Here is a 72,089-nt window from a genome sequence, read left to right as displayed (position 1 = left end):
TGTGACTTGAACATTTGGAGCATTCGCATGGATCATTTGAGTTCAATAGAGCACTTGGAACTCAATGGAGCATTTAGGGTTCATGGAGCATGTGAAAAAGGAATGAATCATATGAGAAGGGAATGAATCATCTAACAAAGGAACATATCAAGTGACAAATGAACGAATATTCTAAAAGGGGTATGGAGCACCTGGGAAAGAAAATGGAGCACCTTGGTGGATGGATGCACCATCCATGACCAAGTTGTGCAATTCATAACATGTATGAACCGTCTAGGTTGAAGTTGTGCCATATAATGTCTAGATGTGCCACCTGGGAAGCAAGCATGCCACTCATGATGCTTGATGTGCCACTATGGTAAGAGTATGCCACTTTGGAGTCTAGATGTACCATTTATGAAAGGGGTGTGGTAACTAGAAGTAAGATGCGTCAACTTGAAGAAATGTATGCCATTTATAAAGAATGAGTGCCATCTTAGAGGATGATGTGCCACACTTGGAGAAGGTGCACCATTACTTGTATAATATGTGTCATCTTGGTGCAAGGTTTTCCAATTGCATTCCTTGATGTGTCGTGGTATCCTTGATGTTCCACTTATGTTATGATGTTCACTATGATGATAAATATTGTCCAAGGATGCTCAGAAGTTGAATATGCTCAAGGATTATTGTATGATGTACATCACAATGGCTAATGTGCCATAGTGATCTTGATGTGCCACTATTGCATCATGATGTGCCACTATGGATCATGATGTGCCATCAGGATGAATGTTCCAGAAGCTACTGCATAGCAAATTGTGATTGATTGAATCCATTCATGGGCCTATGGGCCATTAGGTTTGGCCTATTATGGTTTTCGGTCTCATCCATTCACTATAAATAATGATGCTTGCTAATTCATTTAGAATGTTTTTTGTATCCTTAATGAGTAGGTTGAAAATATGTTGGTTGTACTTGTAATCTTTGTTTGTGAACTCTATGAATAAAGGATACTCCAGTAACATTCCAATGATGAGATATTTCCAATTTTAACCCTAAGGCTCCGTTTGATATGCGTCTGACCGAGTCAAGCCAGATGTTTTTGGCTGACTCGGTCAGCAAAATGTGTTTGATAATCCAACATCGGCCATCTGACTCGGTAAGAAATGTGTAACACCCAAAGTTTTGAAGGCCAAGAAAGGAAAGAAAACCCTAACTTTAAGGGGGGGGGGGGGGGGCTCGGCGAGTCCAAGCGGGATCCGGGTCGAGGAGTAAGTGACCGACTCGGCGAGTCGGCCAAGGAGACTCGGCGAGTCAGGTCTGTTCAAGGAAAACCCTAAATCCGGGACTTTGGGCGTTATTTAAACTCCTTATTCTCTCCATTAGGGTTCCTTAGAGCCTCCCTCATACAGAAAACGAACCCTAAGCCCCCATTGTTGTGCATTCAAGCTTCCAAGTCATTTTTGGGTCATTTTTGGGTGAATTGAAGGAAGAAGAAAGGGGGAAATCATTAAAGTCTCAAGGATTGGCCTTAGATCTGGAGTTTGTGGAACCTTTCTGAGCTATTGAAGGTAATAAGTCGTTTCTTTCCTTCAGATCTTCTTTGGTTGTGAGATTTGGGGCTTTTTAAGCCATGGATAGTCATCCATTTGAGTTAGAAGTCGGATCTGGAGTTGCTACTTTAGATCCAAGCATACTATGGTCTTGAGAAGCATAAAGTTTCAGCCCTTGAGTTGATTATGGAGCCTCCTTGCCTTAAACCCTAGTTTATGGTGTATTTTGCCTAGATCTCCTTCTCTACACGTAAAGTTTGCAACTTTACGTGAGGAATAGGCTTGGGAAGGGTAGATCTACGGTTTGGAGTCCATGCATGACTGAAAAGTCCTCTGCATGTATAGAGATCTGAATGGACTCGGCGAGTCCTTTGAGTGGACTCGGCGAGTAGCATGAAGATGAGGAGGAACTCGACGAGTGGGATGAACAGCTCGTCGAGTCAGATGAAGTTGGGTAGGAACTCGGCGAGTTGGATGAACAACTCGGCGAGTCTGTTGAAGGTTGTCTTGGACTCGGCGAGTCTGTTCTTGGACTCGGCGAGTCAGGTCGCGAAACCCTAAACCCTTCGAGTTGAGAATCGAATCAGTGAGTCAAGTGGAGACTCGGTGAGTTGGACAGGTCAGGACTTGGAAATCGGTAGACTCGGCGAGTCGAGATGCGAATGGAAGAACTCTGAACATATGAAATCGGCGAGTCAATAGGGTGACTCAGCGAGTAGGGTTGACCTGGAAGTTTGAATTTGACCAGGACTTTGTCTTTGACCGGAGTTGACTTGGTTGACTGTCGGGGGTCAGCTAGGCTAAGTGTTGCATTGATTTTGGTAGCTCGGGAAGCTAGTGGAGCAGGAGTTCAAAGAGTTTCCGGTCAGCAGCCAGTGGGATCATCAGCGAGTTCAGCCAGTGCAGGTGAGTTTCCCTTTGTATGAATGGGTCTACGGCCACAATGCCGGCCCATGTAGTTATGAGTAGAAGACCCGGGGGTTAGCCCTAGGCACAGTATGCTAGTATGATATTCAGGACGAGGTCCAATGATAGAGGGCGGGTGCCCAAGGAATGGTTTATGTGATAGTTTATACTTGTTGTCTGTGTGATACTTGTATGTGCTTGGTAGGGAGGTGAGTGTGGGCGAGGTCTCGTATCTCACCAATAGTAGAGTGTGGATGGTGTTCCACATCTCAGTAGCAGCAGATCAGGGGCGAGGCCCAAATTAGGGAAGGAGTGAGGGTGGGCTGGGCCCGTACCTCACTATCAGCAGGAGTATGGACGGGGTTCCATGACTCATTAGTAGTGGGACAAGGGCGGGGCCCAGAGATAGGTGAGGCCTTAGGACAAGATCTGTGAGAATGTGTTAAGCTTACGTGATGTGATGTGATATGTTTATGTGCTATTGTATGTTAGTGGGCGAGGCCCTGTGACAGGCGAGGCCTAAATGAAACAGATCTGTATCCGAGCGGGGCTCGAAGCCAGGCGGGGCCTAGAGCGGCGGGGCCGTTGTAGCGGGCGAGGCCCGAGGTAGGGGTGGGCGAGGCCCAGGATAGCGGGCGTGGCCCAGTATGTGCAGTATGTGGTTATGCATGGTATGTGGTAGGGTGGGGAACTCACTAAGCTTTGTGCTTACAGTTTTCAGTTTTGGTTTCAGGTACTTCCGGTGGCGGATGATGGAGCTCGGGGTGATCGCATGGCACACACCATAAATTAGTCTGCCTGGGAATGTTTACTCTGATAACGATCATGTGTTTTGGAAACTATTACTCTGTTTTTGTTTTGAAAAGATGAATTTGCTTAATGTGATGTTTTATTAAAAGAAATTTTTAGTCTTGAATTTTGGGACGTTACAAAATGTCTGACTGAGGAAGGAGTTGGTAGGAGGCTGATTGAGAAAGAAAGCAAGACTTTACAACAATATCCTTGGCCTTGGATAAAAACAAGTGAAATTGGAGGTTACAAGAATTGAACTCGGGTCTCCTCTATACATACAATGATGTTTACCAGCAAGCTAAAGGGTTTTTTGTGTTTTAATCTCTAAAATAGTATATTTAATGTCTATTATGTTGGAAGTTTTTGTATACATTATTATTATTATTATTATTATTATTATTATTATTATTATTATTATTACTATTATTATTATTATTATTATTATTATTATTATTATTATTATTATTATTATTATTATTATTATTATTACTTTTATTATTATTATTATTATTATTATTATTATTATTATTATTATTATTATTATTATTATTATTATTATTATTATTATTATTATTATAAAGAGCATCAGGGTAAAATGGTCATTTTATATCAGTCAGCACATTCACTCAGATGTATAATCAAACAACATAGTTTCTTACTCAGTCAGAACTTATTACTCAAACAGACCTTTCTCAATCAGCACTTTCTCAGTCAACAACTATCAAGCGACCCCTAAGTACGAATATTAATTGCTTTTTAGCCCTTTGTATGAGAAATGTTGGAAATGCCCCATACAGGCATTTTTGTAATTTTGGTTCGAGCTCACATACGTTGGGCGTACAAAGCGTACGCGGGACGTACATTCCTGATCCATAAACCCTAATTTTTAGGATTTTGACCCTTTATATACATTATTATCTCCCCAAGGCTCATTCCCTCACCAGCCTTCAACCCACTTTTGCCTCTTAAAGCAAACCTTATTCCATTTAGAGCCTTTTTGAGCTTTGTGTGTGTATTTTGGTAGTCTTGAAGGAGAAAGGAAGAAGAGAAGATCATCTTGGAGGAAGGGGACTCTTTAGATACAGAATAGCATCATCTTTTGGCATCATTTGGAGGTATAAAGTTTCAAACTTGACTTGCATTTCTTTATATCTTGTTAGTCTTGATTAATGAAGCATTTTGGTCATAAGTCTTGATCTTCATGAGTATGTAATGCTCTAGCCCATATAAGTTGTCCTTTCAGATGTTTTTAGACTTCTAAAAGCATAAAAATGTGATCCCTCTTAGTTCTTCCCCATCCATGTGCTAGGATGTCCTAATGGATTAAGAAGTTAGGCTTTGTTGGTATTAAGCACTTCTAGACATGCAAAGTCATAAAGTTGGAAACTTTATGGCTTATAATGTTATTTTGGGATTAGATCTGGTTTTGGACGTAAGGACTTAATGTATTAAGCTCTTATTGAGAAGGGTAGCTGACCAGGTGCGTACGTTGGGCGTACCAAATGGTACACTACGCGTATGTTGTCTAAGTCCCAACTTCTCGATCACGCGAAGTACGCCCCGTGTACATCTGAGTACGCCCAACGTACCCGACTAGGTTGACTCGGATGGTTTGCTGAGTTTGACCAATTTTGACCAAAGGGTATTTTGTGTAATTTGATATTAATTTTAAGTTGGGCAATGATTTAAATAATAGGTGATGGGTAGAGCCGGTATTTGGAGCGTAGATTATTCAGGAACTGTATTTTATATTATGTTTATGGTAGAATAGCATGCTAGTGATAGGCTATGGATCTTCAGGAACTGCATGATACAATTCCCTGATATACGATACATGATAGCCTAGGGTTACTTCTTGTATGAAATTGACATCATTACTATAGTTTCTTAGTGTCTGCATTATAGTTATACATAACTAAGATTTTAGAGCATCAGAATGTTTGGTTTAGCCTTATTTACTGTTCCTTTTCTGGTTGTGGGATTAGGATATAATCAAGTATTCAATTGTCTATAGGATCCAATATTATGTATGATTATCATACACGCGTGCTGCAGGGTTGGTGAAAGTTTCACGGATGAGTTTATGTGTGAGCAGCCGACCAGTTTAGGAATGTTTAGCCATTCTAGAGAGAGTGAGGATATGATGTATGTGTATCCTATGTATTGTACTGTTAGGGAATTTGTGATGATCCTCTGATGCAAATACGGGTAGGTGTGGAGGGTTGTATGGTCTCGTACTACCGGAAGCACAAGACTCGTACGCGTGGCGAAAAAGTCACAACTCCTAGGGATTCGTATATTTAGAATAGCATGTATGGTATGAAATGCATATTTTATGATATATTTTGGGTTATTTTCAGTATGGTGGTCACGAGGAGATCAGGCTTAGGAGCCGGAGCGGGCGGCCGTGATAGTCCAGGTTTGAACGAGGATCAGATTTGGGAGATGATTTCTACTGAGGTGGTTCTGCTCTCTGGGGATCGATTTCGGATTTTTTTGGGTCTATCAAGACCGCCATGATTGAACTTTCGAAGATCGTTGCATTTTCTGAGGTTGTTGTTGCTGTAGCTACCACGGTTGTTGCAGCCGCGAGGATTCGTGGGGAGAGAGCTTTCAAGTACCGAGACTTCAATAATACGAAGCCACTGGTGTTCGATGGAGTTTAGGACTCTATCATTGTGATGAGGTGGTTGTCCGATGTTGAGGGGTGTTTCTTTACATGCTCATATCCTGCTGACCAGAAGGTCAAGTGCGCCCTGAACGTTCTCCGATCAGAGGCGAAGGACTGGTGGAGTTTGGTGAGCGGATCGTACACTCCTGAGTAGAGGGTTGTTTTGACATGGGAGCAGTTCTCTAAGATGTTTCACAGATGGTATGTTCCATTGGTGGATAGGGAGAGGCTGGCTCAAGAGTATTTAGATTTGAGGCAGGGGGATGATTTGGTGACTAAGATCACCAAGATGTTTATTGAGAGGGCTCTTTTATGTCCTGTGTTTGCTGCTTCTGAGCAAGATCACATAACTTGGTACTTGAGCATGCTCAAGATGGATATCCGCCAATTTGTGTCCACTCAACATTATGGTACACTTGTGGAGCTTCAGGAGGCCGCAAGGAGGCGGGAGATTGATATGGAGCTCCAAGTGAGGGAGCAGAGGCAGGCTCCCGTGTAGATGTAGCCTGTGGCAAAGCGGTTCAAGGTCGTTGACTTAAGATTTGGAGGAGATAGGGGTTGCACTTGTGGCAAGTACAGCAAGGTTATTCATGATGGTGTTTGACGATATTCTTTTAGATGCCATAAATGTGGCAAGGAGGGTATTATGCCAAGGAATGTCGCCATCAGGTCCTAGTACCGAGCACCAGGATCTGTTATCACTGTGAGCAGGTTGGTCATATTAAGTTTAATTGTTCCTTGCTCACTGCGGGGCCGACTCATGTTCCAGTATCGGTTATATTGAGGATCATAGATGGACGCTATGGTAGGGCGGAGCCCCTGAGGGCTCGAGTTCAAGCTTTTCATCTCACATCGGAGGAGGCCAGGGTGGTCCCAGATGTCGTTACTAGTATGTTTCCATTTATTATTTTGTCAATTATTGTATAGTATGCTTATGTTTATACTTCTGCTAGGTACCTTCTTAGTGCATTATTTTCCTGCTCTTGTGTTATTCGACTCGGGTGCGAGTCAGTCCTTTATATCTTAGTCTTTTAGCAGGGGTTTCGATATGACCCTTAGAGAGTTGGAGTGTCCGTTGCGGGTTTCTGTCACGAATGAACACGGGATTTCTACATCGAGTGTTTTATGGGATTGTGTTTTGGAGATTTTGGGGTGCCTTACTCGATTGATCTGATCCTTACTCCCATGGGAGATGTGTGTGTGATTGTAGGAGTGGATTGACTCAGTAGATTCGGGGCTATGATCGATTGCGAGGGTCAACAGGTAGTATTTCGAACCCTAAGTAGGGGAGAACTGGTTATTTATGAAGAGTGTACCATATTGGGATCAGCCTTTTGTTCTGCTACCATAGCTCGACAAGATATCCATCATGGTTGTATGGGTTATCTTGCTTATGTGGTTGATGCCCGAATTAGGAAGCAGGTTTCGGTTTCATATGTGCCAGTTGTCATAGAATTTGTTGACGTGTTCCTGGAGAAGTGTTGGGTTTTCTACGCATCAAATACACTCTAAATCTAGGCAGCGGAAAAATCGAAACAACGATATACCTAAGTGTACATGCATCCTATGGATCTATGGCTTCATGCTAATTACATCAACCCTAGAAAACTTGCAAACAAAGAAGAAAACATACCTCTTATGTAGCCCTTGATCTCCATGCTTAAGATCTTGAACCTCCATGAAGTTGCTTGGATGAAAGGACCCAAAACCAGAATCCCTCTAATGGTATCACACCCAATGACACCAAAGAGTGGAATAAAAATAAATAGGAGAAGGGTCAATTTTACAAACCCAAAGGGGTTAGAAATCGTCCCTAAGAGGGGGAGGAAGAAGGGTTGGCGAATACTTCAAGCCAAGGTGCAAGGAGGAATGAAATCCCTAAGGCCCTATTTAGAGCCTTGGATGCCTCCTAGGGTTTTGTACTCCTTCCCATGTGGGATGGGAGCATAACCACGAAATTTCACTCCTTTCCCATGTGGGATGGAGTGATTTTCATCCAACCCTAATTCCATAGGTTCTGGAACATTCCTGATTAACCAACTATCGATTAATGAACATTCAACCCTTTAATTAATTAAACTGTTAACTAATTCCCAAAATATATTTCCAAAATATATTTCCAATTTGTTTCTAATTAATTATTAACCATAATAATTAATAAAATAATCTATCCTTTATTTATTCTACTCAATTTGGGTCTTGAGGGCAACCCAAAAGGACCCTGCTATTATTAGAAATATTACCAATAGTTAATGACCTTGGACACTATTCCAACAAGAAGTTACCTGGTGTGCCTCCGGAGAGGCAGGTTGAGTTCAGGATTGATTTAGTTACGGGTGCGGTCCCAATTGATAAGGCACCATATCGATTGGCACCACTGGAGATGCAGTAGTTGTCCTCCAAGCTTCAGGAGATGTTGGGCAAGTAGTTTATTAGACCAAGCAGTTCGCCGTAGGGAGCACCGATTTTGTTCGCCAAGAATAAGGATGGTTTACACCTGATGTGTATTGATTAGCGGGAGTTGAAAAAGTTGACGGTGAAGAACCATTATCCCCATCCGTAAATTGATGACCTATTCGATCAGTTACAGGGTACATTTTGGTTCTCCAAGATTGATATGAGGTCAGAATATCATCAGATGAGGGTTAGAGAGGAGGAAGTAGAGAAGACCACGTTTTAGACTCGATATGGTCATTAAGAGTTCGTGGTGATCCCATTTGGCCTCACCAATGTGCCTGCAACATTTATGGATTTGATGAATCAGGTATACAGGCCGATGCTCGATCGATCAATTATTGTTTTCATTGATGATATATATATATATATATATATATATATATATATATATATATATATATAGGTGTATTTCAAGACCAGGAAACTGTATGAGGAGCACCTTCGAGAGCTTATGGGAGTTTTGAGGTGAGAATGGTTGTATGCCAAGTTCTCAAAGTGTGAGTTTTGGTTATGAGAGGTCCAGTTCTTGGGACACCTTGTTAACCAAAACAGGATTTTGGTCGATTCAGCCAAGATTGAGGTAGTGATGCAGTGGGAGGTTCCAAAGTCTCCCATAGAGATCATGAGCCTCTCGATTTTACTAGGGTATTATCAGAGATTTATTCAGTACTTCTCCAAGATTGCAGTACCCCTCGCTCATCTGACGAGGAAGGGCATGAATTTTGTATGGGGCCCTAAGCAGCAGGTGACATTTGAGACTTTGAGATAGAAAGTGTGTGACGCCCCAATGTTAGGATTTTATGGTATTTTGTGATGCATCCATCACAAATTTGGGTGCAGTGCTTATGCAGCGGGGGAGAGTTATTGATTGTGCTTCTCGACAACTGAAGCCGCATGAGGTATGTTATTTGAATCATGATTTGGAGTTGGGGGTTGTGGTGTTTCCTTCAATAATTCTCCCTGACCCACGTGTTCGAAGACTTGAAAAGTTCAAAGTCACTCAAGCCTTATTAGCAAAAAGACACAAAGAAGGAAATTCTATATGTGCTCATGTCTTGGATATGAAGTTGCCTATTGATATATTGGCAAAAAGACCCTTATTGATTTGACTTATTTGCTTATTGTTGCTGAATCAACGATGATTTGGCACACTGGTCAAGCAAATTTGTCTACTAAATTAATGTCTCATCCTTCTATGGGAATTGGCAACATTGGAAGTCCAGAAAAGTTTTCTCTACGCAAGAGAAAGGCTGAGTCTGAGATAGTCCCGTGTACCATTCCAGAAGAATCCATATGTCTCTACTGCCAAAAGAAGGGGCATTGGTTACGAATCTGCCCTGACTACCTGAGAGATCTAAGAGATGGGAGAGTCAAGATGTATGACTGTAACGCCCCGTTTATTTAAATAAATTAATAAATGTAAGTCTCGGACTGATTTGCGAAGAATTTTAGATGTTGAGGGTTAAAAGTGTAAATTACAGATTTGTTTTGTAAGTGTTTATGAAGGCAGGGACTAAATGGAAATTATTGGGACTTCGTTGAAGAGATTTTTGAGGCCTAGGGGCTGTTTGGTAAATTCCGTACCTAAGTTGTAATGGATTCTAATATTCAGGGTTTAAAGTGTAAGTTTTGGATTTCATTTGAAAGGATTTCTTGGGGAGGGACCAGAAATGTAATTATGGGAAATGCTTATTTTGGACGGGTATATATATGCGTTACTAAACCCTAACCCTATCTGGTAGCACTAGCCGTCATCCCCACCTTATCACTCTTCCTCCAGCCGCCATCGCCGACCCTTCCTCCTTGTTTCTCCGATCAGTTGCTGACGAGTAGGACCAACGAAGCCAGCAGCCTTGCCCCACCTTTCTGACCGAGAGCTTTGTTGGAGACCAAATCGGAGCAAAGGTCCCCAGCCGCCGCAACCATGGGAATGACTTCAATCGTTGCTGCTTCGCCGTGGGTCGCCGCCGTCGCAGCCTCGCTGCCGGTAACGATGTGTTCGTCGTGATAGCCGCAAGGACCGACGACCGAGTGGGGTTTTGCTGCTGCAAGAGGCGTGAGTGATCAGAAGATCGATGGTGATCCCATCCGCCGCCATAGGGCCACTATCCGTTGCTGCTGCTGATCTTTGTGCTAGTCGATCTGCAACGCCCCTCTCCGCCTCCATCCACCGCTTTCCCATGTCGATGTGCCACTATTGTTGCTGTTGGAGGTTACTGCTGCTGCCGGACCGTCGTGAGCCACCAGGTGGGTGGGTGGGTGGGTCCATAGCGCAAATGAGAATCACGTGTGCGGGGCTGTATTTCCATATTTAGTGTGTGATATGTGTGTGTTGTCTAGCCGGAATTCCTAAGAACAGCCGCCGGCCACCGCTAGGGTGGTTATGTGCGTGTGTTATACTTAGTTAGTGTGTGTGTGATCATTTTGAGTTAAGCACTATAATTGTAATTAGCAAGATGAATAATAAAAAAAGAAACTCAAAACCACCACCGTAAGGTGGTGGCCGCCGCCGTGTGCCGCCTTAGACCACCACTACCCGAGGTGGTAGTGGGTGGTGCCCCTCTAGCAAACCCTAATGGGCTTAGATATTGTTTTTGGGCCTATTGGGCCATGGTTGGGTGGAAAACCCTAATTATGTGTATTGGGCCTTAGACTTATTGGACCTATTTTTGGGCCATTGAGATTGGATTGTATATTAAGCCCAAATTCTCCATACCAATTATCTAGTAGAGTAAAGGACTTAATGGACTAAGTCCTTAATGGGCTAATTGAGAAAATACTAATATTCGAGAAATTATCAGGACACACACACGGGAATTATTTAATAAGCGAAATATTAAATAATAATCATTGACAGAAATTAATCTAAGCATAATGGACTTTATGGATTAAGTCCTTAGTGGGTTAAGCCCTTAATGGGTTGAGTGAGAAACACTTAACCCTAATTATCATTTTATGTGAAACCCTAATTTCACTTGGGCTTGGTGTTGGGCTATCCAAGATTAATCAAATGGACTAGAGTAATTAGTTGGGCTCTAGGGTAAGGCCCATATGAAGGATTGGGCCTAATTTGGAAAATTGGGCCATAAATGGACCATAGTTGGGCCTCGTTGGTTGTATGATATTGGGCCCTTAGAATGAGACATGTTGGACCGGACTGAGCAATTGGGCCTTAAGGGAAGTCCATGTAGAGGTTTGGGCCCAATTTGGAAAATTGGGCCATATGTTGGACTTTGATCCCTAGTTGACTTTGGGCCTATGGATTGGGCCTTGGGCTTGGGTAAGCCAAGCTAGGGGTAATGTAGTAATTATCCAAAGCATGTATTTTTAGTTATGTGTTAGAACCCAATTATTAATTGGGTGTTATTTGGTGTTGACAGTTCGGGAATCTGTCAGCCAGCAGCCGGGGTGGAGTCTGCGGGACTTCAGCAGTGTGAGATTGTGTCTACGGGACTTCAGCAGTGTGAGGTGAGTTTCCTTCCAGTAGGAACGGGTCTACGGCCACAATGCCGGCCCGTTTAGTTAGCAGTAGTTCCGGACTTCAGTCCGATTCAGTAGTTCAGTATGCTTGGTGTCTTTGTGATACAGACATGGTATGAGTTATGTGTCCCGGACTATGGTCTGATGCAGTATGCAGTATATGCGTTTATATTATATGCTATGATGCTTGATGTCTTTGTGATTCAAGCTTGTTTTGTGTTATGTGTTCCGGACTCTGTTCCGATGCAGTATGCAGTATATGTATTCATGCTAGTTGATATGTTTATGCTATGTCATGTTCAGTCAGTTCCGGACTTCGGTCCGATGCAGGGGACAAGGTCCCAATCAGTTCCGGACTTTGGTCTGATACAGTTAGTTCCGGACTTCGGTCCGATGCAGAGGGCAAGGCCCTGGTTAGTTCCGGACTTCGGTCCAATGCAGTTTCCGGACTTCAGTCCGATGCAGAGGGCAAGGCCCTGTTTAGTTCCGGACTCCGGTCCGATGCAGTTTCCGGACTTCGGTCCGATGCAGAGGGCAAGGCCCTGGTTAGTTTCCGGACTTCGGTCCGATGCAGTGGGCAAGGCCCAGTAGATGCTTTATATGTTATTGTATGGTATGTGGTAGTTTGGGGGAGCTCACTAAGCTTCGTGCTTACATTTTCAGTTTTGGTTTCAGGTACTCAGTTTTCAAAAGAGGAGCTCGGGAAGATTGCAGTGCACACACCATTTGTTCAGCCTGGGATGTTTATACTCTGATATACTTGACAGTTGTTATGATATTTTGAGATACATTGCTTATGATTTTTATATGAGGTTTATCGACTATGGTTTTTATTACTAAATTAAACAAAATTTTCAGACTGTGTTTTTGGGATGTTACAATGACTCTGCTTCAGGTAAAATCCACTATCTAACTCTATTAAGTTTTCTATTTTAGATTCATAATACATGATGTGATAAGATTACATTTTGATGTTTTGTAGGATCGAAGAAAAGAAAGGAAGCTTAAAGGAAAAAGTAAGCTGGGTCTAATCGCGAAGAAATGGATTTCAATCGCATGATTTAATGATCGGATTTTTGAGCTGCTGCTTAGAGTTATGATAGATTACTTAGGAATATGTAAAGGCATAGTTTTCATTTGAATTGCGTTGTAAGGACAAGTTTTTCCGCGTTTTATAAATAAAATAAATTTTGAGTTTTGTCTTATTTATATCTCCTTGCAATATTACTTGTGAAAATTGATGCTTGGGTGTTTCTATTATAAGCAATATTAAGTGGATGTGACTCTTAGTTATGTTATTTATGGTAGTGTCATAATTTTCTAAGTAAGGAAAGATTCAAATCGCCCAAGTTTCAATTGGACAGAAGCTAGGAATCATATGATTTGAGTCATGTGATGTATGGAAATCTGGGTGTTTATAAAATTAAGATTAATTCCTTGTTCACATAAGTATGTACATCAAGTGAAAGACTAGGAGATCTGGTACGCAATGTTGTGCAATGGTCGAGTCCACCACAAATAACAATAAGATTATTCATCACGATTTACTAAAAGTATAGTAAATGTGGTTATGCTTACAAGATTAAGTGTAATTCTGAATCATTGAAAAGTTTCAATGAATGGCAGAACGGATAAGAAGAATCAATTAGGCAAAAAGATAAAAGTTTCTCCAATCTGAAAAGATGGAAGAGTACTTTAGTATCATGTTTTATGACCATCTTATTGATTATGAAACCATATCACAATTGATCCTCTAAGGACGCCTTAGTACACTAATATGGCTAAGAAGAGGAATCAGAAATTGTTGAAATGGTTAAATCAAAGGGTGAATCATACTTCGTTCCAAAATCAAGTCTTAGAGTCATACTACAAGATTGTGACTTGAGTGACACATCTTAAGAAGTTCTAACACACTCATCAAATGTGAAGTCGAGAATTGTTTTTCTTACTCTTGCATGTTTGAAATTGGTAAATTGTGATGTCTTGGATAAGACAAAGACCAACTAATATCACTTGTGTGTAGTGTTTGTCTTGATAAGAATCCGCATTAACTCTTGAATATTTTTTTGTCAAGAAATGTTTCTTGACAAGAGAATCTTATATGTCAAGAGGTCAGTGGGGGTCTAAATGATCTTGAAAAGGTTCAAGAACTAATCAAGAGTAAACTTATTAAACACTAGCACGCGACTTGAGGTTTGCAACCTATCGTGTTGACATATTATTGTTTATGTGCCATTCCAGTTTAGTCAACTATGCATGTGAGCTCTATGAGTTTTCAATGGGTTGCATAGAGGCAAGGCACCCTGATCAATGGAAAGTACACTGATAGGTAGGGGTGTGTTGTCAATAAATTGGAAGCAATGGTGGGACCCTTGTTGGCAAGAAATTAAGAATGAACAAGTTCTATCCATAAGAGTTTGGATTTGTCACAAACATTATCTTATGATCATGGTTATGACAAATTCGCGTGGATAAGAGCACATACACCATAAAATCTAAGTGTCAAAAGGTGTCTCTCCGTTTCATGAAAATGATTTTGAGGAAATGATTTCACCAAGAGAGATTTTAAGGAGATATCAATTGTAATATTTGCATTCTCAAATTCGATTATGATTACGGCATCCCTCTTCATAGTTCAAATTGTGAGATTTGGCAATTAGTTTAAACATTTAAGACTTATTGTTATAAGTTATGAGTTGGTTTAAACATTCATATGAGCTATCTAAGGAAAGATGTATGAGTTTGGGAAGCTTAGATAAAGGCTTATCGAAGCACATCATATTAGAAATATGAACTTCGGAAGTCAATAAGTATTGATTTCTAGAAGTCCAACTGTTTTCTGAATACACGTCAAAGCTAGTGGGAGCATAAATGTTATGTTGGTATGAATATAATTATCATGTTAGTGGGAGCATGATTATTATTTTAAGTGTTGCAAGTTAGCAATATTAATTATTGAAAACAAAAGTTTCACTTTGCAAAGTTACAGGGGTTGAAAAGTTGTTTTGTTATAATTAAGGGAGATAATATTATACTTCATTTCAAATCTAAAAGCTTAGATCGAGAAATTTTAGTTGAATTTAGTCATAAGACATATATGAATGTTATGTTAAAAAGGTTTAACATAGGGGCATTTTATATATGGCACTATTATAGCAAGAAACCGGTAAAGTATCATGTTTTTCATTATAAATCGTATCACATACGCTTCAGGTATATGATCGATTGCATATGTTGTAATATTAGAACGTTCTAAATTTTCCAAATGCCTAAGGCATTAAGAGGGAAAAGAACTAGAACCAGATTTGACTAAAATACTTAAACGACTGTCAAGGATGATCTAAGGTTCGCCAAGGATTGGTCACTTATGGGCAGTTGGAAGTATAGTAACGAATGGACCATAATGACATTATTATGATTAGATATGATTCTATTAATAATGAGTTGTCGTATGGCAAATATGGAAATGTTTCCATATTGAGAGTTGGATATCGAGAATCTATGTCTAGATTAGAAACTTTTATGCAAGAAGGATGCTCAAAGGAATGTACTTTGAATATGAGACTTCACACCTATGGAATTGCCTTGTAACAATCTCCATTAGAGCACTTTGTAATATCATTGGCAAAGTCTTGGTGGATTTGGTACTGTGAAATTACAAAAGGTTTGTTGCATAAAATGTTATAATCTAACATCTTCTAATAGTGGCGAGAGTTTGGTATTCTTACATTTCTGAAAAGGATTAGGAGTTGTGAAATGAGTATCATTGGAAATGTTTTCAGTTGATCTATTTCACAAAGTATGGACCATAGGTAAACAGAGTGTGCATGATTGGAGCATGGGACAACTATTGTTATAATTCAAGTAATAAGTTGATTATTCGAAACATTATACAATGAATAATGAGTAATCAATATTGTGATTAAATAAAGGTGTTTTATTTATACTCAAAAGTTTGAGGCCATATAGGATTAGTATTATTCTTGTGTTTCACTTTGCATGTTTTGACTTCCAGAATAATAAGATTATTCAAACCATCCATAGTCGATAAATACTTTGGAAGTAAGTATTGAAGCTAGACTGTCATGAATCCGACTGTAGATTGTCTGAAGCGTTTTAGACATAGCAAAAGTCTGTTGCAGTGTTCATGAGTAATCCTGAAATAATATTTGAGTATTGGATTAAACTCACGCTCACTTGAATCGCTTCATGGATTTTATTACGGGTGATTAGTGAGACGATAATATATTATATTCTTGAAACCGAGACATGTGAGATGTAATTTACAAGTCGATTGCACATTGATAATGTAGCACCTGGTTCTTGGTACGTGTTCTTTTGAGTAAATCTTTTAATATTTTGCATTTGGTCTTGGACTCGGCGAGTTGAAGGACCAACTCGCCGAGTAGAAGCGGGATGAGGCGCAGAGTTTAAGTTGTGGACTCGGTGAGTCGAGTCCCGGACTCGGCGAGTAGACCCTGTTTGGACAAAAACCCTAATCCGAGGGTTTGCACCCTACTTAAACACCTTAACTCGGCCTCCTAAGTCCCATTTGCTCCCAAAAGACCCCCATAGAAAACCCTAGTCGTTATTGAAGCAATTTAAGTCTTTTGGAGTGATTTTGGTGCTTTTGTGATCCAAGGAAGGAAGGAAAAGCTTGAAGGGTCAAGAGGAAGCTAGAAGGATTCGGTTTTGAGCATCATTTGCGGACTTTAGAAGGTATAAAGTCTATACCTTGCTTGCTCTTTTGATAGATCCCATTTTGTGGAGTTTTAGGGCTTTTCTAAGCCATTTTGGTCACCAACCATGATTGCAAGCATGGTTTGAGGTTTATGTTTCGGATCTAGGTCCTTTGAGGGGTTACAAGGCAGAAAGGAGTGGCTTTTGCACTCAAGGAAGGACCCATGAATTGTGAGAGCTTGTTTTAGGACCTTTTGAGCTTAAAGTACCATACAAGCACGTAAATGTTGTAACTTTACGTGCTAGATCGATTGTAGAAGCATAGATTTACATTTTGATCAAGTGTTGTACATCAGAAATCGAAGATTCAGTGAGTGGTTGTGACCAACTCGGCGAGACCAGGGCTCTGTCCCATATCAGTTGAAGGTCATGAGGACCCAGTTGAGTGTGGAAAGGTTTTAACGGGGTCCCAAGGAGTGACCCAACATTCTGGACTAAGCCATTGTTCTGGAAATTAATGGGACTCGGCGAGTGCATGAACAGACTCGGCGAGTCCAAGGAAATCTTCTTAAGGATGAAGATGAACTCGATGAGTTGTTCATATAACTCGGCGAGTCAAGGACAAGACCTGAGTATCAGTTGATGATGAACTCGACGAGTCAGATGAGGATTCAGTCGATGTTCATTTAGAAGGAAAACCTGTCGAGTCATCGCCTAACCTGACAAGTAGAGACGGGTATGAGGTCTAATGGAAGGTTAGGGACTCGGCGAGTTGGCGAGCCAACTCGACGAGTCAGGTCAACTAGAAGTTGACTTTGACTTTGACTTGGTCAGGGGGTAAAATGGTCATTTTACCCCAAGAGTAGATGTCAGTTTCTGACTAAGTGTTTGTGGGAATTTTAGCCGGATGATTTCCGGAGCAGCAGCAACAACAGTCAGAGGATTCCCGCACAGTTCAGCAGCTACTACGAGGTGAGTTACCTTCCAGTAGCGGTGGGTCTACGGCCACAATGTCGGCCCACCAGTAGGGATCGTATGCTAGATGTTTGTCTTTGTGATATTCATCTGTGTTGTTACTACCTGATATGATATATGCTAGCGTGATATGGTATGTGATAGTGATAGAGTTCAGTTGTTAGGACCGAAGGGTAGGTTACGCACCCCAGATATGCCTAACAGCATGTTATGACATGTTTAGCTGCTAGCATGATATGTTACATGAGATAGAGGTAGTAGGAGGGGGAAGAGTCCCCGAGATTCGGTTGTTAGGACCAAAGGGTAGGTCGGACACCCCATATATGTCTGACAATAGATTATGCTATGATATATGTGATAGTAGTAGTAGAGGGTGAAATAGTCCCCGAGGATCGGTTGTTAGGACCTAAGGGTAGTCAGCACCCCATAATGGCTCGACATGGGTAGGTCAGCGCCCTAGAATGGCTTGACACAAGTAGGTCGGCACCCCCAAATGGTCGTACCGGGTAGGTCGGGCACCCCAGAAATGCTTGGCAGTATGTATGTGATATGATTGTATGGTATGTGGTACGATGGGGGAACTCACTAAGCTTCATGCTTACAGTTTTCAGTTTTGGTTTCAGGTACCTCTTCAGCGAAGGGGAAGGAGCTGGCGCGGTAGCGGCACATCATACACAAACATATTGGTTTTCCGCCTTATGAGATGTTATGGGATTGTACTCTGACGTTATTATTATTTTCATGTTTTGGGATTTCAGACACGAGATATGTTTTATGAAATGATATGATCGGATGATGTTTTACTACAAATGTTTTACAAACCACTTAATTTAAATGAAATTTTTGGGCGTGAAAATTGGGTTGTTACAAGTTGGTATCAGAGCCCTGGTTTGAGGGATTCGGACTCACCTTCGGGGGCGTCTGGACGCAAACCGAGGGGTTAAAAGATTTTATAAGAAAGTGGTTTTCTAAAGAATAAAACATAAGAGTTTTTTTTGAAAGAACAAGTGTGTGATGTGCGCGACCGGCCGAGCTCACGTAAGTATTCCCCAAAGTACCCATACAAGTTTATCTTATGTTTATCAGTTTCAGTAGAACAGCATGCTAGAATAGGACTAAGGATCTAGGAGTGATGCCTTATGTGCCTGCTTTAGGTGCTTCAGCTTTTGAGAGTTGCATGCTAGAATTGAGTAGACAGCAGTAGGATAGCCTGTCTAGGTTATGTGTGACAATAGTCAAAATCGGGTCAAGTCTAAGGCGGTCAAGGTCAACGAGTCAAACCGGTCAACTCGATTAAAACCTTGTATGATAGGGTTTATATTATGTAATTACTGTATAACTCACTATTCTAATGAGAAAACACCACTTGGAAAGTTCATGTGTTTAAATTTCCTTAGCATTAGTGCTAAACAATGAACAAAAACAATAATACAATGTTGCATACTCATAAGGAGTGCGTAAGATCCTAAATCATGGCACAAAGGGGTCTAAAGACCTTGCATTGCGAAGCCGAATACTCTCATTCATCACACACGAAAACACTCTCAATCGTTTTCACTCTATCTTCCTGTATGTGAAATCTCTCTCTCTCATATCTCTAAGTATGTGAAACCTCTCCCACATATCTCTAAGTATGTGAAATCTCTCTCACATATCTCTAAGTATGTGAAACCTCTCCCACATATCTCTAAGTATGTGAAACCTCTCCCGATATCTCTAAGTATGTGAAACCTCTCCCACATATCTCTAAGTATGTGAAACCTCTCCCACATATCTCTAAGTATGTGAAACCTCTCCCACATATCTCTAAGTATGTGAAACCTCTCCCACATATCTCTAAGTATGTGAAACCTCTCCCAAATCTCCCTAAGTATGTGAAACCTCTCCCAAATCTCTCTAAGTATGTGAAATCTCTCTCACATATCTCTTTGTATGTGAAATCTCTCCAAGTATGTCAAATCTTTCCCAAATCTCTCTAAGTATGTGAAATCTCTCTCACATATCTCTTTGTATGTGAAATCTCTCCAAGTATGTCAAATCTCTCCCAAATCTCTCTAAGTATGTGAAATCTCTCTCACATATCTCTTTGTATGTGAAATCTCTCCAAGTATGTCAAATCTCTCCCAAATCTCTCTAAGTATGTGAAATCTCTCTCACATATCTCTTTGTATGTGAAATCTCTCCCAGTATGTCAAATCTCTCTAAGTATGTGAAATCTCTCCCAAATCTCTCTAAGTATGTGAAACCTCTCCCACATATCTCTTTGTATGTGAAATCTCTCCAAGTATGTCAAATCTCTCCCAAATCTCTCTAAGTATGTGAAATCTCTCCCAAATCTCTCTAAGTATGTGAAATCTCTCCCACATATCTCTTTGTATGTGAAATCTCTCCAAGTATGTCAAATCTCTCCCAAATCTCTCTAAGTATGTGAAATCTCTGTCACATATCTCTTTGTATGTGAAATCTCTCCAAGAATGTCAAATCTCTCCCAAATCTCTCCAAGTATGTGAAATCTCTCTCACGTATCTCTTCGTATGCGAAATCTCTCCAAGTACGTCAAATCTCTCCCAAATCTCTCTGAGAACGAGGAATCTCTCTCAAATCTCTCTCGAAATCTCTCCCAACTTTCTATAATCACTCGGGGCATCCCGACCCTCGAATTTGGCGAAAATAACCCAAGAACGGAAGTCTACGCGAAAAACGGACTCAAGGAAACGAACCCTCTGAACCGAAAGTACTATTCATGAACCGAACCGAAAGCACTATTCATGAGGGTCCGAACCGAAAGTACTGTTCATGAGCTGAACCGAAAGTACTGTTCATCCGAACCGAACCATGCAAGGAGGAAAGGTCCGAACCGAACCATGCAAGGAAGAAGGGTCCGAACCGAAAGTACTGTTCATTACTGTTCACTACAGTACCTTCGGTTCTAGCCTGCCTCGGACCGAAGCTCTACCTTCGCGTCGGACTACTCCCCTTCGGACCGAACCACCCGCCTGCACTACTCGCCTTCGCTTCGGACAGCAACTCCTCGGACCGAGCTTCGCCTCCGCCTCCCGCCTTCCGACTCAGCCTAGCGCGTCCGAACCAGGCATCATCCGACCGAACCTTCGCCCAGAGAACCGAGCCTCGGCCGAGATCCGAAGGGTCTCGCTGGGCAGCTCGGATTTCGCCTATTTTTGCCTATTTTTGCATTTTAAACCCATTTTTGATTATTTTAACATGAGATTTTCACCCAAAACTTTATTTTTAATTATAAGACCCCTAAATTAATGATTTAATCACATTTTAAGGGTAAAATCTTATTTAAAAAGGAGTTGGTAAAGTACAAAAAGAAGAAGTGTTGACCTTACCTTAGTTATGACGCAAGCAACCCCCTCACCCACTCCATGACAACCCACACTCCTCTCCACCATACCTTGTACCTTTTACTCTCTTTCACAAGTAACCCCCACAATCTAAGGGCTGATCATACACCCTCTCTCCTCATTCTCTTCAATCACTCTCAAAATTCACCAAGAATGAACTCCAACTCTTTCTCTCCAACTTCTCTCTCTAACTCACGATTTCAAGGCTAATCATCAAGTGTTCTTCCACTCTTGGTAAGTGTAATCCACCCTCCTTGTGATTCTCACACTTCATTCTACTCAAATCATTGATAGCTCATACAAACTCCATAACTATCATGCTAGATTCTCGAAATCTTCAAGACATTCCAAGTGTCCTTGAGTTAAGCACCTCCATTCTTCATCAATCATCTACTGAAAACACTTAAGGTGAGTTCATACCCCTACATTTTTCATGTTTTCTTAAGTTTTTAGGGGGGGAATACAAGTTAAAACACCAAGAACATAACTAAAATTTTCTAACAGCTTTTATCAGAAAAGTTAGACTCCATTCACGGACTGTTTTGGACACCTTAAACATTTTAGTTTTCAAAACTATTTTAGGTGCATGTAGTTCCACTTCTTAGCTTTAAAATGACTACTTGCACATCTCCATACGATTTTTCTACAATTTATGGTGATTTTTACAAAACTGCCTATCATTCCACGCACCAATCCGGACCAGTCTGTGATTATGGACTTTTTCACCCAAGTTGGAGGTCATTAAAAATTATGATAAAAATTATGAGTAAACTAGACACATTTTGGGAACTCTCAGAATTTACGGATTTAGTTTTCGACTTCGTATGATTTTTCTATGGCTTTTCTAAAACAGTGCAGAAAGGTCTAATTTAGTTAACATCATATAATTTCCATAACACCTTGTAACATGTTGAGCAGGGTGCATATTATTACGTGTTCATGTATATTTGCAATATACGACATTCTTGTGTTAGTATCCAGACATAAACCTGTTAACAAATGGATTTTTACTAGACAAAGCATAGATTACACAAAGCGTTATTATTGAAGTATACCCATTACACACAAACGATAAATAAACTATATTAAGTAAAAATTTCGTACTTTACTGTTACTACCTTCGTTTTGCCAAACTATAATAGGTATAGTTTACGATGGATTTCAATATGCATACATTACAAAAAGGAAACTTTCATTATGATTAAGTGTAAATTCGTTAATAACTGTGTGAGACATCCTCTTCACATAAATCATAAGTCCTGTATTGTAACCAGAGTCTCCTGGAAGGAGAGCGTGATAGTTGTATATAGATCTATATTGGGTTTGACACCCCACACCTTGCTGTTAGCTACAGTTGGACCTGCAGGTCTACGGGTGACAAGTGTCATTTCAGTTCTACGACGCCTGAAGAACGTCGTATTCAGGCCACCTAGGTCATAGTATGGTTATAATAGCTCACAGAAAGTATTAACAAACTTAAGAATATACGAGAGTTTCATTGATATCATACGCGTTTACGTTGAAATGAACACACATTATTTTCTGCAAATAAGAAAGATTACTCATATATTTCAGTCTTTGGATACAAGACTACATTATTCATTTTAAGAAAATATTGGATTTTTCTGGAACAACTATACAATTACATGACGAGCTTTTTCATAAATTATATACAAAAATTTATGAACTCACCAACCCTTGTGTTGACACTTTTTCAAACTGCTTGTATTCTCAGGAAATCACTAAACAGGTAATAAAGTACTTTTGAGGATGGGACGTCGAGGCGTCAAACTTATTACATTTTGTCAACATATTGTAATTGAATTTGAAACATGTAATACATACAATGATGTAACCTTTTCAATTATATATATGTTGGTTGTGTTTACTTTCATCACTATTACCATTGTTGTTATGATACTACACATGATGTCCTCCATCCCTGGACGTTTCCGCCATCCTTGGTTCAGGGGTGTGACAGATTGGTATCAGAGCACGGTTTATAGTGAATTAAGTATATCAAACAACATAGGATATACAAACTATAAACACATTTGGGACTAAGAGTCTCTGATTTTAAAACATACTAACCGGTTATACTTTTTGAAAACGAATAAGTTCTGTTTAAAAGTATACCTACATGCATTGCATACGCGCGTAGTGTCATAAATAGAAGAACATAAACTAAAAGAAGAGGAGTTGAACGCTACGAGTATGCCTTGGTATGAGTAATCAGTTTTGGGAAGGATATAGCCTGATCAACTATATTAGTCCGGAAAGTGACTTACTCATATCGGGGGATAGCCGTAGGAGGGCAACAAGTCTAATAACCTAACTTCACCCTACAAAGAGTGCTATAAGAACCAAATCTAAACATTTAAAATACTATAGGAGTATTTGTATGTTGCTATATCGCAATATTATTAATATCTACCACTATCCGCTTCTTACCCCTCTATTCTCGCGCAAACGTCATGGCAGGATTTCACCTACCAGGAGACCCATACTTTCCCAACCAGGGAAATGCCGGCTGGATTGAGGAAGAGCCCGAAGAGCTGATTGAAGAGGATCCCGAAGAGGATCCCGAAGAAGAGCCCGAGGAAGAAGAAGAGGAGGTAGATGAAGAAGAAGAAGAAGAAGAGGAAGACGACGAGGTGGACATGGATGAGGAGGAAAGTGAAGAAGAGCCAGAGGAGGAAGTCTTCAACCCTCCTTACATTGCTAGGGTGCCTGCAAACCGCTGGGGGCACAATGGACCTGAGCCCCGTTGGGCAACCATGATCGAGAGGTGGAGTCGTCAACAGCACCAGAGGTCACCCTATGGCGACCAACGAGGTTATTATGACCTCAGCCACGGGGGACCGGCTGACAGAGCTCTCCCAGTTATGACCCAGCACATCACGAACTTGGGAAACCAGAGTAGGGAAATGGTAGACCAGATTCGAAATCTCAGCGCTATTACGGCAGCCACCGATGCACGCACCCGGGATTTGGAAAGGGACTTCTATCCATTGGACCGACTCATCGAGGACCTTACCGCCGCTCGAGCGGAGGTAAGGGAGTACCAGGTGAGGCACGCAGCTCTCGAGGAGAGAGTGATCGCGGCTGAGCGCCGGATTGCGGAGCTTCAGGGAGCCTCGACCTCATCCCAGGGCCGCCATGGATCAGATGCTTCACGCCACGAGTAGTGTTCGCGCTACTTATATTTTGTTATAAATCTAGGATTTCGAGTATGCGTTGGTGCTACTCGTTGTTGCGAATAGGTTGACCTTGCGACTAAGTGATCCCACTAGTCAAAGGGACTTTTGTACTGCCAAAACTTTGTCTTTTACTATGATGCAATGTAGACCCTTATGAGGTCAAATTCCTAAGAGTAATATGTACTAGCAAATTATCAATGAATGTGGTTTGTATTTTATTTCTTTTGATGCTGACACAAACCAAGCACTTGACTCTGTTGGAGTCAACACTAATTAATTCATAAGATTAATTGCATAAACTTGACAATTAGTTGCCTTCTAAACTAATAAACTCGGACAAAATACAATTGAAATGAAACAAGTAACGCTCGACTCGTTTCACCATTGAAGTCTTACCGTCAAGCCTTTCTTTTTATTTTCTTATGTCAGAACCATGCCACCAAGGAAAAGACCAAGACCTTCCGGAAACTCAGCACCACCCACTCCGCCGCCACCTACGGAGTTTGATCCGGTGATGTTTCAGGCTGCAGTAACAGCAGCCGTGGCGGCAGTAATGTCGCAAATGGGTACAAATGGTTCCGGTGGTTCCGGATCCGGGAATACTAACTCAAATCAGGGTTGAAGTCACATGTGGGCTTTTAGTGAAGGGAGTTAGCTGTTAGGTGAATACGTTGAAGTCACATGTGATCAGGGTTGAATAATCTCAGAGTGTTGGATTTGACCCTATTGCGTAGCTCTTGTTTGAGTCCTAACCGTTGTAGGGATGAGTCCCTTACTCGATGGATTATCCGAGCCTCGTTGCATGTGATTGTATTCAAGTAATGGCTAATTGGCATTACAAAGAGACCTTCAGCAGCTGAGGACTGGGTTGGGTGGAGTCATAGGTTTCCTAGGGTAAGCCTAGGATAAGAGTAGCATAGATCAGCAGTGGTAAAAGGCATCTGGTGGAGTCAAGGCAGTCCTTGAGGAAGGTACGGATAGATGTGGAAGATAGTATGGGCCCGTACTACTGAAAGCAGAGGATCCGTACCCGAATTGAGGAAGGCTAAGACAAGACCGGGGAACTTGTAATAGATGTGATCCCTTTAGAGGTATCATTATCACTAATAGTTGCCTATATGTATTTTGCAGAATGGTGGTACTACGTCAGAGGCCAGCAGTTGGTAGTTCTGGAGAGGGATCGGGTTTGGGATCGGGTTCCGAGCCAGTAGATGAGAGGCTACGCGAGTTCATCGCGTCAGAGATCCCCAGAGGCATCCTTGAGTCGACCCCCATCATTTTCGGGTCGATCAAGGAAGGGATAGTTGGGCTGATGGAGGACCGCCTCAAGGAGTTCAGGAGTGACATGGCATCTGGCCAGTCAGGATCTCGCATACTGTCCTTTAAGGACTTCAGAGGCAGTGGTGCGCTGGATTTCCATGGGGCGAAGGACCCCATTGCTTCTAGACGATGGATTGCGGACATTGAGTCCGCACAACTGACCAGCTTCTGCCCCGAGGGGTCGAAGGTGAGATATGCAGCAGGATGTTTACGAGACTGAGCTAGAGATTGGTGGGAGTCCATCGGTGACTCATTGGGAGCCTCGGCTGTTGAGGCTATGACCTGGTCGGACTTTGTGACCAGGTTCAGGGCAGAGTTTGCGCCGGCTGTCGAGCTTCAGTAGCTGGCCAGGGAGGTTTTAGATATGAGGCAGACGACAGAGACTATGGCGAAGATCACCGCCAAGTTCTGGGAGAGGGCATTGTTAGTGCCCCAGTATGCGGGGGATGAGGATATGAGGAGGACCTGATACCATGACATGCTACGGGCTAACATCCGAGAGCATGTTAGCTTTTCAGCTTGCCCTACCCTGGAGTCCATGATTGCCAGGGCGAGGGAGAGGGAGATCGATCTGGAGCATGTCCGGAAGAGGAAAGTAGAGCAGGGGCAGTCGATTGGGGCTTCGGGGAAGCCCAAAGGATCAGATGGTAGGCCAAAAGGCCAGTCAGGACCGGACCGCTGCAAGAAATGCGGCAGGCCACATGAGGGGGCGTGCAGACTGGGATCGTCAGGCTGCTACAAGTGCGGCAAGACGGGGCATTTCATTGTACTGCCCCTGCACCGGTCATCCAGACGTATGATTTGTTGTGTTTCCACTGCAACCAGAGGGGCCACAAGAAGGCCAATTGCCCCCATTCGACAGCTGCATCAGCGCCAGTGAAGGCGCCAACTCCAGCGACCCTACGGATCACCGATGGGCGGCAGGGCAAGGTAGAGGCTCCAGTGGTGAGGAGCCGATCATTCCAGTTGACTACCAAGGAGGCACGCATTGCACTCGATGTGGTGACGGGTATGACTTCTTATTTATGCTGTTATGATATGCTGATGTGATTTTGATATGTTATGTATGTGCTCTGTTTAGGATCGTTCCATGTGAACGGTATCCCAGTTCAGGTATTGTTTGATTCGGGTGCTACCCGATCATTTGTTTCTCTTGCGCTCAATAAGAGATTTTCCGAGTCTTCAGGCATGTTGGATTGCCCTCTAGACGTAGAGATTGCAGATGACCGTTCGGTGCGAGCATCGACGGTGTTCCGAGATTGTGTGTTGAGGTTATTTGAGGAGCGTTATCTGGTGGATCTGGTTCCCATTCCTTTGCGGGGGAACAAGGTTATTATCGGTATGGATTGGCTAAGCCCCAATGGGGCAGTGATCGACTACACGCTGCAGTTGGTGCGGATCAGGACCCCAAGTGGGGGAGAGCTGGTGATTCAGGGCGAGAGGCCACAACGAGGACCAGCCCTATGTTCAGCAACGAGAGCTAGGCATTACCTCCAGCAGGGTTGCGCAGGTTATGTCGCGTATGTTATGGATACCCGGTAGGCGGGTAGAGCGACGGTGGACGAGGTGCCCGTAGTACGTGAGTTCGCGGACGTATTCCCCGAGGAGCTGCCTGCGATACCTCCGGAGTGCCAGGTGGAGTTCAAGATCGACCTAGTCCCTGGTGCGGCTCTGATAGCCAAGGCACCCTATCGGTTGGCTCCTCTCGAGATGCAGGAGTTGTCTATGCAGCTGCAGGAGCTACTAGACAAGGGATTTATCAGGCCAAGTAGTTCGCCTTGGGGAGCCCCGATTCTGTTTGTGAAGAAGAAGGACGGGTCGCGTCATATGTGTATAGACTATAGGGAGCTGAATAAGGTAATGGTGAAGAACCGTTACCCACTCCCGAGGATTGATGACCTCTTTGACCAGCTACAGGGCGCATCTTGGTTCTTAAAGATTGATCTGCGTTCAGGATATCATCAGATGAGGGTCAGAGAGGAGGATGTGCAGAAGACTGCATTTCGGACACGCGATGGCCGCTACGAGTTTGTGGTGATGCCCTTCAGGCTCACCAATGCTCCTGCCACGTTCATGGACCTCATGAACCGTGTGTGTAGACCGATGTTAGACCGGTCAGTGATAGTGTTTATTGATGATATCTTGGTTTATTCCAAGACACAGGAGGAGCACGAGGAGCACCTGTGGGAGGTGCTAGAGACTTTGAGGAGGGAGAGCTTTTAAGCCAAGTTCTCCAAATGTGAGTTTTGGTTGCGCGAGGTGCAGTTTTTGGCACCTTGTTAACCAGAACGGGATTTCGGTAGACTCGACCAAGGTGGAGGCCATGATGAGATGGGAGGTTCTAAAGTCTCCATTTGAGATTTGGAGTTTCCTGGCATTAGCGGGCTATTATCGGAGATTCATCCAGGATTTCTCCAAGATAGCCGTACCATTGACTAGGCTAACAAGGAAGGCCGTTGTCTTTCGTTGGGGGCCTGAGCAGCAGGCAGCGTTCGAGACACTAAGACAGAGATTGTGCGAGGCGCCAATCTTAGCCCTGCCAGAGGGCATGGAGGATTTTTTTTGTGTACTACGATGCGTCCATCTCAGGTTTGGGCGGGGTGTTGATGCAGAGAGGGCATGTCATCGCCTACGTGTCGAGGCAGCTGAAGCCTCACGAGGCGAATTACCCGACGCATGACTTGGAGTTGGGGGTTGTTGTGTTCGCCCTCAAGATTTGGCATCATTACCTCTATGGGGTTCGTTGTACCATTTACACGGACCATAAGAGTTTGAGGTACCCCATGGATCAGCCGAATCTAAACATGAGGCAGCGTCGGTGGATGGACGTGGTAAACGATTACGATTACGAGATCCTTTATCACCCGAGTAAGGCCAATGTGGTGGCCAATGCGCTTAGCCGTATGGCGGTACCGATAAGGGATATCTGCATGCGGATGACAGTGGTGACTCCGCTATTGGAGCGGATTCGGAAAGCCCAGCAGGAGGCCATGAAGGAGGAACATCGGAAGAGTGAGCGCATAGTGGGTCAGGTTTCCTCCTTCGACTATGACAACAGGGGATTATTGACATTACACCACAGGGTGTGGGTGCCATACCTCGGAGGTGTGCGCAAGATCTTGATGGAGGAGGCGCACAAATCCCGATTCTCCATTCATCCCGGGGCGACGAAGATGTATAGGGATCTTCGTCTGGACTATTGGTGGCCCTGCATGAAGCGGGATGTGGCATGGTATGTGGAATGGTGCTTGACCTACAGGAAGGTCAAGGTCGAGCATCAGAGACCTCACAGCAAGATGCAGGCGTTGGATATCCCACTGTGGAAATGGAAGGATATTACGATGTATTTGATCACCAAGCTTCCCAGGACCGCGCAGGGAGTGGATTCGATATGGGTCATCGTCGATCGATTGACCAAGAGCGCCCACTTTATCCCGATTCAGGAGAGCATCTCGGCCGATAAATTGGCTGATATCTATATCAAAGAGGTGGTGGCCCGGCACGGAGTGCCAGTTTCGGTGATTTCGGATAGGGATGTGCGGTTCACATCCAGGTTTTGGAAGAAATTCCATGACGAGTTGGGTACTCGTCTGCTTTTCAGCGCCGCCTTTCACCCGCAGATGGATGGCCAGAGCGAGCGGACCATCCAGACTCTGGAGGACATGTTACGGGCATGCGTTTTAGACTTCAGAGGTAGCTGGGATACCTACCTTCCGTTGGCGGAGTTCTCGTATAATAATAGCTATCATGCGAGCATCGACCGTCCTCCCTTCGAGATGTTGTATGGGAGGAGGTGCAGGACCCCGATATGCTGGGGCGAGGTTGGCCAGAGGGTCATGGGGAGCACCGAAGTAGTGCTCAAGACGACAGAGAAGATTCAGCAGGTCCGGAGCAGGCTTCAGACTGCTCAGAGTTGGCAGAAAAGTTATGCCGATAAGCGTCGATCCGACCTGGAGATCCAGGTCAGAGATATGGTTCTCCTGAAGGTGCCGCCTTGGAAAGGCGTCATTCGATTCAGGAAGTGGCGCAAGTTGGGCCCAAGGTATATTGGACCGTTCAGGGTTATAGCCCGGGTGGGCAAGGTGGCTTATAGGCTGGATTTGCCAGCCGAACTCAGTCAGATACACAGCACTTTACATGTTTCTCAGCTGCGAAAGTGCCTGGTGGACGACTCAGCAGTCGTACCCTTGGAGGACATTCAGGTTGATGGCAGCCTGAATTACATCGAGCGGCCTGTAGCGATCCTGACCGGAAGTCGAAGGATCTGAGGAACAAAAGAGTAGAACTCGTGAAGGTGCAATGGCAGTACCGGAAGGGGTCGGAGTGGACTTGGGAGCTGGTGGATGAGATGATGGAGCACTACCCCGAGCTGTTTCAGGATCGAGCAGCAGACTTCGATGACGAAGTCTAATATAAGTGGGGGAGATTTATAGCACCTGGTTCTTAGTATGTGTTCTTTTGATTAAATATTTTAATATTTTACATTTGGTCTTGGACTCGGCGAGTTGAAGGACCAACTCGCCGAGTAGAAAAGGGATGAGGCGCGGAGTTTAAGTTGTGGACTCGGCGAGTCGAGTCTCGGACTCGGCGAGTAGACCCTATTTGGACAAAAACCCTAATCTGAGGGTTTGCACCCTATTTAAACACCTTAACTCGGCCTCCTTAGTCCTATTTTCTCCCAGAAGACCCCCATGGCAAACCCTAGCCGTTATTGAAGCAATTTAAGGCTTTTGGAGTGATTTTGGTGCTTTTGTGATCCAAGGAAGGAAGGAAAAGCTTGAAGGATCAAGAGGAGGCTAGAAGGATTCGGTTTTGAGCATCATTTGTTGACTTAAGAAGGTATAAAGTCTATACCTTGCTTGCTCTTTTGATAGATCCCATTTTGTGGAGTTTTAGGGCTTTCTAAGCCATTTTGGTCACCAACCATGATTGCAAGCATGGTTTGAGGTTGATGTTTCGGATCTAGGTCCTTTGAGGGGTTACAAGGCAGAAAGAAGTGGCTTTTGCACTCAAGGAAGGACCCATGAATTGTGAAAGCTTGTTTTAGGACCTTTTGAGCTTAAAGTCCCATGCAAGCACGTAAATGTTGTAACTTTACGTGCTAGATCGATTGTAGAAGCATAGATCTACATTTTGATCAAGTGTTGTACATCAGAAATCGAAGATTCAGTGAGTGGTTGTGACCAACTCGGCGAGTCCGTTCTTGGACTCGGCGAGTCCAAGGTTCTGTCCCATATCAGTTGAGGGTCATAAGGACCCAGTTGAGTGTGGAAAGGTTTTAAGGGGGTCCCAGGGAGTGACCCAACGTTCTGGACTAAGCCATTGTTCTGGAAATTCATGGGACTCAGCGAGTGCATGAACAGACTCGGCGAGTCTAAGGAAATCTTCTTAAGGATGAAGATAAACTTGACGAGTTGTTCATATAACTCGGCGAGTCAAGGACAGGACCTGAGTATCAGTTGAAGATGAACTCGACAGGTTGTTCATACAACTCGGCGAGTCGGATGACGATTCAGTCGATGTTCATTTAGAAGGAAAACTCATCGAGTCATCGCCTAACTCGACAAGTAGAGACGGGTATGAGGTCTAATGGAAGGTTAGGGACTCGGCGAGTTGGCGAGCCAACTCGGCGAGTCAGGTCAACTAGAAGTTGACTTTGACTTTGACTTGGTCAGGGGGTAAAATGGTCATTTTACCCCAAGAGTAGATGTCAGTTTCTGACTAAGTGTTTGTGGGAATTTTAGCCGGATGATTTCCGGAGCAGCAGCAACAACAGTCAGAGGATTCCCGCACAGTTCAGCAGCTACTACGAGGTGAGTTACCTTCCAGTAGCGGTGGGTCTACGGCCACAATGTCGGCCCACCAGTAGGGATCGTATGCTAGATGTTTGTCTTTGTGATATTCATCTGTGTTGTTACTACCTGATATGATATATGCTAGCGTGATATGGTATGTGATAGTGATAGAGTTCAGTTGTTAGGACCGAAGGGTAGGTTACGCACCCCAGATATGCCTAACAGCATGTTATGACATGTTTAGCTGCTAGCATGATATGTTACATGAGATAGAGGTAGTAGGAGGGGGAAGAGTCCCCGAGATTCGGTTGTTAGGACCAAAGGGTAGGTCGGACACCCCATATATGTCTGACAATAGATTATGCTATGATATATGTGATAGTAGTAGTAGAGGGTGAAATAGTCCCCGAGGATCGGTTGTTAGGACCTAAGGGTAGTCAGCACCCCATAATGGCTCGACATGGGTAGGTCAGCGCCCTAGAATGGCTTGACACAAGTAGGTCGGCACCCCCAAATGGTCGTACCGGGTAGGTCGGGCACCCCAGAAATGCTTGGCAGTATGTATGTGATATGATTGTATGGTATGTGGTACGATGGGGGAACTCACTAAGCTTCATGCTTACAGTTTTCAGTTTTGGTTTCAGGTACCTCTTCAGCGAAGGGGAAGGAGCTGGCGCGGTAGCGGCACATCATACACAAACATATTGGTTTTCCGCCTTATGAGATGTTATGGGATTGTACTCTGACGTTATTATTATTTTCATGTTTTGGGATTTCAGACACGAGATATGTTTTATGAAATGATATGATCGGATGATGTTTTACTACAAATGTTTTACAAACCACTTAATTTAAATGAAATTTTTGGGCGTGAAAATTGGGTCGTTACAGATAATATGTAAACGCACTGGTAACTTGGTGTTATAAAAACATATTGTTGTGTGTGATTTGATGAGTAGGTACAAGCAATCATTTGAGTTGAAGTTCATCCGTTCCATTTACCTAAAGTGGGATAAAAGCGATATTTGTGGGCCCCTCGATGATTTAGTGATGACACCCTAAGCGCTTGGCCAAGTCGGGACTGAGTTGATGTATTCAATTGTAGTCTGTTGTCAGTCGTCATAAATCGGAAATCGGGAAACAGCACGTAAACAAAGAGTATGATTAAAATCCATGTCTCAGTTCATATGATATCTAGAATGGAGGAATATATGATCCCTTATCTAAAGGACGTGTTACTGATAAGATTAGAGTTGACAGCGGCTTTTGAAAGCTACGATTGCTAATCAGGTTCTGAAGTCATATGAAAAATAGTTATTAGACTTATCCAAGTGGGAGATTGTTGTATTAGGTATCTAAGCCCATAACTATTTTGGTATGTACTTGACCCGATTACGAGCATGGTCCTTTTGGGTTGCCTTCACCATAGCAACTGATGGGATGAACTAAGGAGAAAGAGGATTAATTATGATTTATTAATATATTATGTGAATAGTATGTTAAAAGAGAAATCATATTGTTTAATTAATAGTAGTAAAGAATTAATTAAGAATTAATTTTGTGGCTAAAAGAGATTAATTAAATAAAGGGGACTGATAAGATAGTTACAAAGATTGGGCTTGGGATCTATAAAGGAAGCATGGACGAATTCTATATGAGAGTCCATATAGAAATCGTCCAAGGGCCTTCTGGAAGGATCTTTGGGCTGCTTAAGGACTAAGCAGCTGGATTAGGGTTTCCTAGTTGATAACCCTAAAAGCCTAAGTATAAAAGGAATCCTTAAGCCTCCAAAAACGTGCCCAACCTTCCAAGAGAAACCCTAGGACGTTTTTGGTGCCTCTTTCCTCTATCTTGTTCATCTTTGTTGCTTATGGTGTTTGTGACTCCATTAGAGGTGCAACATTTGAGGCACTAAGCTTTCAAGAGTCAAGATCAAGAAGGATTGTGATTGTTATTACTACATAACAATCAAGGTATCGATTCTAACCCTAATCACATGTTAGTTTCAGATTTGTATGCTAGTCAACTAGGGTTTATTGCTTTGGTATTCAATGTTGTATGTTTACTTAGAAAAACCTAGATCAAAGCAATTAGGGTTGCCTGAACACCATAGGAATGATGTTATGCTCATAACCCAACAGTAAGTGGGTCTTCAATAATAATACAAACATGGATAGGAATGCACACACATTCAACACTAGGTTTGTAGATAAGGTTATACCCAGACTTACAGAATTAATTATGAGGAAAAGTTCTCAATAATAGCCAAGATAAAGTGTATTATGATACTACTTGCCATAACTGCTTTTCATGACTATGAAATATGGTAAATGGATGTTAAAAAAACCTTCTTTAACTGGAAACTTTTTGAGGATGTGTACATGACACGACTTGAAGGGTTTGAACATGCCAAGTACCCAAGTAGAGCGTGTAAGCTTGATAGGTCCATCTATGGACTTAAGTAAGCCTCACGAAGTTGGAATATGTGATTTCATGAGAAAGTCATAGTGTATGACTTTACTACAAGTCCAGATGATTCTTGTATTTATGTTAGAGCTGGTGGGAGTGTCATAGTTTTCCTAGTATTTATGTAGATGACATACTACTCATAAGAAATAATGTTGCTGAAATGGGAAGTGTAAAAGCTATGCTCAGGAAGTGTTTCGCTATGAAAGACTTGGGAGAAGCGGCACACATACTTGGTATAAGGATTTACCGGGACAGACCAAAGCGTTTAATTAGACTTAGTAAGAGTACATATGTGGATAAAGTATTGAAAAGATAAAATATGGAAAAAAATCCAAGAAAGGAGCTAATCTTATGCATCATAGCGTGAAATTGAGTAAGACTTAATGTCCCACTTCTAGTGATCAACTGGAAAATATGAGTCGATTCCCATATGTTTCGGTTATATGACCGATCATGTATGTTATGACGTGTACTCGTCCTGAGGTGGCATATGCTTTGATTATGATGAGTCGATATCAAGAAAACTCGGGATGACCAAAGAGAGGCATAGTATGCATGCTAAGAGCATGGGCATGAGATATGATATAAAGTTTAGTGGTTAGTTGATTACTGGAAACATTTAGAATAAAGAATAAATTTTGTAATTGTTATGGTGATTAAGTAATGGAGATTCATTTATATTTAAGTGTGTTGCCATTTTCAATTAATTTATATTGTGTTATGTTTTTGCGTGTTTAGATCTCCACTTCCTAGGTATTAATTTACTCAAACTCCACAATCGGTCATACTCTTGGGAGTGAGTATTGAGTTAAGATTGTTGTGATATGTTAGTAGATTGTCTATAGTTATTAGACATATCAAGGAGATTGCGACTAACGTTCACGAGTGCATAATAGAGATTTAAGTATTGGATAAACCCACCCTCAGAGAGATTACTTCATGGATTCAATCACGAGTAATTCTGAGATGATAATATCTTTTATTCTTAAAATGGAGATACATTGAGTTCCTTGTATACGATTTGGTTGTGTATTAGTCTTATTCTAACGTTGTCTATAACTGGTGGTCATAACGAATATGTATATGCATGATTTGATGAGAAGAAAAAAAAACTATGTAGTCAAGCTTTTTTTTCCCTTTTACCATAATATGAAAGGTGACATCGTAATCTCCTCGGTGATTTGATGATGATATTCATGTGTTAGGCCAAACCCAGACTTAATTGATGTGTTCGATTAGTAGTCTGATTTGATCATTATAACTCGAAATCGAGAAACATATTGATAAACTGTTAGGTTGATTCATAATCCATGATTCAGTCAACCATGATATGTTGAAAGAAACAAAGAAATAATGGATTACTTATCTGCGGGCCAATTCTTAATAAGATCAGAGTTCGACAATTATTGTGGAAGACACACTTTGTTGATTATTCGAAGTCTATCTGACCAATAGTAGTTGATGAATTGTCTAAGTGGGAGACTATTAGAAATGTGTATCTAATATCATAACTAACTGGTGTAACTTTGGGAAGAATAACAAAGTCCTTTTTGGGTTGTCCTCAAGAGCAAAAATAACTAGAAATGGTTTTAGGAGATTGAGAAAATAGTTTATTAATTTATTACACGTTAATAAATTAATAAAAAACTAGTTAAAGTTAATTAGAATTAATTTAGAATTTATTTAGGATTAATTGGAACTAATTTAAAGATACATGGGCTGAATGGTACATGTTTAATAGTTGAGCAACAAGAACATTTAGGATAGTCCATGTGGTGGATAGTTTTGTGGAGGTTCCAGAAACCTTCCAGAATCAATCCAAGAAACAGATATGGATTTGATTTGAATCTGGATTAAATATATATTTAATTGATTCAAATCATGGTTATCATGTTACCACCATAGCTATATAAAGGGGCGTTGGGTGCTCATATTTTTCGGCTTTAACACACCTCCTGAGAGGCTGTAAACTCCAATTTTCACTTCTCTCATATCCCACTCCTTTTGTTTCTAGGGTTCTTGACTTTTGGGTGTAAACCATTAGGGGTACTCTACTTTGGGTACTAGTCTTTACAAGAGCAACAAAAGATTAAAGGAATTTAGCTTCAAGAAGACATCTCGATTTTGTCATAGGTTATCGTTTCAATCCTTTCTCATTTATATTGTCAGGTTAGTTTTAAAAGTATGTTGCTATAATAGTAAAACTTAGATCCTAGGATGCATGTAGACTTCGGATGATTTTTGAATGTTTATGCCACCTTACTCTAGTTTATAGTTGCATAGAAAACCCAACATGGTTCATCTTTCGTGGAGGAGGTGTGGTGGTTTGACGGTGGGTCTGTTTGTGATGATTAGGGTAATACCAAAGAACGAGAGACTGGTATCTATCTTAAGCTTAATTTTTTTCATTAATGGTGGTGTTCAGAAGAGACTGTGTTAACTCTGTTGTACTATGTTTCAATCAAAACTAACCCACAAAAGATTCAAGAAGATAACTTGTTTGATGCACATGACTACGTGCAATTGCAATGGAAGAGAAAGAAAGGGGGAGTGGTTCGAGTTATCACCGGTGATGTTGGAGGTAGGAGGTAGGTGACGAGATACCGCCGGTGGTTTGGGACCAAGCGACTGGATTTGTTGGATCGTGAGAGGAAGACGTGTTGCTGCAAGAGATGGTAGTCAGTGGGAGGCTAGGACGGAAAGACTACTCTTCTAGGGAAGAACAGGGGAGGTGAAGGAGGATGAGCTTATATATTCTTTTTTTTTTTTAAATAGTTTTAAAAAAATGTATAATAAATTAAAAATGGCAAAATAATCATTTTATATAAATGAGGGATCAACCACGATAAAAATTGAAAACACAAAGACCATCTTTTAGGACAAAAAAAGGTTAAGGATCAAAACCAAGATTTTGGAAAACCACATAAACCATTGATGAAGTGTAGTATTGAAAAAAATATATTCAAACAAAACCTAAAAAAAAAAAACATAAGCAAACAAAAATAAAATAAAAATTAAAATATATATTGAAGCAAAACATCAAAAGAAACTAAATTATAAAAAATATATATAAATAAAATAAAAACACAAATAAATAATAAATAAAATTACATAAATAAATACTATAACATTAAATGGTCCTTATGATCATAAGAACAAATATATCATTTAACATAGGAGTTAACTTTTAAAAAAAAAAATTAACACAGTCAGCTAAAATGACATAATTTTAAAGATTAAAATGACTCCTATGTCTAAAATTCTTAAAAAAACATTTATTAGTAAATTTTTGCTAATTAGAAGGACCAACGATGTAATTTTGTCTAGTAGCAAAGAGCAAAACACAACATAACGGAACACATAACCGATCGAAATTTACACAAAAAGTTAACGACCAAAGGCAAACAATCCAAATCAAAAGTGACCATTCGTATAATTAATTTATTATACAACATAACATAAGATACAAAAGTGATAAATAACTTTTTTTTTAGAGGGAACTAGAGAAAACATAAAATATCTTGTATCCTAAAATTACAGAAGACGACAAGAAAGTGTATGTGACGCACCGCTAGAGAGAGTAATGAAAAAGAAAGGTGAAAGAAAAGATTACGAAGATGAAAGTAAGTATGAGTGCAAGGCCATGATGTGACGCGTGTCCGTTAGCCAGCTGTATTCCAAAATTATACCAAATGCAACCGCTTGGCTCATCTCACAGCCGGTCACCCACTAGCATCACCCCCTTTCCTACTCACCGGTTCGACCGGTCATTCCTAACCCCTTTTATACTCCTCACTCCCCATATAAAACCACCATCTCCCCACCTCCACACCCCACTTTCTCTCTCTACAATTCTCTCCGATTTCAAATTCAAAGATCATATCTTTTCCATGAATTCTCACTGAAAATCAACAGATTTTTGCATTTATGGCGAACAATTCGAAGAAAGATATGGACCGAATCAAAGGTCCATGGAGCCCCGATGAAGATGAGTTGCTTCAGCAACTTGTCGAGAAGCATGGCCCGAGAAATTGGTCGCTTATCAGCAAATCTATTCCTGGTAGATCAGGGAAATCTTGTCGGCTGCGGTGGTGTAACCAGCTGTCGCCGCAGGTGGAACACCGTGCTTTTACTCCGGAGGAGGATGAGACGATCCTTCGGGCACATGCCCGGTTTGGTAACAAATGGGCTACGATTGCCCGGCTTTTATCCGGTCGAACCGATAACGCCATTAAAAACCACTGGAACTCGACTTTGAAACGGAAATGTTCGTCGATGACGAACGAAGAGTTTAATGACTTCGCGATTCAACAACCATCGTTGAAACGCTCTGTCAGTGCCGGCTCAGCGGTTGCCGTTTCAGGTCTTTTCTTCAACCCGGGTAGCCCAACGGGATCCGATATCAGCGATTCCAGTCCGCCGGCGATGTCATTCCGCCCTGTTTCTCGGCCCTGCGCCAGCGTCCCTCAGCAGATCGAAATTCCAACATCGTTGTCACCGCGTTCCCCGACTCCACAGCCAGCGAACGACCCTCTAACGTCGTTGAGTCTTTCACTTCCCGGAGTCGAAACGAGCGATACGCCAACGGCAATCCCGATGCAGCTAATGCCGCCGTCTCCGACGGTTATAGCCCCGCCTCCATCCCCTGTTCCTATACCGGCGACGCCGTTGCAGCAGGTTCCCGGGAATCGTAATCAAGAAATAAATCTGAACAATGAAGCTGAGTTTATGTCGGCGATTCCATCTGCCATATCTTTGGCGATGCAGCAGCTTCAGGTGTCCCGTCCTCCGGCACCGGAGAAGTCCTCTGTGCCGTTAAGTGATGAGTTTTTGTCAGTGATGCAGGAAATGATAAGGAAAGAGGTGAGGAAGTACATGAGAGGTCTTGAGCAACCGGGAGGCGGAATGTTCAATGGCTTTAGGAGTGGAACTGTGGTGAACAGGACTGGTTAGGTTAGGGTAGCCGGAAACCATGGAAGGTGGAGGGATGAAAAAGGAAGAAACTTTCCTCCATTCTGTTAAAATTTTATAAATATTGGTTGTTCGTTAAAAAAGGAAAGAAAGAAATAAAATTGTAAAGAGTAGAGTTTTTGAGGGGGGAAAATGGAGGTTTAATGAAAAGATAAACATAAAAAGATGATAGTTGTTCGAAATTAGCGTCTTGTTTTTCTTTGACTTAGGATATAACTGTAATTTCAGTCACAACTGAAATGCTTTGTCACCGAGACTCGAAACGACGAATTAATTACTGGGATTTAATGAAAAAATAAAAGGGTAAATAGCATAAAAAAAAAAACATTTCGTTTACACAAAAATTTTAATTTAACACTTTTTTTTTTTTTTTAATTTAACACCGTGTTTTTCAGTTTGTTATAATTCTGACCACTTTATCAGTTAATAAAGTTACATGCTGATGTGACATGCTAACATTATATACTAACGTGTCAAAATTGAATTTTTTTTTCCACAAAAAACACTAAATTTTCATTTTATTTTTCGATTTTCACACTAAGTTTAATTTTTTTCTTTTAATTTTGACACTATGTTTTTTTTTTTTGTTCCAAATCGAACATTATTTTTTCCAATTTTGTTTAATTTTGACCATTTTCCATTTAAAACCGTATCAATATATTTTTTTATTACATTTTAAACCGTATAAATATATTTTTTTGTTTAAAAACCACATTTTTATTTAAATAGAAAATATATATATTTTTTTTTACATTCAAAGTATAATGTATAAATATGCATTAGTTATATCATGAGAATCAAACTAACCATAAACTTCTAAAAAGATGTGAAAATTTCAAGGTTGCAAACTTGACATTCGAGTTTTAATCGATTAAACGCCTCCAAACCTACAAACTCATTTTAAAGTTGCGTATTTAATATAAAATACGGTTTTTATATAACTAATACATATTTATACATAAAATTATGGTAAAAAAAACTTGTATTTATACAAAACTACGGTTTTTAATTGAAATGGAAAATTGTCAAAATTGAACAAAAATTGATAAATGATGTTCGATTTGGAACAAAAAAACATAGTGTCAAAATTGAAAGAAAAAAATTAAACTTAGTGTCAAAATCGAAAAAAAAATGAAAGCTCAGTGTTTTTGTGGAAAAAAAATCCAATTTTGACACGTCAGCATATCATGTAAGCATGTCACATTATCAAAACTGACACGTCATCATGTCACGTCAGCATGTAATCTGGTTAACCGGTCAAGTGGTCAGAATTGTAACAAATTGGAAAACACAGTGTCAAATTTGAGACAAAAAAACACAGTGTCAAATTAAAATTTTGGTGTAAACGGAGTGTTTTTTTATGCTATTTACCCTTTTTATAACCATATCTATCGTTAATAAACTCTCAGTATCATGTTTAATGTTTAAACTTTAATATACAACATAAATATCTTTACAGAACTATTATAACATACTTTCATATCAAACTTATTGGTAATTAAGGAGGTTTGCGAGAAAACCAAAAACTAAAATTGCAAAATAGACCCGAAACCTTACCAAAAACCAAAAAATCTAAACATAAGTTTTGAATTTGAAAAGACCAAACCATCTTAGAAAACCAACATTTTCGTTTTTGTTTTTTGAAAAATCCAGTTTTATTTTGTTTAATATTTCAAGGAATTCACACACACACACACACACACACACACACACACACACACATATATATATATATATATATATATATATATATATATATATATATATATATATATATATATCACACTAGTATCATTTTGCAAAATAAGAATAATTCAGAAATTAATTAGCAAAATATTAAATTTCACATTTTTCAAGTTATGTTTAAATTATTTAACATAATGTTGTATGGTTTGTGGGTTAAAAAAAAAAAAAAAAAAAAAAAAAAAACATAATTTGTTGTTTTTTGTGAGTGTTCGTCTTAATTATATGTTTGGTAAATGTGATAGTTATTTAAACCGACAGTCACTTGGTGATAGGACACCATCCATTTTTTTTGCGGAAATTTGATCTGCAAAAATTACACGTTTCGCAAAATAACTTTTATCTTGAAAGTATAATTTGTAAAAAGTTAGTAATGTGCACATGTGTAACATGTTATTTTAAACATTTTTTGAAGAAACATTTATGTTAAGTAAAACATCGTCTCTAACTAAGTGTAAAGTTTATGCATTCAAGAGATAAACAAAAAAGAAAAGAGAAAGGTACAGTATAAATTAAGCCTATAATATTTTTATTAATTTTATAGTAGCACAATTATGTGAATAATCTAAAACCTTGGTCCGGTGTTATACGCAATAGTTTCAAAAGATAGTAACTAGTTTTTACTTTTCTTTATTTGTTTTACAATGCATCAAACCCCAACATGGATACCCCAGATATGCTAGAGAAACACAAGAAGATGAGTTGAAAGAATAAGTGATTGATTAAACACAACCTTCGAAATTGCAGACAAGAAGAAAGAAGTCAAATAAGATGGTATTGTTGAAACTAAAGAAATATGCTATATGGGTCTAAGTCAAACCTTGTTAAGGTTGTTGATTCAAATTAGTTTTAAATGATATGTTGTGAATAGTAGACATGTTGTATTAGCCCTTTTTAGTCATTTTGATGATTTAATCCCCATTGTTTGTCCCTTTTAATTACTTTTTCTTTTCTTTTTGTAAAGTGGGTGTTGTAAACAATGTGGTTGGTAATATCACCAAAATAATGTGATCCAACTTGTGTTATGCAATTAAGTGTTTATAGGCTTATGTACTTTTATATTTCTACACATAACAGATTCAATTGTTTATATTTCTTTAGAATAGACTCAAGAAAAGTACAAATGTCACTTAACCAAATAAAACAGGCTGAATATATTAAGTTAAAAAGAAACATCACTGCATATGTACCTGTATGAAGTCATGTATCCATCAAGTCAAAAAGAAACAACACTTTACACTATACATTGGCTTGAAGAAAATCATAATGTTACAATCAAATAGAAGAATCCTCAAAAACAACTCCTACTTATAAACATCTTCATGTAACAAGGTATCAAAATCATGATGTGTCAAGATCCTAATGTCTCTTTCTGCGCTTATTATTCCCCTCACTGTCACTACAAGAATTAGAATTAGAATCATGTGTTGACTTCTTCAAATACTCTCTCAAATTCTTTTCTTCTCATTTGCTCTTCATTCTTTTCTTCTGAAGACACATCATCAGAATACTCTTCATCCTCAGATGAGGATTCATCGCGAAGAATGCTTCTCTTTAAATCTTCATATCACTTTTCGTTCTCCAGGAAATTAGAATCCAGATTGAAAACATCTACAATGCACAAGAGATAGTGTTATACAGTCATATATTGAAAAACATGGAAAATATTTGAATCGTTATCTAGAAATCTTTATGTACCTAGGGCAATCTCTGGATCAATTTCATCTAGAAGAGATACTTTATGTGTCAGTTGATCTTCCACCTCAATAAGATCCAATTCTGGACGAATGGACGGATGGCATGTTCTTAATGCAAAAAGACCTTCAATCAAGAATTGAACCCTTTTGTCTATATCTCCTTCATGAAGAATCCCACGAAAAGGCTCAAGAATACCAGGATAACAACAAAATAGCATTAGATGAAAAGAAGGAATTAAATAAATGGACAATGTGGTTGTGGTCTTTGAAGATAGGAAGGTTAAAACAAAACGACAATAAATGAACTCACCATGGAAGGCTTTGGGAGATAGATCCCGAAGTATTGATCCACATTCTGTAACAAAACCAATAACAACCTCCACGCTATCATCAGTTGGATTTTCTAGTAGAATTGTGAGTAGTTCAAGAGCAATAAGCTCATGAACTACCTGTTGATTGACCAAATGAGCTATAAAACTTGACCGAAGCAAGCAATTAAGGCTGTGAAAACACATAGTGTCAGTATAATCGTAAAATAAACTACTACTCGATCTCAAATAAAACCAAGAAAAAGAAGAAGATGATTCGTACCTTGTCATTTCGCTTATATGCCCTTTGAAGCTGCAAAAGAATCCTCTTCAGAAGAAGGTCTCCGACTTCTAGGAATTTCGTGTTTATAACAGCAACAAGTGCTGCAAAAACGTCTGTAAATACAGGAGATGCTGAGTGGGATTTCATACATGATCGAAAAAACAGTCCTCTTCCCCTGATTAAATTTTCAGCGAACAACTCAGGGATGATATACTTGATATTTGTTGCATTCACCTTGTTCATCAATCCGTTTATACTCTTTCTTAACGCATCCCATGTCATTCTTTGATATTCCATGCTACTTTTATCTTGAAATTCACTCATCATACGAGATTAACAATCACCTTGATCGACAACAAACAGCGACTTCTTACTTTGATCGAGCCCTAGGTTTTCCCTCTCTTTCACGAAAACAAATTTGAATAACCGATTTTGAATCATGGGTATAGATAGAGGTTGGTTAATTAAGTATAAAATAATCTCCGATAATCATTCCACTTTCCATATAAGTATTTCTAAATCTTTATCTCTTTATTAGGTTATAACCAAGTGAAACCTCGGTATATTTAAAATTTTTATATAGATAAAAAAATTATAGTGGTAAAAAAAAACAATTATCGATTGTAAATAATTATGAATTAATTTGTTAATCAAAATAAACATAATAATATTATTAGGATATGATTTTGTATTTTCAAATTTTAAATTGAATTTGATTTGTTACAAAAAAAAAGTAAAAAAAATATATAGAAAAATAACACGTGTCAAAAAAAGACATTCTAAAAAACTGAAACTTATTATTTTTAAGTTTCATTTATTAGAAGAGATAGATAGATTAAACTTTGGACTTTCAATCGTTTTTCATTTATTTATTGTACATATATAATTTTATAAATATTAAAATATTGCATAAATTTTAAATATGATGATCACCAAAAATTAAACTAAAAAATATATAAATATAATGTACAATAATTATATCATAAAAAAAACTTATACCCTCGATACTAATAATATTAATAGTATGATACCTAAAAATACTATAATTTAAATAGTAAATGATAAAACAAAATGAAGTCTTTAAAATAAAATTGTGATTTAAGTCTATTGATACTGTTGTATTAGTAGTTTAAAAAACCTAATTTTGCTTAGTGTATTCTTAATTGTTTGAAGTGGATGAAGAACTAATGGTTGATCATGTAAGACCCTAATTTTCTACAGGATTTATTTATTTCACTTTCTCAGAAACCTGATTTTGCTTAATGCATTGTTAAAGGACTTATTTATTTCACTTGCTCCATATATGACTCGATATCTTCCATGAAAGGGTGTATTTCTGACTACAGGTGAGTATTTTAAGAGGGATGAAGGAGTAAGTTTGGGAACGAAGGCTATATGCTCTGCATATTTAATGACTCAGGAAATGGAAGTAATGTGGATATATGTGTAATAGAGAAGGTTTGTTTTCTTCTCTTTGAATACCCGATTATCAGGCTGTTTCATTTTAGATTAGTGAGCTTTATGGGTTAAGTACTTAATCTAGCCAAAAAAAAAAAATTGATATCATAGCTGGAATGCGATAACTTTTACTTCATTAGTTGGTTGAGTTAACAGAGGGTGTTCTGAAGGGTCCAAATTTGGCATTGCACATAAGTTGATCCGAGCTTAACAACTATATGTGATTCTTTGCTCCACATGTTCTGGTGGATTTTTCAAGGCAGAATTCTATCCAAGAACATAAAACAAAGTAAAATTACTAATACATGTGATCATTATTTTATTATTATATTCAAATTTAAAGTTTTAAACTTTAAAGTTGTTTTACGTATTTTTAGAATGATGAATCTGTGTGGACATTGCTAAAACTAAACCCATTGAATTTTTTCTGTAAATTTAGTTACTTTTTGAAGAATTTTCCAAGATACAGAATGAGGAGGGACAACACATGGATCTCTACATCCCAAAGAAGTGATATGCCATGTAATTAACCCTTTCTAAATTTTAAATCTTTCTCAAAAAATGTGTGAATCATTCACCTCATTTTTCTTCTTCTTGCAGTTCTGCTACTACTGATAGGTTGATCACTTCAAAGGATCTTGATTCTTTTCAGATCAATGTCGATGAGTCTGTTCGCTACACTTGTCAGTTTTCCAGTTTTGGTCTCTGTGGTTTTGTCAGTTTTCCACTTTTGCCCTCTACTGATGGATTGTTCTTATTCAGTTCATGCCACTTTTTCACTGCAGAATAAGATCAAGAGGTTAGTTTACAATCAAACATATTACTTCTAAAAAAGTAATCTGATATTGAAATAATTCATAAATTCAACACCACCAGTATCCAATCAACCTGTTTTACAGGTTATTTTTCATTGTTTTATGTCAATTATAGATCAATTTAATGATTTTGCATATTCACTATTTTAGTACATTGCAATAACAGTAATGCTTATATATATATATATATATATATATATATATATATATATATATATATATATATATATATATATATATATATATTACTCAAAATATACTATTTGACCAATTTCACTTTATGGTGTGATGTTCATGTAATTGGATGCTGATAAAATCAAAAGGATATATGTAATTCTATCAAACAAAGTTCATACAAATTATATTGCCTATAATTTTGATCATTTTGTTTCTCACAAGGGTAAAGGGGTGTTGGATCGCACCATAATACCAAGTGTTAATGTTAAAATAAATGAGAAATATATATATGCCATTTTTACCCTCCACGTTATTGATGTTGTTTATCATGTAAGGTGTTGCATTATGCATGATTTTGTGTTTTAAAACAGACAAGTATCTCATATAGGTAAGTAGCGCATGAATATTCAGATTGAATTTTTTGTTTCACTCATGTAAGGTCTTAATTTTTCATCTTTTTGAGCTGTTGAGGAATGTGATTTTGTTTTTCCCTAAAAAAATGAATTTGACAGATTTCGTTTGTTTGGTTATGTCAAATCTAGCATTTGGGTTTTTAGTTCTAACCCTTTGGTTTATAAATAAAGCAAAATGAACTTAATTTTCAAGGAAGAAAAGTACCATTTTTCATCACAAGGTTTAAATTTATGTTTGTCACGTTATCAAATTGGATGAATCTGCCCGTGTGGTTGATTTTAATGCTACCTGATGACGATTTCAAGTTTTTGGACAAAACTACCCTTACTTCAGGTTTGATGTCTTGTGTATCTATTTGGATAGAGTGTAATATGGTATTTTGGTTTACATCGGACGATTTTACCTCCAATATTGATATTATTGTTTCTGATGGAGTTCCTTTTGTCACAATATGCCAACTTCTTTATCAAGTTTAATTTTTTTTTTTAACAAACTTTGATCGACTTACTGGATACTTTTTACCAATATAGACGATGTATTTTACTTTTCACCCATACTTAGATTTCTTTGTCCATAATAACAACTTACTTACCAATAATGGGAATATGTAACAGTCGCTTACGTTAGCTAATTTCCTTATATCCCGGTGAGGTGTATAGATATATTATTGGTCATTTGTCATAAATACATATGAATGAAGATTTAAAAGACCAAGAGTCGTAGCTAGCCTAATTTTATGAAATTATAAAATATTTTGATCAGCAGTCGATGATATATTACTTTATTATCCTTCATCTGTTTTCTTTATTTTTCATAGGTTTTGGGGTTTTATTGTTAGTCCCATGGTTTATTACTTTTACAACTATAACATTGACAAGGAAAAAAAACTCAACTTACTTTCAATTTAACACGTCTTAGAGAAAAAGATGAATTTTTATCTTTTCTTTATATTTTGTTTAATGGAAATCTTGGGAAGCAACACAAGTACATTGTCATTTTCACACATTCTTTATTGATTATATTTTATTATTACTAACTAAATTCATATGTGTGTGTCAATGTTACTTGTAGGCGGCATGTAAAAACGCACAAGAAAGAAGTGCGGCGAAGAGAGGTTTGGTCTCTAGCGAATTTACTTGGACTTTTATTTATTTTTTTTTTTAAAATTGATTATTCGTCTACATTGTACTGAAATTGTAATTTAAGTTTGATTCATTGGAATGTTTATGTCCTGATTTAGTTTGGAACCACGAATCTAAATGCATATACAGGAATAGACTCTTATTCTTCTTTTATCTCTTCCCATGAACAATTAATATATCAATATTGCATCAAAGCAACTTTTATTTGTTCTTATCTTTTGAGGAATGAGCATGCCTATCGGACATGTGGAAGAATGTTGGCATTCAGCCGAATTTTACAACAAGGTAGTTATCACTTTATTAGTTCACTTTTATCCACCATTTTTTTTTATTTTATATTTTCATAAATTTTTAAAGACTTTATGATCCAGATTTAAGGGATTATATGAAAGCTCACTACCCTTAGGGCCCTTATGGAGTACAACAGGATCAATCATTTCAACTTCTTCTTCGTTTTGCCCAAAACAAGGCCAACGAATGGCTGTTGTTTTCAGGAAATTAGTTCAAAACCTGTTACCTATGGTTAGTTTAAGTTCCATACTCCATTTTTATTTTGATTAAATGCAAGATATATCAATGCACTTCCTTTGATTTCTTCATTATTTATAGAACTCGCTTTCATTTTCATAGTACAATGCCTTCATAAGAAAAAAAATGAGAGTGGAATGCTATAATGACATGAAAGTAGAATGCTATGAATAGCAATGTACTTTCATTGTTTTTGTTTTTTTTTCTTAACTTTGAAAAAAACAGTTAATCTCAAAAAAGACTTCTAAATACTTCCAAATAAACCTTCAACTTTTTTAGTTTTCCTCAAAAAACCCATCACATTTTACAATATTTTTTTTGGCTAAAAATGACTAAAAGGGATAGATTGAAAAAAAAAAAACAAGGTCTCTTTCATGCAAAAAAAAAAAAAAAAAAAAAAAATTGAGGTTCAATCCCAAAAAACACAAAATATAAGCTCTCTTCCGAAATTAACCCTTGAAAATTGTTCCAAATTATAGCAATTTTCAATGCCATAACTGGGTAGAGTTTCAAAGTATGTTCTGATAAAGAAAAAATCTGGAAGTACAATGCGGTAAATGTACTTACTTTCTTTCAGTTAATGGCACATTTTTTTTGTAGGGTTAAGAGGTAGCATAAGAGGTGGTCGTGAATTTTTCTCACAAGGGTAAAGGGGTGTTGGATCGATCGGAAAACAAAGAGGTTGTGGAGTTATATACACATTATTGAATCATTGGTTTTATTTGCTCACCCATGAACTGCTAAGGGACTATAGTTTTTTATGTTTTTCATCACTATTTGTGTATGCTATATCTTTGATATAGTATGGTACGTTTTGAATTTCGTTTCCGGTTTCTTTTGAAAAGAAATTGAGTTATCGTTTATGAAATAATTTTGGTTTGGTTTGGTTTGTAATAAGAACACGGGCTTACTCCGCGGTTGACAGAAACGTGGTAATCAAACTAATGAATATTAAACGCAATATCATTTAACTATAATAATAATAATAATAATAATAATAATAATAATAATAAAAAAAAAAAAAAAAAAAAAAAAAACCCGACACTGAAGGCTTCCGACCCCAGGGGACACTTCTCTAGTTTTAATTTAATCAGTTTTAGCATTATCGCCCACAAAACAACATAGTCTAAAATTCCTGAATAATTAAGAAAAAATCTAAAATACCAATGCACTTTTAGTAAACTTGCTACCACATAATTAGTTAATACAAATAACACAAATTAAATGACATGATACAACTTATAATTTTTACATTGCACGTTCCCATATTTATTGATTGCATAAATGTTGTCTATGGACTGCATCAGAAACTTTAGTTTCAACATGTCACCAAGTTGTGAGTTGTGTTGATCCATGTATAGACCTCAACAAATTAACCATGTTCTTTTAAGCTTTCTGAAAATTGATCTCTCAAACATCCCATAAAAAAATTCTTTAAAAACAAAATCACAAAACCATTACAAATTTTACACATTGGAATCCAGTTTGCTGAAAATCATATAACGTTACAATCAAATAGAGCAAACCTCCAAAAACAACTAGTCCCTGCAACCAGATATTCAATTTCTTCTCAACATAAGAATACATGTAAAAATACATGTAAACATGCTAACGTTTCTTTCGGCGCTTGCTGCTGCTCTTATGATCACTCTCACTCTCGCTCTCCGAACTAGAATCAGAATCGGAATCGGAATCAGAACTGGAATCAGAACCGGAAGTGGAATCCGATTCCGACGCAGGCTTTTGTTGCATGATAAGACGCGGCATGTTCTTGAGATACTCCCTCAAATTCTCGGTAATCCCACCAAGCCCAATGGAAGTAAAAAAATTGATTGAAAACCGCGTGTTCTTGGGGTTATCTCTCGGGAAAATCGACTCAAAATCCTCTTGCATCACCGGCTCACTCAACCGCTCGTTCAACAGCCGAATCCCAAGATGCTCAGACAGCTCCTGTCGTACAATAAAAGGGTAAAAAGGTAATTTTAATAATAAGTATAATTAAAAAGTAAAAGTAAAAGTTACCTGGAAGAGGATCTTGATGAAGATTCTAGAAGAGGAAGTGGTGTCTTCTTCAGTGAGACGGATGTAAGCCAAGACATGCCAAGGCAAGGCGTCGGTCCCAAGGAGATGCGCGAAGAATTTCGCAACATTCCGGAGTTTGTTGGTCTCGAGGCGGTGGATCATGGAGTATTGCTGAACAAAACATTTTTCAAAGTTTTCTTGATAGACTTTGTTGATCATGCAAAACCTTTGACCTAAAAGACCATAGTAACGAAGATATGTTCTCTCTTGACTGCAGCATTCCAGTAGCATTATGCATAGCTCCATCTGTGCAACCAAAAACCCAACCCCAAGGTTTTAGTTTTACTTGTATGCAAATTTGGAATGGAATGGAATGAACGATTCCATTCCATTGTACTAAGAGAAAATATTTGTTTTTCTTACCTCCTGTCCGGGTTCGAGTTTGATTTTGAGGAGTTTATGACCCGCTTCTTCAAAGTCAACACTTGACATGATTGTTAGGTAGATTGTTCTTCGAAGATTGACAAGATTTGTTTCTGTTTCATCTCTGATTCTCATTTGCTCTTCATCTTCTTCTTCTTCTGAAGATTCATCTTCATCTGAATCCTCCCCACCACCTTCTTCTTCTTCTTCTTCTTCTTCTTCAGATTCGTCGCCAAGAATTGTTTTCTTCAGGTCTTCATACTTCTTTTCATTCTCAATGAAATCAGGATCCATCTTGAAAATATCTATGTATGCACAACAAATACTGTTTTTATACACTTTACACCTACATAATGGAAAATTCATTTATAAATAAAATAAAAAATTTATGTACCTAGGGCAATCTCTGGATCAATTTTATCTAGAAGAGATACTTCATGTGTCAACTGATCTTCCAGCTCAACAAGATCCAACTCCGGACGTACAGCTGGATGCCCCTGTGTAGTAAAGTAAACATAACATGTCTGGAGATTAAATATATATTTTAGTTGTAAATAGTAATAAGATATGACAAGATTTTAAACCTGAAACTTGGCTTTTCTTAATGCAAATAGACCTTCAATCAAGAACTGCACCCTTTTGTCTATCTCTCCCTCATGAAGAATCCCACGAAATCGCTCAAAGATACCTGAATAATTTAGTACACAGAGTGTTGAATATGTTAAATAATGTCAACAATGACAAATGAAAAGAACAATGTACTTTTAGAAGATAAAAAAAAAATACTCACCATGCAAACCTCGGGGAGATAGATCCTGAAGTATTGATCCACATTCTGTAACAAAACCAACAGCAACCTCCACACTGTCATCAGTGGGATTCTCCAATAGAGTTGTGAGTAGTTCAAGAGCAATAAGCTCATGAACTACTTGTTGGTTGACCAAATGAGCTATAAACTTGACTGCAGCAAGTAATTGAGGCTGTGAAAACACTTAGTGTCAGTATAAATATAAAATATACTAATTCTCATAAAAGAAGTCACAGGTAGACGAAACAAACAACTTGCACCTTGTCATTTCTCTTATATGCCCTTTGAAGCTGCAAGATAATCCTTCTGAGCAGAAGGTCTCCAACTTCAGGGAATTTGGTGTTTACAACAGCAACCAGAGCTGCAAAAACATCTGTAAAACCAGGAGATGCCATTTGGGACTTCATGCATGATCGACAAAACAGTCCTCTTCCTCTTATCAGATTTTCAGCAAACAACTCTGGGATGATGTTTTTGATGTTTGTGGCGTTGACCTTGTTGACCAAACCATTTATACTCTTTCTTAATGCATCCCATGTCATTCTTTGATACTCCATACTGCTTTTATCTTGAAATTCACTCATCATACGAGCCAACTTAAATGGTGGAATATACACCCCTCCACTCTTTCCTAAATTAGTCATGCTTTCTTGCAAATCAGCCAGCTTTTGGAATCTTGGGCCTTCATCCGGTTTTTCTTTATCCCCATTTTCATCCCCTTTATGCTTTGATACATCATCATCATCATCAGTTCTTCTTCTATCTTTATGATCACCATTCCTCTTTCTGTCCCTTTTATAATCTTCATCATCATTCTTTTCATCTTTGTTCCTATTCCTTCTCCTTTTGTATTTATTATCTTCATCATCACTCCTTTTATCCTTACCCTTTCTCCCTCTCTTCCTGATTTCACCAATTTCCTTATCACTTTTCCTCATCTCACCATCTTCTTCATCACTTATGTCCTCATTCTTTTTCCCTGGTTTCCTGATTTCACCAACTTCTTCATCACTTTGATCATGTTCATCAATTCTTTTCTTGTCTCTGTTGTTCTTATCATGTCCATCTTCATCATCACTCCTTATGTCCTTGCTCCTACCTCTTTTCCTTTCCTTGTTCCTCCTATCATTACCATCTTCATCATCATCCCTCCCTCCTCTTCTCCTGTCATTATCATCTTCCTCATCCCTACCTTTATCTTTCTTTTTGTCTCTCCTTTTATCATTTTTATCTTCATTGTCACTCCATCCATCTCTTCTCCTCCTCCTATCATTAGCATAATCATCACCACGCCTCTTATCCCCATTCCTATCATTTGCATCTTCATCATCACTCCTATTCCTGTTCCTATCTCTCCTATCATTAACAATTTCCTTGTTCCTATCTCGTCCCCTCCTACCATCTTCATCACTCTTATTGTTGAGCCTCCTATCTTGACTGTCTCTTTCACTCCTGTATCTATTATCATCTCTTCTTCTCTTATATTTATCATCTTCATCTCTGTCCCTTTGTCGCTGCATCATTTAATCAGCTTACCTGTTACTTAAACAATGGCACAAAGTCATTCAGTGCACATTAAGTAAGGACTGCAATGTATAAGAATTTATTGCAATGTGCTTTTACCACTTTAATTAAATTATTTTTAAAAGTATCAAGTGATTAGCAATTTAGCATTAAGATACATGTATCATGAATACTAAACCAAAAGAACACATTCAACAGCAACATTTCATCATATCCCTTTAACACATTCAAATTCGATCGTATATCATCAAAATCAAGCATAAAACATCAAAATCAAAGCATAACATCAACTATAGATTATGATTGAACAAATCTGATTACAGGGGCGGAACACGAGTATAAAAACGAGGGGGCCAATACTCTTTTTTCTTAATAAATCGTAGTAAATTAGAAAATAATTTAACCAAGTCCCAAATCAAAATAACATGACTAGTTTTAATAATAATAAATTTAATAAGTACAATTATGTTAAAAATTGATTAACATGTCTTGGCTCTTCATATAACTTTTTTATCATACTATTTTTTTAACGATATTTTTTATGATACCTATAAAAATACAATATTTAACCCTAAGGCACAATGAAAAGACAATAATAGACTCATCAGAGTTATAGGTAAGGTATAGCATACTAGGTTGTAATTAGTAGTCCAGTACAATGTACATAATGCCATTATAAGAAGAAAACAAGAAGGGATTAGAAACATAAAGGTGGTGTTTGTTTTGGAAGTGGTAAAATGTCTTTAGTCTTTTTCCGTGTCTTCATACAAGAAGTCTTTATATAAAAGATTTTTTTTTAATGTCTTTTTCAAATGACCCAAGTTCACCAATATATGTGAAGTCTTTTTTTTTTTAAACCCAAATTTTGTTTTTATTTTAGTAGCCATTAATTGCCATCGTGGGAGTTGCACCCGAAGGTAATCTTTTTTGTCATTTTATCAAAGGGCATATTCGTCAAAACACCAAAACTACACTAGTGAGAAACCAAAAACCAGAAATGTACTACAACCAAGGCACTAGAAGGAGCAGCAGGCACCTGTAACACAAAATAAAACCAAGGGCAAAAAGGTCAATGTTTGACATGAGTCTTGAAAACACCAGCAAAGTAATAAAAAAGGGCATGTAATTGAGATAACATGTGATCAACCCACTCAAATCTCAAGGCAACTAGCAACATGAGAGATAAACAACAAAGTAAATAGTACTTAACAAAAAAAATAAACAACAAATTGAGTTTGGAATCAATGATTCCGATGTTGGTTTCAAGAAGAAGCAAGTGCTTCTGAAGCGAGAGCACAGTAGACAACTTGAGCTTAAAGATGAGAAAAGGATATCAAAAAATTACTAGCCCTGTAGTAATTGATGCTTGTTGATGGCTTTATGCGTCTTGTGTGAGATGATAAATCATAAATCTTGTTTTACAATATCCTAGTTTGCCTTGAAAAATTGAATCAGTGACATTTTCATATACAGATGTAGCTGATGAAAAGAAAAAACTCCACATACAATAATAAGATGTTCCTAAATCTTAATTCAAAGCAATTATTCATTATGATTCAACTGAAGGAGTAGATTCACATCTAAATTACCGATTGGACACTACAAATTTTGGACAGCAGATTTGGTGCCAAAGGGATTTCAAAGAAGAAAATTACTTGTTCAAACAGGAAACATCTTATAGTTTTCTGGTATAAGAGCAGTAAGCAACAGGAAAATTACATTTTAAACAAAGCATAATCAATTAGATCCGGTAGAAAACAAAACAAAATCAAACAGATAAACAGGAAGTTATTCAAGAAATCAACAACATTGAGGTTTTTAATTGACAAAATGGTAAATGGTAGATGGGATTTCACCATTAATGGAGTTTAAAGTAATAATACAAGTTGAGAGGGAGATAAGAAAAGAGAAACGAAAGAGGAGAACGAAGAGCGATGGAACAGATTGTACCTGATGACCCGGCGGCGGCGGCGATGTGGAGTGACGGAGGCAGAGCATGAAGTGTCGAAGGCGGATCAATGACCGATGTCCGCCAGAGGTATGGCCGGTGTGGGAGGATGCAATCGTGAAAGGGAAAGAGCGAATGGAGGCGATGAATGTATTCTGCAATTAGAAGCGGTATTTTTAGGTCTTTCAGGAAAAGAGATGAAGGTCTTTTGTCTTCCGGAAAACAAAAAATCTTTACCTGAAATTAGTGAGAGTGTAGTAGATACATCGCAAGCTATGACGGAACAAACTGATTTAATTGGAGAACCGCGGTGCAAAAAGAGAGCGGAGGTTGATCTGGACCTAGCGGCTCCGATGATAGAAATTAATTAACAAGGCAGGGAAGAAACAACGATAGGACGGAGAGGAGAGCGGAGAGCCGCATCGGCGGTTATTGAAGATTTTTGCTCCGTGGGTGTATATCTGAACGAGGGTTAGATTACAAAAAAAGTTATTTGATTTAGATCTCAGCATAAATTTTGATATGGTTTGGATATTTGAAAAAAAAAAATTCCGTCCAATTGATTAAAGGGTTTCAAATATTTCAAAATCATAATTCTTCTTATTTTTTATTTGTTATTTTTTATTTTGGTGTCCCTATATTCCTTAATTATTTTGAGAGGTGAAGTGCCATCCTTTTTTGTTTAATTATTCTTGGAAAATTTAAGAAAAAACATCATAAATGGTCTCTGTAGATTCCCAAAATTTGAAGTTTAGTCCCCGGGGTTTAAAAACCTCATAGATGGTCCCTGTGTTTTTAAAAATTTTGACGATTGGTCCTTATTGCTAATTCCGTTAACTTTTGTCCGTTAATTGAGGGGCATTTTCGTCATTTCACCCCACAATGACCATTTATGATCTTTTCAGTTATTTTTTTTTTTTAAAAACTAAATATAATTAAAAAAAAAAAAAAAAAAAAAAAAAAAAAAAACTAAACATCATTGCTTCCCCAAAATTGAGTCTGTTCGTTCCCAAACCAAAATTCTTTCGTTAGTCATTAAACCCAAATTTTTGTTCTTACAGTTCTTCCCAAACCCAAGGCAAATACCCTTCGAATCAATCAACCCCAAAATCAGACTTCGTTTCTTCAAGCAATAACTCAAAATCGTTATCACAGTCCAAACAACAACCAGGAACACTTCATACAGCATCATTCCTAGTCGACTATCTGCAAACAATTTCCATTGAACCATGGCTTCGTTCGTTTTCAAGAAATTCGACCCTTTAGATTCCATCAATTCCAAATCAGTAAACCAAATCATCAATCAACAAACTTCCAATAGCTAGCAAACCTTCGATTATCACTCATCATTCAAAATCATCAACGAAATAGGACTTGTAAAATGATTCCAGTCTTCTAACTTACGTCAGATGTTACATCGAACTTGGTTCTCTAAACCACGTAACAAACTCATCGTAGTCGGACTCAATTTGATATGACCACTAGGGTTGGAATAACAACTATCTTACTAGTCATCACCGAAACAATGGTAACAACATACTTGAATAAAACGAGACCAATCATAAACATAAAGATAAAATATTTAAAATAGGAATTTTAAATACTTAATATTCAAAAAAACTAAAACAAAAATAAATATACTAGGTTGAAACCAGGTTGAAAATTGAGTAAATTACACGAATTATCCCTCGTGCAAGTGCCAAAAGGCGTGTTTAGTCCCTATTTTCAAAAATTAATTCGGACCTTCCATCGTTTGGTTTAAACTTGCATGTTTCATCCCTAAAAGATGATTTTGTTGTGGTTTTAGTCTGTGTCATATGGAAAATGACCATAACACCCAAGTCCTACCCACCATCTATCCTAACCTCACCACTTTAAAATTCCACAACCATGAAAACCTTTCCCTCTCTCTCTCTCTCTCTATCTCTCTCCCCCCTCGTTTGGAAGATGATTTTGTTGTGGTTTTAGTCTGTGTCATATGGTCATAGCTAAATTTGAAGATATGACCTCAAAGGAAGACTCATTGAGTAACAGGATGGTGTTTGAGTTCACCGATGGTGGAATTTCAGAAGTCGCCACCGCTCTGCTTGTAACATCCTGTTTCGAGAAGTTTCTTATTTTTGGGATTATGGATGATGAATTTATTAGTAAAGGTCTTGGGCGTCAAGGGAATGGGGTTTACACCTTATTGGATGATGATAATGTTGGATAAGTGATTAAAGCCTTGGTTTGTGTCTTGGAGTCAAAATGTAAAATAGGAAAAATTATGTTTTTGACTTCTTTCATGAATTATGGTTTTTAGTTCGACATTTGTTAAGCCAAAATTAACTAGATAGAAGTATGGGGCTTCTCATTACCTTTCTATGGATATAAAGATTGCCAAAAACGGAGTTGAAACGAAGAAGTTATGACTATTTGAAGTTGGAGTGAAAGTGGGTGAAAATCCATTCTCACGACATGAGAATGCTCATGAGGTGAGAATATATTCTCACGACATGAGAACTCTGTAGCCCAAAGCCCATGAAATTTTTAGGGTTTTCACGGTATTTAAAGGTAAGGAGTCATGTTTTAGGGTATTTTCTTAGCATTCATCATATCTAGAACCTCTTGGGAGAAACCCTAGCCTCCATTTTCAATATTTAAGCCTCCCTTTTCCTCTATCATCCATTTTTGGATTTTTTGGTGGTTTTGGAGCAATGTTTTCATGCAAGATTCATCCTTCAAGCTTGGCAATTGAAGATCTCGACTTTCATCTACCTTCTAGACCTTTGTAAGTTATAAAGTTCCAAGATTTGTTACATTTCATCTTTGGATCTAAGTGTATTTGGTGTTTTGGTCCATTTTAATGAGTTTTGAGTGAGAGTTGGGAATAAAGTTTGCAACTTTATTACTCTCCAAGGTCCCAAGCACATTGTATGTTTCAGATCTAGACTCCAACACCTTTTTGATCAGTTTAGAATGTTTCTTGGACCTCATGGACTAGGAAAGTTTTGATTTTTTTTGCCTTCCCATTCAGTTATGCAAGTTATTTTGGTCATTTAGGCCATTTTGGTGTATTAAAGTTTAGATCTTGAAAGTTTTTGACCTTGTTATGGATAAAGTTGGAAACTTTATCCATCTAAACATCATATTGATTTAGATATGAATGTTGGAGAGTTGGACTTAATGGTTTAAGTTGAGAAATATGTATTTTTGGTCCCTTTGAGACTTAAAGACTAGATCTTGGTTATTTTGACCATTATGGAGCTATTAGGAACATGAAAATGTGATCTTGGTCCATTTGTTCCCTCCATGCAAGAGTTATGATGCCTTGGTTTGTGTATTAAGTTAGGGTTTTGGTGGGTGGACTCCTTCTAGCCATAGAAAGTCATAAAGTTGGAAACTTTACGACTTAGAATATTATTTGGGACTAGATTTGAGCTTTGGACATGAGATCTTAATGAAATAAGCACTTAATGAAGGAAAATGGAACCAGTCGTGTACGTTGGGCATACCTGGTAGTACGATGAGTGTACCATGCTGGAGCCCCGTAATCAGGAAGGGATGTACTACGCTAAGTGTAGTGACTGAGTACGTTGGGCGTACTCAATTTGTGTTGACCGCCTTTGACTTTTTGACCCGTTGACTTTTTGGATCAGTTTGACTTTTGGTCAAACTTGGGTAGAATTGAGTATTTGACTAAGGATTGGTCTCGGTTTGGTTTTAGGAAGTTTGGGTTAGCTATTCTGATGCTAAGGTAGCTGTTGGGCTTCTGTTGAGTAGTTAAGGTGAGTCTTCTCACAGTATTTGCGGGTCGAAGGTACCAATGCCGGCCCATTGTTATGTTATGGGATGCTAGTTGTCTATGCGACTCTTGCACGTGTTTGTATGTATACTGAGCAGGGCCCGATGTCGTGCGGGGCCCACCACATATGACTGACAGATCTTGTATGTATGGTATGTCGTATTTTGGGCCGAGCGAGGCCCGATGGATGTCGAGCGGGGTCCGATGTATATATGTATGGTATGTGGTATTTTGGGGAACTCACTAAGCTTCATGCTTACGGTTTATGTTTAAAATGTTTTTAGGTGCTTATGGTTTCAAAAGGAAGGGTCGGCTTGATCGCACTGCATCCCTTGGAGATTTAATCTGCATTGATTGTTTATGTTTTTACTCTGATGTTTTGAGAATACTTTTATTATAATCGTTATTTGGAATAATGAATGAATAGTTTTGACTTAATAAAAATAAAAAATTTCTTGGTATTTTTGGGGCGTTACATTGCGCGTGCTAAGACCCCTGTCGATCTCCGCCTCGAAAGCTATCATCGACCACCAACTATGAAGCCGAATCTTAAATCAGAAGTTGCCACCGATTTTCTATTTCATTGTGACTCCTTGAAACTTCTAGTAAAGAAAGCATGCACAAAGTTAAACGATAAAGTTTGGGTATTGTTATTGAGTAGACAATCTGATAAGGAAAGCAGCTTGGAGGCGTTAAGAGGAAATTTGTGGAACGCGTTCTGCAGGGAAGGCAAGGGGAGAACGAGATGACGGAGTCGACACAATCTCCAAGTGGTGGTGAAAATGGAGCCGACATTACGTCGTTGGTGGCTTTAAGAACAAGCGTCAAAGCAAGTAAGACGATGACGATTGCAGAAACATGGGATCGACTAGAAAAGCTCAAGGGGGTCACAATTTTTGGTTTGGGTGTTCTTATGGTGGTTGATGCTCAAGATTAAAGAGCACGATTAAAATCTGGAAGGGTGGGGTTGAGTTGAAGTTCGGAGTAATGGGGTGTGGTGGTACACCCATTTTTTTATTTTAAAAATTATACACAAGCTAAAAATAAATCAATAAAGAAATGAGAAAGGTCGGTATAGTCATTCCATGTCGGGGGATGAAGCATGCAAGATTTAAACATAAGATAGATGGTTTGAGTTAATTTTTGAAAATAGAGACTAAAACGTGTCTTTTACACCTGTACGAGGAACAATTCATGTAATTTACTTTTGGAAATTTCAACCATAACTCGATTTATTTAACTAAATAGGTTAAACGGGTTAACATATTTAATTAAACGATTTTAAAATCTTAACCCAACTCGCTAATTATTTGGAATAATACAAGGTTTTGTTGGCATATTAGATTTTTTTACCAGCTCTAATTCTTTGTGATAGCAATATGCATACTAAAGTCACATGCGGTTTATGCTACGATATGCTAATTTCTATACACAAGCATTCACATCACAAGGACATATATCCCCTAATAAACACAAGTACAAGGAAACCCTTCATCATGTTTATGACATGATAGACATGATAGTAACAACCTGCATTTTCTACAAACAAAAATGTTTCTTCAATTCCGCGAAGGCTAAAGTTTATTACAAATTTTCATATTTGTATAGCTATTTTGAAAGTTGTTAAATTAATGTCCATATACTAACCACACTATTTCATTCAGTTTTAGTAGAATCAATTGAATATGAGTTATCAAGATTGAAACAAGAAAACAAAGAAAAACAATTTGAAATATAACTAGCTAACATTGCAATTGTTATCATTGTTCCATGAAAAATACTTTGATTGAAATTTGATAAGCTTTATGAAATGAGGTTTATCTAAGGCTGGAGGGTGTGGTGTCACCGAAACCGCACTCCCTCCCCCGCCACATAAGCGTCATGTCATTTTTTACCATTCAAGTGTGGTTTCTTGCCACACCAAAAGAGTGGTGCCACACATTCAAAAAAAACTCAACAACCAACAACCGGTCAATCCTTCCCAATTTTCCTCAACCAATCACAGAACGCGACCTTGAAGGACCACACTGCGGCCAAAACCGCGCAAGATCGTGGTCTAGGGCAGTGTGCGCGGTCCAGCTGGCGCGAACCGCGGTCCCAAACCGCAGCCATACCGTGCAACCTAATATCCAAAGAAAAATAAAGAAAATGCTAGAAACATTTTGGTGACGAATGATTGATCGAGGGGACAAAGGTTGGGATTCATAAAACATGAAAGTTACGTCTAACGGTTAACATCAATAAATACAACCTTTTTATATAATTAATTAAACATCTGGACTTGTACCAGTTAACATCAATAAATGCAACCTTTATATATAATTAATTAAACATCTGGACTTGTACCCTAACGTACACTTCCCCTACTCTATCACTAACTAAATATCTCCACCACTCCATCCCCATTTATATAGATAACTTTTTTTAATATATTCATGAAAAAAAATCCACCACACTTGTTTGTTAACTTGTTAACTGGTTTAAGAGATTGATACAACAACAAAGTGATAAATATTTCACATATCATGATAGGTTAATGTCACACCTATAACTTTACTTCACATGATAGGTTAAGGTCACAATTATAACTTCCGAGTAAATTACACGAATGATTCATATGGTTTGATCTAATATGCATGCCTAGTCCCAAACCTTTTTTTTTCACATAGATGGTCTTCATTGTTTGGATATATTTCGGTTTTGGTCGTGAATCAAGTTAAAATGACTCTTCATGATATCTTTTAACTTTTTAAATTCTTTTTACATCATTTGTATATTATTAAATAAAATAGTGAATCAACGGACCCACACCATCATAGACCCACCCCACATTATTTCCTTTTCTCTTTTCCCTCTCTCTTCTTGTTTCATTTTTTCACGTGTTTTCCCCTTCTTACAATCGCCCACGTCGGAGGCTCTTTCTTATCTCGTCTGAAACCGAACCCTAGCCGCCTCTCTGTGATTTATCACTCTTTCACTGCGAACCTCACCAAAAACAAAAGTCTAGCCTCTCGTTCCTCTCTTCTCTTGATGAAAATCGAGTTCCTCTGCTCATTTGTCAGTTCCCTAGCCATCGTGCCCCATCATTCCTATGAACAAAAAACCTAATATCACCATTGCCTTATTGTTCTGGAACCTTGGTCCTCATATTTCAACTTTGTTTTTGACGAACAAAAAGCCAACCCGGAGTCTTCAAAGTTGGCTCCTCTTTTTTATCTTCTTTGGTCACAATCACAATTGAAGCTTAAGTACAAGATCGATTTGTGGTTTGATTTCTTAGATTTTGGAGGAAAAGGTCCAAAGGGAGTAACCCTAAGGGACATGTTAGGGTAGATTAGTGGGTCCAAATAAATAAAGAATAAAAAAATAAACAAATCATAAGAAAAAGAATACAAAAAATATAGTAAAGGCAATCAACCGAAACAAAAACAAACTACAAGAATGGTACAAGTTTAACAAGAAGAGTTACGGACCCAAGATGCAGATTACCCCAAACTATAGGGACCATTTATGCAATTTACTCTAATTTGTAGTTTAGTTTTATAATTTAGTTTTTTACGTTGCCAATTTAAATATACACTTGATCCTGTTTTTAGCAAGTGTGACCCTTGTAAAGTAAAGGAAAAAAGGTGTCTTTTTTCTTTGACCATTGACCACTTTGGCAAAAGATATATATAGTTAGGCCAAAACTAAAGCAAAGTGCGAAGGGTCACTTCCGTCATCTAACACCTTGTGATTCTTCCTTCCACCAATTAATTAACCAACTCATGGAGATGGAGTTGAGTTGACCTAAAACTATCTTGACTATTATTATACACCTAATTCACTCACATGGTAAGGTAACAAGGCAAGACTCATTAAAAAATTCAGTACACAAAAGAAAAGAGCCAATAATAATTAAATACTAATTCTACAACACATGGTTAAGTTAAATAATCATAACCAGGGTTGGGGTTTGATAGATGTACAATTAATTAATCAGAAACTTTTGAGCCATCATATGAAGAAACGAAGAAAGAGTTTCGGTTCTTTTGTAAAAACCTACATATCAACACAACACACAAACAGTCAATATAATCATGTTTTGGTCAAAATAAAAATAATTAAAAAAAAAAAAAAAAAAAAAAAAAGTGTACTTGAGAAAGTCGACAAATTTTTGGTGCAAGCGCGTAACAAGATCCTCTTCTATATTCACGTATGGCAATAGATCGGGCAATTTAACTGACAAAAGAAAAAAATAATTAATTATTAAACGAAATAGAAATAATTAATAATTAAGAGAGAGAGAAAGTCACCAAAGAGGCGGAGTAGATGTTCAGCACCATATATGGTTGAAGGAGAAACATCATCTGCAACTGCTTCATGATACTGGTGGCGTTCTTTATTATATAAAAGAATAATAGGCAAAGCCCTGTCAAAGTAACACCTTAATCCCTTCAAAATCTCTCCAACTCCAACTGAATCTGTCATCCTGTTATGTTATGTAATGTATTCAAATTCAACCACATCATATCATAGTAAAATTACTATCACATCACATGCCTCTTTTATATTATAACTCTTTACTTACATGCCATCTTTCTTTGATCTGTATTCAAGGTATTTTTCAAATATATCATCAATATTTGGAGAACGCGGAAGTTCAACAAGCTGCAAAAAAAAAAAAAAAAAATTACTTTTCAATTTACTTCAATAATTCATAATGAATAAGTAAAAACACCAACCTTATCCTGCTCATTCACAAATTCCCAATCATCCACAAGTTGCTTCTTTAAAGCTGATGGAATTTGAATGTTTATAAGGTTTTCAACACTTGCATTCTCCTTCTGAGTGACACAATCAACCCAAACAGATATTAAATAAGACTATTTTACAAGGTAAATGATATAATACAATATAGTTACCTCAGTGCTTGAATCATTCTTTCGTTTCTTCCCTTTTGCCCCTATAATAATAACGTTCAAATAATAGGAAACAATAAGTACACATACAAGAAATGATGTGTGATAAGTTGAGGGAAATGGGAACATACCACTTGATACTTTTGGCTTAGTTTGGGTTGACTTTCCTGACTTTGAATTTCGGTCAACGCCCTGTTTTTTGTCAAGGGCTTGTTGTTTAAGGATGTTTTCTTCAGTGTTTTTCATCAGGCGATCAACACCTACCCATTCATCCCAACTGTTGCCAAGATAACAACTTTTTTAATACCCATTTCTTTACATATTCTAAAAAGTGAGCCAAAATAAAAACTACCCTAAAGGGTTGACTTGACCATTTGTAAATTATGTAAGTTAAGAGAAAGGGGATATAGGAAGTAAAAGCATACTCACGTTTTACTCCAACCCTGCAAAACAAATTGAAAAGTATCCACTGGTTAACATTGCAATGTAAAAAAGTTATATATATTAGGAGATATTATTTGAAACTTACAAGGTAATGAACGAAATATTTCCACTCATTCTTCCGAATCTCAGATTTTTGAACCTTCAGGATATGAAAAGAAAAAGAAAAGTGTGAAGAGATCAGATCAAACATGTAATATCAAACATTTGTGTGTGTGTGTGTGTCTTCAAATGCTAGCTAATCAGTTAGTACATTATTCTCCAAATTAGATACTTTATTTGCTTTTATGTTTCCTGAAAGGCATCTTTAATGCTCCTACAAATCATGGTTACTAAAGGCACTTGACAGCATTTACTTCTTTCTCTCTTGTTCCCACAACTGCAATAATCCTGGTCAAGTTTACCCTAGTACTACAAAAATGAGAGAGCAATGAAATGAGGAATAATAGGTTCTTAAGTCAGGTATTTCATCCTCTGATTCCAAACTGTTAACTGGTTAAAAAAATATCATAATGATAACACATTAGTTTGAGTGTTTGACTTTGTGTACTAGCATATCTGCCCTCCTATCTCAATCATCATGGAGATAAACCATATCAAATCCTAATCCATGTGTATAAATATTAGAATACTGATGTTTACAGTGTCGAATTGAATGAGTATTATCTGTTCTCCAATACATATCTAAAGACTACGTTGTTGCCTCATATAACAATTATCAAATTACCCAGAAAGATTACAAAACATGGCGATTTGGAAACAAACAAAACAAAAGCACAGCTTAAATTAGCTAGCTCTACAAAAATGTTGAAATTTCAGCAATGATTGAACTCATTTTGTCAATAGTATGTTACAAATAGGACATGCCAGTAATCTATGACTGTAAAGCATTTTATTAACATATAGTCCACTTTGCGCGAAGGGGGGGATATATGATTCACCGGATATGAGTCCGATTCCGTGTAAATTAATCCAATGTCCCCAAATTTATAAAACCCTTCACACTTGCAAACATCATTAATATCCAAAACCATCGGTAAGTGCGAGCAGTTGTCGAACTTGCAACTCCCAAATTGTTTAGATTGGGAACCCTAACATTTTGTTCGAGTCGGGTAGAAATAAACCAAACCCTATGTATTCTGGTTCTCAATAAAACGAACTAGTAGTTGTGTTCTCGTAACCTCGGTTTGTTCAAGTTGTTTAATGACTATATCAATAATGAACAGAATATGAGAGAAAATCAAAATGAACGAATGAGAGTGTGAGATCGAGAGCAGGCGAGTTAAAGAGGTGGAAAACAGTTCACATGCCTTGGCTTCGTAGATACGAGGGCCATGATAGGCGAGAACTTTCTCGCCATCGGAGAAGAGCTTGGAATTAGAATCAGCGCGACGGCGATTGGCTGCGGAATTGTCGGCACCGTTGGCCGAATCCTCCTTGGAACTCCCCATTAGCGTAGTTGCTCGGGATAAACCCGCCTCTTTTTGATTTCGTGGTTTCACTTTCAGGGGTATTTGGTTCATTCCCCCGATGCCACGTCGTCTCGCATCGCAGAATACGGAAGCGGTGCTTTGTCATTAAAGAATTAAAGAAATATTAAAATCAAAAGAGAAATTGAAATTAAATTTTAAAAATTAGACAAATCCGTAAAAATATCCCTATGATATACAATTTTTTTTTGTTTTGTTTTAATCATGATTTTTTTTTTGTTTTAATATGCCATTTAAATTTGTTTTCTTAATTTTCTTAAATATTTTATCTTTTATTTTAATATTCTTCTTAATAAATAATTTTTTTTTGTCACATGATATCTTCTCCTTCAATTTGACAAATGTCAATTTATAGTAATTTTGAATTAATTTTTTTTCCATATGTCGTTTTATGAGTTTTTCTATTTTATTAAATTTCATATAATATTTTAATGTAATAATCACAATAAATATAATAATAAATAGATATCAATTTCATTAATGAACTTACCTTCTAATTTCAAAAATTTTAAATTAAATTGTATTGGTTTTTTTTGTTTATTTATTTAGATATTTGTTTAAATTTAAAAGATAAAAAAACATTTCAATTTTAATAATTTATTATTTTTTCTTATTTTCTTATAAATTGAAAGTTCTCAATTATCTACACGTTTATATTTAACATTTTTTTTAAATTAACTCATGTGATACATGGGTCTCACAACTAGTTAATGTAATAATGGATAAGTCTCTCTCTCTCTCACACACACACATACATCCGAGCTCTTACTTTTTAGCCATAACCCCCCCACCCCCCCCCCCCCACACACACACACACACCTTTCAAATCTTTTTTTAATATGATTTTTGTCATTTCTATGTTGGGAATTTGACTTTAATCCATGGCAAATTCATCAGAACCATCATCATCAATAAGCTTTACCTTATCATCTCATATTTCCAGAGGCTGCCACGCCCAAATCTTGAAATCGTTAGCTTAAACAAACTCAGCTCAAATTTAAAGAAGCTCTTATCTGATTTCGATTTCGATTCCGATTACAACAATGCCAAAGTTGTTCTTGAGGGAATTCCAGTAAGCATTCATAGGTGTATTTCAACTGGGTGTATCGATCGTATATCGCAACTACCAATTGTATCATCTTTCTGATTTCTTCCTCAAACATCATTGAAAATCTTCATCAGAAAACCTAAATTGTTTCAGATTCTAGATTTGAAACCTCATTTGGATTTCAATTTTGAAACCTAGTTTGGGTTTTTGATTTTGTGATGTTTTCATTTTAAGATAACCAAACTCCATTCATCATATTCTAGATTCTAGATATTTTGATAATCAAAACTAGCTTCATATTTTGTGATGTTTTGATTTTCAGATAATCAAAATTGGGACGACGGAGCTTCATTGGGTTCAAGGTCGCCGATGCTAAAGGGATCTAGTCGGAGATGACAAAATGAAGGGGAGGAGAGTCATGTATGGTGTTTCTAGAAGTGGAGATGGAGAAATGTGTGACATAGATGTAACACCGTTAATTTCCAAATAAAATTTTCATTTTAAAATCGCATAATTCTCATAACATATTTCACACAAAAATCTCAAGTATCTAATTATCAAAACACAACTCCATAATTGTTTGATTAAAAATCCAGGATCCTCAAAACCTAACCCTTTCTCTTATGTGTACAATCAAGTCGGCGCCTTCCCGCAGAAAAGTACCTGAAACACATATCACACAACACTATAAGCACGAAGCTTAGTGAGTTCCCCAAAATACCACACATATCTCATTAGTCCCTCAGGGTTATGCTTAAAATAAGACCCTCCGGTCAATGTGTCGCAGTGGGACCATCCAGTCCCACAACTCGGGTGGACCCTCCGGTCTTAACTCAGTAAGCTCAGAATAATACACAACATAAATCACATAGACATAATGCAGGATATCACAATACTCAATATAAGCACATAAGACCCTCCGGTCACACAAAGGTTACCACTCTAAGTAAGTATAGTGAGAAGACTCACCTCGAAGCAAGCAAGCAAATACACCTCATACACGAATCACCGATCTAGCCTCTACCTAACACATGTGATAATTATCTTTAGTTAAATCACAACTCTAAATAAACTCATAATAGCTCCTCTATAAGTCTTGGGAAGGGTAAAAGACCATTCTACCCCTCCATGGTCTCCATTACTCACATTTGGTCAAAACCTCAAAAGTCAACAGAAGTCAAACTCGAGTCAACAGTCCATGTTGACCCAAATCATCGAGTGCATCAAAGCAACTCGTCGAGTCCCCTCGTTTCCTCAGAAGCTTCATGAAAACCAACTCAACTCGTCGAGTTGACCCGTCAACTCACCGAGTTACAGCATGCTCAGACTCATCGGGTTAAACCCTAACCGACTCGTCGAGTCGACTCATCGACTCGTCGAGTCCCTTAAGTCCAAATTCTCATTCAGACGTTTTAAGGGGGAAATGCTACTACATACTCTGAATCTGACCTCCTAAAGCTCGAATACCACATAAAGCTTGCATCTTTACGTTCATGCATGGCATATTGGCTCAATAATGCCAATACAAGCTATTAAAAGGGTTTGGTGCTCAAAAATTTGCCTCTAACTCCATAAAGCTTGGGTCTTTGGGCTCACAAGACCTCCTATAGTCCAGATCTGAGGTTTCAACCTCAATATATAATCAAGGGACTCAATAACACAAGGTGTCACACCCCCAAACTAGAACGGAGGAAACATTCGGGGGAAGGGGACATCACGTACAATATCATAACAATGCATAATAGTAAAACAAGCAACAACATCATCCATTGCATTAATAGTATAACTTATACATGTGTGTTCTTAATGTATTTGTAAGACACCAAAAGTATATATATCAAAATAAAAGACGAGTCTTGAAAGTGCTCCATCTTCTCAAAACCTGGCCATCTGTACCTGTCTACTAGTGACCTGAGAATACAAGTTATTTTGAAAGAGTAGATCAGCATTTAAGCTGGTGAGTTCATAAGTATTTTAGTGTCAAATGTTTACATTAGTTTGATGAAATTGTTTGCAAGTGTTTGATGTAAATGTTTGAATACCTCCTAGAAAATCCTATATTTTCTACTAAAATGGAAAGTAGTCTTCTACCAAGACCCAATTGTTCTGTATGTTTGTTCTTTTATAAAAGTGAGTGTTTTTTCCAAGAATGACTATCATTACCAGAAAATAGTTTACATTATCTTTTATGTGCGAAGATCATTATATGAATGTAATAGGAAAATAAAGATGTATAGTGGTATTGTATATAGTAACTACCGAAGTGCTAACTACCTTAAAACCAATTGTTTAATTAAGGTAAAATGTGATGAAATTATAACTATGCTTGATTGACTAGTGTAAAACACGATGTTCTAAAGACATCAAAATGGTATGACCTTTGTCACTCTAGATCTGCAGATCTCACTGTAGCTAGCAACAAGGTGTAGGATGGTCAATCTCGTATAGATCTATACACAAACTCACGCTCTCCCGCCAGGAGACCCTGGTTACAAAATGTGACACAACAGTATATTAACATGCCATGAAGTAGCGGCTCACATTAATGTTATCTTGTTCTTGTAATAGTATGTATGTTCCTTCCTGTTCTAGTATATAGTGTCACACCCCAAAACCGGAACGGCGGAAACGTTCTGGGGTGGATGACGTCATGTCAAGTATCACAACACATGCATATAGTAATCAAAGTACAACAAAACATTGCATTAATAGTAATAGTTTTACATGGTTACATTACATAGTATCAAAATAATACAAGCAACATATATAAAGTGCAGCAAGGTACTTAAGCCATCTTCATCAGCAGCTCCGGGGATGTACCTGTCTAATTGCTTACCTGAGATTACAAATTATTTGAAAAGCGAGTATCAGCATTTTTACAAATGCTGGTGAGTTCATAAGCATTTAGTGTCATTTAGCCAAATAACTTTAATAAGTAGTAGTTTAAGTGCTTTCAGTGCTTCAGTGTCCTTTCCAGAAAATCCTATATTTTCTTTAAATAAAGCAGCCTTCTACCAAGACTGTTTCAGTGCATTGTGGTAAGAGGTAGTTTTCCATTAATTGACATTGTCATCAAAATATTGAATTTGATTATTTAAGAAAGCAGGAGACATCAGGGAATAACATATGCCTCAGCAGTGAGGACTGCTGACTAAGGCAAAGAATCATAGACTCCATGAGGGTATCGAACTGACGACACGCCTGGTTCAGTCTAACAAAGGGGAGACATAGACCCCAGAAGGTACCAAACGAAAGGTACAGCTGGTAAGGTCTAAAACAGTAAATATAGACCGAAGACGATACCAAAAAAAAGGTATCTCTCACAAGGTCAGAACAAAGACTACGGACCCCAGACAATATCAATTGAAAGATACAGCTAGCAAGGTCGAAACAGAGACTATAGACCCCAGACAGTATCAAATGAAAGATACAGCTAGCAAGGTCGAAACAGAGATTATAGACCCCAGACAGTATCAAATGAAAGATACAGCTAGCAAGGTCGAAACAGAGACTATAGACCCCAGACAATATCAAATGAAAGATACAGCTAGCAAGGTCGAAACAGAGATTATAGACCCCAAACAGTATCAAATGAAAGATACAGCTAGCAAGGTCGAAACAGAGACTATAGACCCCAGACAGTATCAAATGAAAGATACAGCTAGCAAGGTCGAAACAGAGATTATAGACCCCAGACAGTATCAAATGAAAGATACAGCTAGCAAGGTCGAAACAGAGACTATAGACCCCAGACAGTATCAAGTTAAAGATACAGCTAGCAAGGTCGAAACAGAGATTATAGACCCCAGACAGTATCAAATGAAAGATACAGCTAGCAAGGTCGCAACAGAGTGACTCTGAAAAGTGACATCAGCATACAGTGTAAATTGCTGACGAAAATACCGTTACCTTAAAGCCATGAATTATAAGGCAACCCAGGATACTCGTAACCATACTGACTAGAGTTCCAGACGCCCTACAAGCATCTATATAATATGACATTTGTCACCCCTTGGCTTGGTGGGCCGTGGACTGTAGCTAGCAGTCAGGGTGCGGGGTTGTCAATCCCGTATAGGCCTATACACACAATGTCCGCTCTCCCTACAGGAGACTCTGGTTACCAACTAGACGACGAAGAAGGCCGCGTCCCAAAGATGCATCCCAAATAGAGAATAGTGTGTTTCTTGAGGGGAGTGGGTTTCTAATACAAATGATATACTAGAGGTAGAGACTTCCAAACAGTGGGTAGTGTGTTTCTAAAGTAAGTGTAGAATAGATGAGGAGACTCTTAATTGACTTGACTAGAGAATTCCCTATATGTCCATACCCATATACATAGTATTTAACTAATGGACCAAACGACCTTCGGACGGCTACCCGATCCCACCAGACCACATCTCAACGAAGAAAAGGAAATAGGGCCGATGAGCCTTCCTAAGTCTTTCAGTCATTACTTATATATACTTATATAAGTACGGACATACATCTAACTATGACTAAGTGTATATCAAGTGAAAGTGATTCTCGTGAAGTAGGAGTGTCTAACAAGTGAAGCAAGAGCGGTCGCAAGTGAAGTATAAGTGTCGAATAAGTATAGGCGCATCGCGAAGTAGATATGACCACAAGTGAAGTAAGAGCGTATCAAGTATAAGTGAAGTAAAGTCGATCTCAAATACAAGCGAAGTAGAATCGTATCACTAAGTAAGAGGGTAAATAAGTATAAGCGTTATCAGGTATAAGTGACTTCAGGTATAAGCAAAAACATTACAGAGTAGGAGCATAAAATAAGTATAAGCGAAGCAGTGGTATCTAACAATTAAAAGTATTCATGAAAAACCCTTAAAGATTTTGTTACTCAAGAAAATCGCATTTGTATTCTTTGATAAAATAGGTGTGAAAATCTTTAGAAATCTTTGAAAATCTTTTATAAATCAGTTGAAATGAGTCTTTGATAATCTATGAAAGTAAGAACTTGAACAATTTAAAAACCCTTTTTGAAAGCCATTTATAGTGTCCTACTCGGTAAAACAGTGTACAGTGGTAAAATCTTGTGCATGCGGGTTATCAATCACATGTGATTGACATGATAACTGGCATGTTTAACTTGTAATCCCCCCCTATGAAAACATTTAAAAGCATTAAAAAGGTTCATTCAGGGGTATGAACTCACCTGGTATAAGTAGGTCCGACGGTAGTGCCGTTTAGGCGTTCGGGGTCACACAAGGACTTGAACACACACAAGGACCTATTTTAACATATGATAACATATGTTCACATACAATTAGCATATAATATACTAATAAAACAATTATACACACTCAAAGGAGTGGAAAACACTTTTGGTTGAGTGTTTGGGGTCCCGGGTAGCGTTTAAGGGTGCTAAGGGTCTCCTATCAGTTGTGGGACTTTGCTATGCTCAAGTATCAAGGGTGTAAAGGGGTTTAAAGCATCAATATGGACCAAACAAGGAGTTTACAGCCCAACCTAAGGGAGTTTACGGCCGTAAACTCCCAAGGTCATGTTCTTGGGGTTTTGATGCTTCTAGCTTGTTCCTTGATTTATTCTAAGCACTTTTCATCAAAGGCATGATTGGATTTGAGGTTCCTAAGGGCCATATAATGGAGTTTACGGCCTAAGAACAACTCCTAAAGGAGTTTACGGCCGTAAACTCTAAATCATTGAGTTTGGTGATGTTTCAAGCCCCTAATGCCTTTCTAGTGATTTCTAATGAAGTGTGATGCTATTTTGGAGGATTAAAACCAACATTTTAGGGGGTTTTAGGGGATTTTACGGCCTAGAAAGTGCTTGGGCCGTAAACTCCAAGAAATGTCTCATTTTTCTTGTGTTTAAGCATTTATTTCCATTCTAGCATTTTATGGTAAATGTCTAAGGCCATTAGGGGGGCAAAATCACACTTTTGGGCATGATTTTAGGGAGTTTACGGCCTTGACTATTCATGGGCCGTAAACTCCTTTCTTTAATTCATTTTGGAGTGTTCTAGTGTCCTAAACTCAAAGGAATAAGTCCCTAAAATATGTAATAAGCCCTAGGATGAGTTTGGTGCACATTTGGGACCCTAACTTGTGGAGTTTACGGCCTAAGCATGTGCTTGGGCCGTAAACTCTTCTTTGAGTCTTAAATCCATGCATTTTAGTGTTTAAACACCCCTAGGCTATATCCCCTAATAGTTTCTAAGCTCATGGTCAAGTTTAAAGGCATTTTTGACACCTTTTTAGGGGTTTACGGCCCTAGAATGTTCCTGGGCCGTAAACTCCTTATCTTATGTCTTCTTGGATGATTTTTGGGCTATAAACACAAATCAATACGCTTAGAATAAGTTAGGGTAAGCGGACTTACAATTTGGAAGCGTTTGGTTGCGAATTCGGGGCGAAAACGGGTCTAGAGGGAGAGTATAGAGAGAGAGAGTGTAAAAAGTCTCCCATTTGACTCCACTCACCCTTATATAGGTTTCACAGTCGGGGCTCAGTGGAATTTTACCCGATACTGCCGTTAAAC

General features: G+C 38.3%; 3 protein-coding genes and 1 long non-coding RNA gene across 6 annotated transcripts; 2 read left to right on the top strand and 2 right to left on the bottom strand.

Moving 5' to 3' along the window:
* Positions 1 to 37,467: 37,467 nt before the first annotated feature.
* Positions 37,468 to 38,801, top strand: LOC111902745 (transcription factor MYB44). Its single transcript, XM_023898554.2, has one exon. The coding sequence runs from the start codon at positions 37,576 to 37,578 to the stop codon at positions 38,599 to 38,601; it is 1,026 nt and encodes a 341-aa protein (XP_023754322.1). The 5' UTR covers positions 37,468 to 37,575; the 3' UTR covers positions 38,602 to 38,801.
* A 5,700-nt stretch (positions 38,802 to 44,501) lies between these two features.
* Positions 44,502 to 48,062, top strand: LOC122196768 (uncharacterized). The gene is made up of 5 exons (XR_006188822.2): positions 44,502 to 44,630; positions 44,709 to 44,907; positions 46,586 to 46,941; positions 47,028 to 47,178; positions 47,785 to 48,062. It is a non-coding gene; the product is annotated as an uncharacterized LOC122196768 (long non-coding RNA).
* A 539-nt stretch (positions 48,063 to 48,601) lies between these two features.
* Positions 48,602 to 54,425, bottom strand: LOC111902746 (uncharacterized). Of its 2 annotated transcripts, none has more exons than XM_052768516.1 (9): positions 54,147 to 54,425; positions 53,912 to 54,064; positions 50,698 to 51,979; positions 50,420 to 50,609; positions 50,214 to 50,317; positions 50,024 to 50,126; positions 49,630 to 49,934; positions 49,207 to 49,512; positions 48,602 to 49,134 (listed from the first exon to the last, which is right to left on the bottom strand). In XM_052768516.1, exons 3-9 carry the CDS (start codon positions 51,958 to 51,960, stop codon positions 48,793 to 48,795), a joined length of 2,613 nt encoding a protein of 870 aa, XP_052624476.1. In that variant the 5' UTR covers positions 51,961 to 51,979; positions 53,912 to 54,064; positions 54,147 to 54,425; the 3' UTR covers positions 48,602 to 48,792. The 2 variants fall into 2 exon arrangements, with proteins under 2 accessions (XP_052624476.1, XP_052624475.1); XM_052768515.1 differs by having other exon boundaries at positions 50,698 to 51,973; positions 54,147 to 54,424.
* A 7,125-nt stretch (positions 54,426 to 61,550) lies between these two features.
* LOC111902747 (protein MRG1) lies at positions 61,551 to 64,581 on the bottom strand. 2 transcript variants are annotated; one of them, XM_023898556.3, is made up of 10 exons: positions 64,346 to 64,578; positions 63,124 to 63,177; positions 63,024 to 63,037; positions 62,726 to 62,871; positions 62,598 to 62,638; positions 62,418 to 62,519; positions 62,264 to 62,343; positions 61,989 to 62,164; positions 61,830 to 61,914; positions 61,551 to 61,734 (listed from the first exon to the last, which is right to left on the bottom strand). In XM_023898556.3, exons 1-10 carry the CDS (start codon positions 64,556 to 64,558, stop codon positions 61,668 to 61,670), a joined length of 978 nt encoding a protein of 325 aa, XP_023754324.2. In that variant the 5' UTR covers positions 64,559 to 64,578; the 3' UTR covers positions 61,551 to 61,667. The 2 variants fall into 2 exon arrangements, with proteins under 2 accessions (XP_023754324.2, XP_023754323.1); XM_023898555.3 differs by having other exon boundaries at positions 62,598 to 62,871; positions 64,346 to 64,581.
* Between the last annotated feature and the right edge of the window lie 7,508 nt (positions 64,582 to 72,089).

This window comes from Lactuca sativa, chromosome 2, assembly GCF_002870075.4.
Source record: "Lactuca sativa cultivar Salinas chromosome 2, Lsat_Salinas_v11, whole genome shotgun sequence".
Classification (NCBI taxonomy): Eukaryota; Viridiplantae; Streptophyta; class Magnoliopsida; order Asterales; family Asteraceae; genus Lactuca; species Lactuca sativa.
Note: the sequence above shows the minus strand (reverse complement) of the source record. Positions and strands in the feature narration are given on the sequence as shown.

Bases quoted from the DNA above. Each gene is read 5' to 3' on its own strand.
- LOC111902747 (XM_023898555.3), bottom strand. From the start codon at position 64,558: ATGAACCAAATACCCCTGAAAGTGAAACCACGAAATCAAAAAGAGGCG. The intron at 63,178-64,345 runs GCATGTGAACTG...CATATCCTGAAG, and splicing joins CTCGTATCTACGAAGCCAAG to GTTCAAAAATCTGAGATTCG. The intron at 62,165-62,263 runs GTAAGTAAAGAG...ATAACATAACAG, and splicing joins AGATCAAAGAAAGATGGCAT to GATGACAGATTCAGTTGGAG.
- LOC111902746 (XM_052768516.1), bottom strand. From the start codon at position 51,960: ATGATGCAGCGACAAAGGGACAGAGATGAAGATGATAAATATAAGAGA. The intron at 50,318-50,419 runs GTGAGTATTTTT...TAAATTATTCAG, and splicing joins ATCTCCCCGAGGTTTGCATG to GTATCTTTGAGCGATTTCGT. The intron at 49,135-49,206 runs GTAACTTTTACT...ATTGTACGACAG, and splicing joins TCATCAAGATCCTCTTCCAG to GAGCTGTCTGAGCATCTTGG.
- LOC111902745 (XM_023898554.2), top strand. From the start codon at position 37,576: ATGGCGAACAATTCGAAGAAAGATATGGACCGAATCAAAGGTCCATGG.